The sequence below is a fragment of the Cervus elaphus genome, chromosome 27 (assembly GCF_910594005.1).
Source record: "Cervus elaphus chromosome 27, mCerEla1.1, whole genome shotgun sequence".
NCBI lineage: Eukaryota > Metazoa > Chordata > Mammalia > Artiodactyla > Cervidae > Cervus > Cervus elaphus.
Genome location: NC_057841.1, coordinates 5,405,635 through 5,466,582, shown reverse-complemented (window position 1 = coordinate 5,466,582; position 60,948 = coordinate 5,405,635). Strand labels below are relative to the sequence as shown.

At 42.7% G+C, this 60,948-nt stretch overlaps 1 protein-coding gene, 1 long non-coding RNA gene and 1 pseudogene across 8 annotated transcripts; 1 reads left to right on the top strand and 2 right to left on the bottom strand.

The window, feature by feature from the left end:
- Positions 1-3,438: 3,438 nt before the first annotated feature.
- Positions 3,439-43,268, bottom strand: LOC122684714 (conserved oligomeric Golgi complex subunit 2-like). Of its 7 annotated transcripts, XM_043888966.1 has the most exons (9): positions 42,913-43,262; positions 33,509-33,667; positions 21,968-22,092; positions 9,464-9,525; positions 8,104-8,254; positions 6,444-6,531; positions 6,300-6,409; positions 5,438-5,509; positions 3,439-5,238 (listed from the first exon to the last, which is right to left on the bottom strand). In XM_043888966.1, exons 1-8 carry the CDS (start codon positions 43,111-43,113, stop codon positions 5,473-5,475), a joined length of 933 nt encoding a protein of 310 aa, XP_043744901.1. In that variant the 5' UTR covers positions 43,114-43,262; the 3' UTR covers positions 3,439-5,238; positions 5,438-5,472. The 7 variants fall into 7 exon arrangements, 3 of the variants coding, with proteins under 3 accessions (XP_043744901.1, XP_043744902.1, XP_043744903.1); XR_006338131.1 differs by having other exon boundaries at positions 6,300-6,531; positions 42,913-43,259; XR_006338132.1 differs by having other exon boundaries at positions 6,300-6,531; positions 43,042-43,258.
- On the top strand, positions 12,566-13,411 carry LOC122684864 (annotated as a pseudogene).
- LOC122684715 lies at positions 23,889-25,601 on the bottom strand. The gene is made up of 2 exons (XR_006338135.1): positions 24,979-25,601; positions 23,889-23,939 (listed from the first exon to the last, which is right to left on the bottom strand). It is a non-coding gene; the product is annotated as an uncharacterized LOC122684715 (long non-coding RNA).
- Positions 43,269-60,948: the final 17,680 nt, after the last annotated feature.

Genomic DNA, 60,948 nt, shown 5'->3' with positions numbered 1-60,948 from the left:
TTAGGAAGTGCATACCAGACCTAAGAGCTAGAAACACCCATTTTGCTCGACTGGGCCCTAAAGTGCTGCATAATAGAAGAGCTTGAAAATCCATACAATTGCTCCCATCAGACGTCTTGCAGAGCTAGCTTTGCTCAAAGATTTGTCATTAGGGAAAGACAGGGCCAAAGCCGCTCCCCAAAGGTACTTGTGGCCTACATAGAGAGGAAAGGCCCCTTTGAGGAGCTGAGACCCGGAAGGTCCCCAATCATGCCAAACACACTCCCCCTGCTTGCTTCCTCATTGGCAGTACTGGTCTCAGCCAGGAATGTCTGTGCAAGGTTTGCAAAGGAAATGGGCATTTCACAGCCCTCTCACTAGAACGTTGCAGCTCTGAGCGGAACTGGAGGTCTCCCGTTGTATCAGTGAACTTCTTGCTTCAAATAGAGGCTGGCAAACACACGGCGGCTTGCTGTCTCTTTTTCCCTGAAGGAGGCTAGCTTTTCCCGCATCCTGCGAATTTCCTGCCCCAGGCTCCTGGAAAAGGGCTTCTTAGAATTCCTTTCTTAAGGGCAGTTATCTCTGAACCTTGGGGAATAGGGAGTCGCCCCAAATTGAAAAGGAAAGGTAAAGCCACGTGCACACATCTCTAGGGTCCCCTTTGCTCTGTAGGAGAGCTCTAGTGAGACTAGGTCTGTCCAGGAAATTCTTGGCTTTAACGGGAATGCATGCAGCTTCAGGAACTGCATACCAGACCTAGGGGCTCCAAGGCACCCATTTTGCTCGACTGGCCCTAAAGTTCTGCATAATAGTAGAATTTGAAAATCCATACAATTGCTCCCTTCAGACATCTCACAGAGCTAGATTTTCTCCCACCTTTGTCAGTGTGGAAAGACAGGGCCAAAGCCGCTCCCCAAAGGCACTTGAGGCCTACATATGGGTAAAGGCCACTTTCAAGGGCTTAGCCCAGGAGGGCCCCCAGTCATGCTAATCACACTCCTGCGGCTTGATTCCTCATTGGCAGTACTGCTCTCAGCCGGGAATGTCTGTGCCAGGATTGCAAAGGAAACGGGCATTTCACGGCCCTCTCCCTAGAACTTTGCTGCTCTGAGCAGAACTGGAGGTCTCCCGTTGTATCAGTGAACTTCTTGCTTCAAATAGAGGCTGGCAAACACACGGCAGCTTGCTGTCTCCTCTTCCCCGAAGGAGGCTCACTCTATCCGCATCTGCAAATTTCCTGTCCCAGCTTCCTGGAAAAGTGCTCCTTAGAGTTCCTTTCTTAAGGGCAGTTATCCCTGAGCCTGCGGTATGAGGGAGTTGCTCCACTCTCAAAAGGAAATGTACAGCCACATGCACACATCTTTTGCATCCCTTTTGCTCTGTAGGAGAGGTCTAGTGAGCCAGGGTCTCTCTGGAAATTTCTGGGCTTTGATGGGAACACACCCTGTATGTTAACCTGCATACCCGACCTAGGCGCCCCAGAGCCAGAGATTCTCTCGAGTTGTCCCTGAGGTGATTCAGACTAGCAAGAGCTTGAAAATTCCCCAATTGCCCTTTTCGTACCTATCACAGAGCTAGCTTTGCTCCACCCTTTGGCAGAGCAGGAGGAGGAGTGCTGAAGCCCCTCCCCAAAGGGGCTTTAGGGCTACGTCAACAGGAAAGGCCCCTTTGAGGAGCTGAGCCCAGGAAGGCACCCTGTCATGTCAAACACACTCCTGCTGCTTGCTTCCTTTGGACAGTCCTGCTATCAACAGGGAATGCCTTTGCAAGTATCGCAAAGGGAAGCGGAGATACACGGCCCTGCCTCTGGATCTTTGGTCCTCTGAGCAGATCTGGAGGTCTCCCATTGTGTTAGCCAACCTGTTCCTTCCCAATAGAGGCTTGCAAACACACGCCGGCTGGCTCCCTTCTCACCCCTGAAGGATTCTTGGTTTCCCCACATCCTGAGATCTCCCTGTAACAGCCCTCTGGAAAAGTACTTCTTGGAGTTTTTAGGGGCAATTATCCCTGGGCTTGGCGCCTTAGAGCGTAGCCACACATTCACTTGAATGGCACAGCCACCTCCACACATCTCTTCCCTCCCCTTTGCTCTGGAGGAGAGCTCTTGTGAGCCTCGATCTGTCAGGGAAATTCTTGCCTTTGATGGGAACACACCGTGTATGTCAACCTGCATACCGGACCTGGGCCCTCTCTGTTGGCACCCCCTAGCCTGACCGTCGCAGAAAGGCCTCGCCTTTGGAGTCAAGGCCTTTACCGCTTTACCCCTTCGCATAAAGCTCTGAACCGCGAGGTTTTCCCAAGCAGCCTAGTGTGGGATGGAACTCCAAGGGATTTATCCTGCCTGGTGATTTCACCTGCTGGGATTCCACAACCCTTAGTCTGGCCGGCTGGCCCAGTCCTGCTTCCGGCACTTTGCAGGCCAGCGGGCCCTTGACCACCTGCTGGGATGGGAAAGGGAAAGGTCCATGAATTGCACCCTAGAAACTTAGTAGGGTGCATGGATTTCAAAACCTGGTGGCCACCCAGGCAGGAAAGAAGGGAGGAGGGCACCTTGCTGCCCTTTCATGGGGGAATGTGTGGCTGTCCTGCTGGGGGACTTTCCATGGGGACCCTGTGCAATAAGTTTGGTATTTTGGAACTGAATAATTAGAACGTGTAAAAATTTTAATATATGAAGAAAAAACAAAACAAAACAAAACAAGCTCCAAGTTGTTTTGCAAATTGAGGTCTCAAACTTGACGACCTATTTTCCTTCTACTGTGGCATTCTATGAAGAAATGTGCATTTAAGAAGAGTCAGAAAAGTGAGGGAAACAGAAAACCCAGAGGTGCCCCTGTAGTTTGGTGACGGCCTTAGGAGGTCACTTGTAAATGCTGCTGACTAATCAGGAGGCAGTCTCTTCCTGTGGCTGATGGGCACAGAGCTCTGCAGGCTTGTCCTTTGCATGGATGTTCTTGTTTGTGGAAATCCAGCTCGGAGCCATCTCCCGATGTGTAAGAATTTCCCAGACTAGACCCCTAGGCAAATCCCGCAGGGCCAGAGGCTCCTTCCTTCATTGTATTTGTCCGTTGGACTGAAAACCAGCAATGCCATCTTTTTTTTTCAATCTAGTCTATCATCCAGGGCTTGGAGTAATATTTCTCTCCCCCTCAATAGGCTTGGGTTCCAGGGATGAACTATCGTCAGTTGTCCACGATTTTGCAGATGAGGAAACTGAGAGCCAGAGAGGGTGGAGGACTGTCCAAGGGAGAATGGGATATCCTTCCAGGAACCCTGGCTCCTGGGTTTTTAATGAGCTTCCTACCCAGCCTGGTCATTAACTGGCAAGTGTTGATGTTGAGAATAAACTGTTGGTGGAAAGGTCAAAGGCTCTTTGAAAGAACGTGCCTACCAGCTGCGCATCTTGTGGACTATTTTCATTGTACTCCCCGACCCTTGGAAAGTGCTGGGCACAGGGCAGATGCTTCATTTTTATTGAATATGTTCAATTTCACATAATAATATCCATAGTGGCAGCAACACTATGAGGTATATTAGAACTCCGATTGTCACAGTTGGTACTTCACAGATCAGTAAAGAAAGAAAACTTTTTATTAGGAAGACTGTAAGAGAATTGCTAAGTTTTAAGTTTATCCCACAAGGATATTTTAAAAAAATGAAACAAATCTCTCTGATCATCACCAAGGCTATCGGAGGTCTGTTGAGGACCCCACGCAAGGGAGCTTCTGCCTCTTGGGACACCCCTGCTTCAGCATCTCCCTAAGCCAGCAACCTGGGACAGCTGAGTACACTTAAAGTTCCTTCCTTGACCTAGGGAGTTTTTCTGGAAGACAATTTTTTGACAGATAGGGGTGGGGGGAGGTTTTGGGATGTCTCAAGTGCAGGCCATTTATTGTGCACTCTATTTCTCTTTCTGTTCCCTGGTGACTCAGTTGGTAAAGAGTCTGCCTGCAACGCATGAGACCCGGGTTCAATCCCTGGGTCGGGAAGATCTCCTGGAGAAGCAAAGGACAACCCACTCCAGTATTCTTGCCTGAAGAATTCAATAGACTGAGGAGCCTGGTGGGCTACAAAGGGTTGGACATGGCTGAGTGCCCGAACACTTACATTTAGTGTTATTTCATCAGCTCCACCTCAGATCATCAGGCATTAGATCCTAGACGTTGGGGGCCCCTGCTTTAGTTCCCTCTTTCATCTTCTACACAGCTCCAGCCTGCTTCCTTGTCCTCTTCCACCTGCAGAACTACCTGCCAGGCTTCTCTGAGTGTGACTGAGAGTCTCCTTCCCTCGGAGTCCCTTCTCCTAACTGGGTTTCCCTGATCTCCATTTAGGCACTTTTGCCCCAGGTGGTGCTAGTGGTAAAGAACCTACCTGCCAATGCAGGAATCCTATCCCTGGGTTGGGAAGATCCCCTGGAGGAGGGCATGGCAACCCACTCCAGTATTCTTGCCCGGAAAATTCCCATGGACAAAGGAGCCCGGCTTCTCATTGCAGCACTTTCTCTGGTTGCAGAACTTGGGCTCTGGAGCATGCAAGTACTTTAGTAGTTGTACGGGGGCTTCGTTGCCCCTGGGCATGTGGAATCTTCTAGGACCAGGGATTGAACCCGTGTTCCCTGCATTGGTAGGCAGATCCTTTACCACCGGACCACCAGGGACATCTCCTGTTCTCTTTCACTAGAGAACGATATTTAAAACATACATGTAGGAGCTATGCTCAGCTGACAATACTTGGAAATATATACATGTATTCCAGCTTACCTTTGAACATATTCAGTTAAAGGTAATTTGTGATGATGTCTTCATGGATCTTGTAACCTTTCCTTTTGTTTATCCGTAACTTCCCACACCAATAGTAAGATACCTGGCTTCCACCACTTGTCATGTATAGAATTCAGTGCTTGTCCCATGTGGTTACTGAAAAAAACTGTCCTCCAAAGGAGGCTGTGCATGCATCCCACCAGTATCTTGAGTATGTTTCTGTAGGAGAGTTTACTATTAGTATAACCTCCATGGCCCGGTGTCTATTTCAATCTTTACCAGTTATGAATGGGCTTATTTACTCTAGTTTTCTTGGACAATTTGAGTACAGATTCTTTGTTAGATATGCATTTTTTAGGAAAACGATTTTATTTATTTTTGGCTGTGTTGGGTCTTTGTGTGTGGGCTTTTCCCTAGTTTGGGTGAGCGTGGGCCATAACTAGTGGTGTGCAGGCTTCTCACTGCAGTGGCTCCTCTTGTTGTGGGGCAGAGGCTCAATCTATACAATAAACCAAACCAAATCAAATTATTAGAATTAAAATATCTCATTCAGAGAAGTTAAAAACCACAGAACAGAATACAGAAAAACCAAGGATTTACAACTAGAGAATACTGTTAATTAAATATATCCTAGTCTCTAAAATTCTATTATGTTATTTCTTATTCAAAGATTTGCTGAATCTTAGATTCATTTTTACCTGAGATGGAAGAAAAATTCTTAAAGCCCATCACTTCACATTTTGGCTTGATTGTTTCTAAGAGTTCTGGAGCTGAAATAAATATGCACTTTATATATTCAGTTACTTTTTATTAATCAAAGGAAGAGACACTTCTATATGCACCTACAGCTCTAGAATGTTATCAATTAATGATAAAACTAAACTCGAAACTTTCAGTAACTTTCATCAGAAGAAAACAAAATTCTTAATTAATGGTTTCAGTAGAAAATAATTCAACAACATGGAAAATCATATTTTCATGGCTATTAACACTATTCTGTAGCTCCCCTCGATACCAAGAAAACCTTATGATAAAGACCATGTTTTTGCTCAACACATACAGTATTTGTCCAAGTACCACAAAACACTTAAACCTGAAAAAAGCAGAATTATGTATCAGAGCACTTAAACACATTCTGTTCTTAAACAAAGTTCTGTTAATGGTAAAAGCAAGAACATGAAGCCTATGTGGAGGACACAGGAAGACGTTTTAATAGTTCGGCACTTTTAAAGGATAAGTACTGGGTAAGTAGACTAGAAACAATTAGAATCCAACCCATTAAAGACCATGGCTCCACAGAGTGAGCTGAGCTAATGAGGGCCTGGCTTGCCCTGGCCTGTGGCGTCACTGCTCAGGGGAAGCCGGGGCTCCAGGCAGGCACGTTGTAGACAGGCTGCTACCCAAGGAGGAGAGCGTGCCAGTCGGGGGTGGAGGCAACGCCAGAGGGAGGGAAAGGATGCTCACTCTCAGGGGCCCTGGGCCCACAGGTCTAAACCCCATGAGGCCAGACAGTGAGAACCCTGAATCCCACACTTAGAATCCTCTGCGACACAGGCTCACCTGCTCCTGAAGCCTGTCCAGGTCTGTGACCACACAGACAAGCTGAGTGCTGGAAGTGGAGATGATGGGCTTTGTTTCAGAAGGGCCACTCGCTTGGTCTTCGCGAAGTCCTTGGGTGATAGAAAGATCTTTGCTGCCAGTTACCAAAGGCTTTTTAACATCCTTAGCACTTTCATTAGAGATGGGCCTGAGTAAAGGCTGAAAAAGGATTTCAGCAATAAAATGTTTCCACCTGCAAGATACATGAGCATGTAACTCAACACAAAATGCCAGCTGTCCACAAAGTATTAAGTGAAAGTTAACTCAAGAAAGGATACCACATCCTGTCTCTCCAGGTAGGTGTGAAAAACAGAAACAGGACAAACTTTGATCCTATGTGCATTTCCCCTCCTTGACTTAAGTAACAGTCAGAAAGTAAGCAAGAGGTCCCGAAACTAATGGAAAATTGAGATCCGGAACATCATAGGTTTTAAAAAGTTAATTAACTGCTTAAGGTAAACGATTTACTGTATTTACTTAATAAATTATTATCATAAGGGTAAAAAATAAAAGTCTCAACCTCAATTATGCTTCAAGTAATACAAACGACATAAGTGTTCTCTGCATAATGGACTGCTACAAGGGAAAAAAAAAATCTAAGAGAAGAGCACTTGCATTGAGAAAAGAATGGAATATTCTAGGTGTAAGAATAATCACTGGCTGGCATCTTGCTGGGGATGATGAAGCAAGTCCAGGCCTCAGAGGATCATATCAAGTCCATGGTGTCCCAGGAACTGCACGATCTTCATGAATAGTTTCATAGGGCAGGGTGCTCTACTGAGACTCCTCTGAGTAGAGGGAGGCAAAGGAGGAAGAGGAGAGGAACGTGGATGGAGCACCATTATCTGCTGGGCACCTTCGTTATCAGTTTGCTGGGCAAGAAATCTCTTTACTCCTCACCTCACAACAAGCATATGTAGAAGCTGTGTTCCTATTTTACAGACTAAGAATCTGAGATTCAGCCAATTTCCCTAAGACCACAAAATTAAAAAGAGCAGCAGGGCCAAGGTCTGACTTTGACTTGAAGCCTGTGCTTTTTCCACTGAAACACTCTCCTCCAGTTGACAGAGTGCTTCCGTGTCCGTGGATGATGGCTTCTCCATGTCATCTTTCCTACACTTCCGCTCACGCTTTCTTATACTCATCACCTTGCACTGGCCGGGGTGTGTGTCTATCACTGAGTTGTCTGTGCAGCAGGCATCTCTGAGGCCTGGAGCGGACGTGGTGGGGCCGGGTGCTCAGCACTGGACCACTGTGGCTTTATGCACAAAAACTGATCAGTCATCATAGGCATGTGAATACCTAATACAGCCAAGCTGAAAAGGGTTTCTGAAACGAAGGCAAGGTTAATCAATTTTACAACCTTCTAATTTCAGCCACTTGGTGTTTTTCAATTTCCAAATATTAAGGAAAAAATGTGGATATTTTTATCATCTTCATTAAAATGATCATCTCTGTTTTATGGTGCCTCTGTATTGGAGGCACCTTACAAAGATTCTGGTTTTCCTAAGGGAAAATGAGGTCAATGCGGTGCTTTTCAAAAGGACAAAGCAATGAATATGTGACAACTGATGCCCCTAAAGGTCACATAAACAAGAGTGAAAAGGAAATCCAGTGCAACGGACAGAAACTTGGGAAGTTGGACTATAGCCCTTGCATCAACCTCTCATGACCACATGGGCTTTAAAAATCTTGGCACGTTTAGCTTAACCTATCTTTAATTCATTTCAGTCTTGATTAGGGATGAGCACCAGCCAGCCCTCACCTCCTTGACAAATATGGAGTACCGTGCCAGATCTGCAGCGTCAGTCTCCACAGACGATGCGCCAGCAGCGGCAAGAACATCTTGTCAGACCAGCACCTCCGAAGGCTGCTCCACGTCCTATGAGAAGCCAAAAGGTGATACAAGCTCCCAGCTAGAGGTAAAAACGCACAGTTAAGGAGTCGCAGTGGAAGGGCTAACAGCTAAAATCTTCAACAGACAAGCCAAGAGTGAAGCCAATGACATTCTGAAGAATCCTATGAGGTCAGCGAAGATTTAGGGAGGTGGAGTGGACAGCCAAGAGGCCTGTAACGCTGTTTTCTAATTTTCCATGACTCCTTCTCCCAGGCATTTGATGCATATTAAACATATATAACAATCAGAAATAATTAGTTAACAGGTACTTTATAATAAAGCAACAAATGCAAATTGGAGTGGCAGTCACTTGCAAGGGTTTAATCTTTGGTTTTGAATTCGTCCTGTCTTCCCTTCCACTCCTGAATATGCTATTTAAATATAGGAAGTCAATTACACATGGCTACTTTTGCAAAGACAGCTGAAAATGAACTTTTGAGGCTAAAAGAGTGCAGTTTAGATGGAAGTTGGCCACACAAAAGGGAGCACAGTGGAGTGGAGCTTTGTGGCTACAGGAACAGCCACCTGGGTGAGCAGGCACCAGGGACGCCTAAAGCGTGACTAGATGCAAACACGTCTGGAAAGCGTAGGCTGACCCCAGCCACCCGCCCACTGTCCCAGGACTGGGCCAAGGGCTCTGGAGGCCTGAGGCAGCAGTCCGAGCTGAGAGTCATCCTCTGGAGGGAAGGGTCATTCTGATCCTTTACCTCAGCTTGAGAGGGAAGTGGAGGGTAGCCACAAGGCTACAAAAAAAGGCTGTCACTTAAGCACAGCAGGGGTTATATCCCCTTGACACATTATATTCAGAAGCGAAAATGTGGTCTCCTTCCCCTGTTCTTAAAGTATCCTTTACATCATCTCTATACAGCTGGAAGCTCTAGAAACCTTTTTTTAAAAAAGAACTTAAACTGTATCTTCAGGGTCTAACTTACTTCCCTGGTGGCTCTGACGGTAAATCATCTGCATGCAATGCAGGAGACCTGGGTTTGATCCCTGGGTCAGGAATGGGTACCCACTCCAGTAATCTTGCTTGGAAAATTTCATGGACAGAGGAGCCTGGTAGGCTACAATCCATGGGGTTGCAAAGAGTTGGACACAACTGAGCAAGTAACACTACTGGAAGACAGCAAAAGGTCAAAGTGCTCCCAGGGCGCTAAGGCCACCAAGAAGACTTGGTGAAAGGAATTAGCCCGCTTAACGATAGCCTCTGTCACTTTGAGGATGTTACCTGGTGCATCTTCCAGGACGTCTGTAAGTGCTGCTTCTAAGGATCCCGCTATTTCTCTAAATCTGAGAGAAAAAACAAGAGTGTAAATGGCTGTTTTCTCTGCTTCAGGTGCCTCTCCCCCCAGCCTCCCCCTCCCCAGGCAATAGGACCATTCTCCTGCTTGCTTGTAGGGCCAGTGCCTTAGAGATGCCCCAGCAGCCCTGATGCCTGGCCTCCAGATTTTTTTTCTTACTGAGCAGGAAATAAACTTATCTGAATTACTTGACCAGGAAGCCATTTCTGGCAAGTCCCACCACCTATATAATCAGGTAATCACTTCAGGGCCATAAGACTGGTTTTTCCAGTCCTCTTAGCTCCACACTATCAGAAGAAAGCAAATGTCCCTCAAACTAAGAAATGCAGAAGTTATGTTCTATATCTTTGCAGCTTGAGACATATCACTGAAAGTAGGCAGTTAAACTAGAACAAGTCTCTGCCTGGCACTCATCAAATGTCTGCTGCCTGTCTCTCGTGCTGCTATTGGTAACTGCAGGCCCACCCTGAGGCTCAGGATCTGCTTTCTGGATGGGTTTTCTGTTTTCTCTGCTGGGCCATTTGTCATTTCATACCATCTTCTCACAGCCTTCTGTTTTAATACCTCATGTGGACACATTTTTATGACTGTGAAATGAAACCGTGTGTGTATTCATTTCCTTAATTAGCTGCCTATGTAGCATCCTCCTTCCCACCTATATAACCCTTCCATGTTCATACTTTCTTTACCATACATTCTTCTGTCACCCACTAGTTCCCTTGCTACCAATAAATTCTGACACATACTTAACATCAATTTACCTAATCCACAATCTTGGTTTTTTGGATAGCACTTACATGCTTTTTAAAAGCAGTCCAGAGACTGATCTTCAGGAAACTGGAGAGTAAACGCAGCAGCACTTCATAGAAATAGCAGCAGCCCTGCCCTCAAAGGCACGAGTGGCTGAGAGCAGAGGACCCTGGCCCACCCTGCCTGCTGGAGCTGGCCGCTCCCCACAGCTTCCCTGTGCCACACGCAGGAAAGAACTCAGCGACTGCCCCGTGAAGCCTTTGAAAGGCGAGTCTCTCCAAGCAGCAGGAAGAGGCCCAGAAGGAGGCAGAAGAGCAGTGGAGGAAGAGAAGGGAGCACTGGAGAACCGCAAAGAAGGCGGTGCTCCTGAGCACACTGGGGGGAGAGGGCAGGGGCTGCCTTGCAGTGACGAGAGCAGACCAGCTCCTGCGTTCGCCTCAGACCCCGAATCCCACCGTTTGCCCACATGTTAACACACGAAACACAGGAAGGAAGCTTCAGCACAGAAAAGGCCTGGCACCAACACAGCATTGTTCAGAACGCGGAAAACCAGAAGCCACCTTCACAGCCCCAAGGAAGGGAAGGTTTCTGTAACATGCGGCACAGTTCCTACTGAATGCAGCGTGAAGAGAGGTCAGCTGGAAGTTCTGCGGCCATCAGAGGAATAGGTATCATTCAGTGTAAGTAATGACACAGGATAAAACTGTATGTATGCCACAACAATCTGAAAACCATACAAACGAGAAAGTGCAAGACACAAATGCAGCAGACCCCTAACATTAATGCCTTTTAATCAGACGTGCAGATGACGTGTGACCAGGTGTGAGATCCCTAAGACTAAAACTGTCTATGTCATGTGACCCAGTTGTCCCCTCTCCCTACCCTCCAGGAGTCCAGCACCAGCCCCTCAAGTAGCTTTGCTGGCCAGTAACTTCCAGGATTGAGGTGTTAGGTTGTACTTCTTAGAAAATAAACAAAGTGAGATGTTACTTTGGTGAAATTTGAAAAGTTATGCTATAGTTTTCACAGGTATATGGGATGCCATTCTACTCTTGATAGAGGCTTTGTAAGAAAGGCAACCCCAAATACAAACACTCCTAACTCTTCCATTTGGGTATGGGGATGATCTGGAGACACACACCCCTCCCCCACACACGGCTCTACTGACGCATGGACACAACTTGAGGAGGGTGGAGGGGAAGGAAGGCGCATCAGTACCACGCACACTCCATGCTGTAGAGCAGCTACACCACACTAAGCATGTGCTGAATGGAGCAGAGAACACACATGTGACCATCCTGGGAGCATACACCATTCTAGCAAAAGCTCAATCAAAAAAGACACACCACTGCCTGTGGCACTTAGGGCGCTAACACCCAGCTTCCAGGCAGCCACTGATTTACTACCATTTGAAACTGCTGGGGCCCATGTGTATTTAATCTCTTTCTATGAAAACTAATGCCTAACCCTACTTTCCAAAACTCCTGAAGAACAAATGAAGTGTTGACACAATAGGGTGTGTTGACACAACAGGGGACCAGAGACAGAAGGGGTGCCCGTGTGCTCACAGAATGGAGGTGGTGGGAGGGGTGCCTTTTTCCCTGAAGATGACGGGGATGTCGGCACAGAGTCAGACCCTGAGAGTGCAATATTAGTACCGATATTCCTTCCTAGGAATTTGCTGAAACATCACCATCCTACTGGCCTTTAGGCTTACTTTAAATGACCCTGAAGTGAATCAGACAGCAAAACAGCTTTGACACCAGCCATGTTCGCAGAACATTCTGTTATCCCAGAGAATAAATAACCCAACCACTGACAAAAATCAACAGAATGGTGTTCTATAAAGTATTACTTGAATTTCTTTTTAAGTGGAAGAGCAAATGCATGGAAAACAGGTTCCACACTTCATAACTCAAACCTAACTTTTTAAATTTCATCAATTTTAAATAAAACTATTCACAAAGAAAAGTTAAGCAATTCCTTTGAATGCTTATGGCTAGACTCTGGTGAAGATTAAAAATGTCTTTCATGCCCTGGCGCCCCGCCCCCGCGACTTGAAGGGGCCGGGGCTGCGGCCACCTCAGAGCCTCAGAGTCGCGTGCGTGGGGTGTGGGGCAGTGCTGAGGAGACGAGCCTGAGGCACGGAGGCTGAGGCGAGCTAGATGCTAGAACAGTCCAAGGAGCTGCAGCGCGGCGGGAGCCCGTAGCCAGAGCAGTCCCGGAGCAGAAACGGCCGCTGTCACCACCGCTGTCCGCGGAGCCCAGCTGAACTGGCCATGGCCTTGTCGATGCTGCTGAACGGGTTGAAGGAGGAGGACAAAGAGCCCATCATCGAGCTCTTGTCAAGGCTGGCAGTGATGGTGAAAGCATAGGAAACTGCCCCTTTTCCCAGAGGCTCTTCATGATTCTTTGGCTCAGAGGAGTTGTGTCACAACTGTTGACCTGAAAAGGAAGCCTGCAGACCTGCAGAACTTGGCTCTGGGGACCCACCTACCATTTATAACTTTCAACAGTGAGGTCAAAATGGATGTAAATAAGATTGAAGAATTTCTTGAAGAAGGCTTATGCCCTCCCAAGTACTTAAAGCTTTCAGCAAAACACCCAGAATCAAATACTGCTGGAATGGACATCTTTGCCAGATTCTCTGCATATATCAAGAATTCAACGCCAGAGGCTAATGCAGCTGTGGAGCGGGGTCTCTTGAAAACACTGCAGAAAGTAGATGAATATCTGAATTCTCCCCTCCCTGATGAAATTGATGAGACTAGTATGGAGGACATCAAGTTTTCCACATGTAAATTTCTGGATGGCAATGAAATGACACTAACTGACTGCAACCTGCTGCCCAAGCTGCACATTGTCAAGGTGGTGGTGAAAAAATACCCCTAAACTTTGATATTCCAAAAGGAGTGACTGGCACCTGGAGATACCTAACTAATGCCTACAGTAGGGATGAGTTCACCAACACCTGCCCCAGTGATAAGGTTGAAATAGCATACAGTGATGTCGCCAAAAGACATCAAAAGACATTACCAAATAAAAGAGGACTTATGAGAGAAATGTCTTCACATCTTCCCCTGACTAAGAACATACTTTTCCTAACAGACTGCTCCTCTTCCTAGAAAGTAGAAACTTTATTTGGCATGAACGTGCAGTTATTCCAGATTAGGATAAAGCATAGACAAGGTATAGTAGCTGTCTTGAAATATATATACTCCTAAGCAGTAGTACTTTGAAATTCCTTTATCCTGCCTATATCCCCAAGCCCATATTCTCGTCTCCTCCAATTTGGAGACACTCCATCACAAGCTTTCACTTTAAAAGTAGTTTGCCATCTCTCTGGAGCCTTCATCACTGGAGTCCATTCACTGTGTATTGATGACAGAACTTTTGAGGTGCACTGTTCAACCGTTAAAATAGTAACTGTAAAAAAATAAAAACAAAAACAAAACAAACAAAAAAAAGTCTTTCATGGGACTGGCTGAGTTTCGGCATAGTTTAAGACTCAATTACCAGCTTTGAGAGAACCTATGATGAGAGGAAGACGGGCTGAGGCCAGGCTGTGCTACCCTGCAGGGCCCAGAGCTCCAGAAGGCAGAATGACATGACAGTGCAAGATTACCAAGTGTGGGGGTCTGGGGTCTGGGGAAATGACTAGCTAAGAGGTGTTTGGAGGCAGTAAACAGGAGTATGGGCTGTGATGGTTCTTAGATATCTAAAGCAATCTAAGCCAAAATGTAGACTACAGGAGACACGGAAAGTTTAAATATTATTTTTCTACTGCACTCTTACACTATAAAATGATGCTTCACCATTTAAAATTTTTCTCACAAACCAAAAGGGCTTCTTGCCCTGGCTACATCTTGATCACCATATAACGATTACATCCCATGCAGTCCATGAGTATCTCAGACAAACAAATCCTTAATTTCTTACCTACATGATAACATAAACTTGAAAAATTAAGTATAAAGCTCAGTATTGTATGTAAAAGAGCACCATACTAACAGTCTGACAGCTTTGATTTCATCATCAAAAGAGGATTATATACATTCTCAATCATGGCAAGTCAAGGGATTTAATATATTTCCCTCTCTGTAATTATTCCTAAGAACTCCAGGGAAGGACTGCATCATAATTAATGAAAGCATCCAGCAATTTAAACAAAAAGCTTGCAAGTCTTTAAAAACCACTCTAAATAATAAAATACTCTAGTTAACACCATTCTATGGAGGAACTCACTGTGATCTCATTCAAGAGAATCTTTTTCTAGGGGAACATACATTGTTAAGAAGTTATCCTAAATTGCCCCCAAATTGTCTACAGGACCACTTACTGACACTGGTGATATCATTATGCTATCTGGAAAGAAAGTGTCACCATTTTCCAGAATACTCACCAAGATTATAAAGGAAGCCAAAATAATAACTACAATTCTTATACATTGATGGATGGAATCAGCTACACAAAGAATATTTCAAGAAAGAACACTTTTCCTGATTCCCTCTGAGGATAAAAATGTTACAGATGAGCAAAACTACAGATGAAGGATAGGTCTGCTATTTGAAGCAAGTGATGGAAGAGGAAAGTGGAGAGGAAGAGCTGCTAGGTGACCAGCTCTCTGTCTCTTCATGGTGAATGAAGACATAGCACCTGGGAATGAAGCTGGGCCTGGTCTAGCTCCCTTGGAATCTAGCGTTCTCAGCTTGCTAATGACAAGAGAGTAAAACTTAATCCTTTTGTCATACAGGCCAGAACTTTGGCAATCATGATACTTCTTGTGCGTTTCTGTTCTAAATTGTTTCCCAAGGAATAATATGATGATCTCCAAGAAGGGGCTGTAAGATGGAGTTCAGTCCATCTGAACTGGTGTTCAAATCCTATTTCAGAAGGGTGGAGGTGATGGGAATAAATTACTGACCTTATTTGAAAATAAACAGGCAAGTTCCACTTATTATTGAAGCTGTGATAGGCAGGATGTGCTCTTAATCTTTTTACACTGGCCTGTGATCCACACTGCCGTTCAAATGTTCTTACAAAATCCATACTTATGGTATATTTCTAAAATAAGAACAAACAGGTGGAATTTTCACTTTAAGGAAACTAACCAGAATTGGGATCACATACTGAAAAATGGAAATCAAGATAAAGATCAACACACAGAATCATAGGGTTAAGATCTCATTAGGCCCTTACAGGATCTTCCTCTGAAGATCCCCACACTGAGTGATGCCCAAAGTGGTTCTATGACTTGCTCAAGGTCTTAGGTGGCAAGCCCATCTAGAGACCCAGGTATGCTAAGTCCAGTGGTCTTTAAGTGACAGCTCTCACTCATCTTCTAGGGCACCCCTAACTGTCCAATGGAACCACGAGAGATCACAGATTAAGCGGTATAGTTTTCACTGCCTTTCGAGAAGAAGTACAAAATTTAAAGAAAGGGAAGAAAGGAGGGAAGAAAAGGAAAGCAATTACTCAAAGCATGTGAGTAATTACATCATTTTTATAGATGGGACAGCATGAAGACTGACAAGGGGAATCTAGCAACACCACTAAGAGCAGCAGGTAACACTTACTGAACATGTATCATCTGGACACAGTGTTTACAATTGTGTTATTTAATTTAACCCAGAAAACTACACTACTAGGTTAACTGCTTTCATTATCATCTCCCATAGAGATGACACTTTCTCTTCTGCTCAGGCTCAGAGAGAACTGACTCAGAAACAAAGCAAGGAAACAGAGGAACCAGAAGCCCAGACAGTCAGCAGTGCAAACCTGCAGCTGCATATCCTTTGGCAAGGGCTCTCAGTCCCCCGGCTCTAGGGGGAACACTGCAGGATTTCCCACGTACTTCTCACTGAAGAGAAGCTCCATTCTGGGTCACCAAACCAATCGCCTAAATATGATGTCTGTGATTACATGGGAATTGTAGTACAGTAAACACCATATAGTGTTAAATTCCTTTCAACTGGTTTGGAGCTGCTGCTGCTAAGTCGCCTCACTCCTGTCCGACTCTGTGTGACCCCACAGACGGCAGCCCAACAGGCTCCCATATCCCTGGGATTCTCCAGGCAAGAACACTGGAGTGGATTGCCATTTCCTTTCCCAGTGCATGAAAGTGAAAAGTGAAGGTGAAGTCTCGCAGTTGTGTCCGACTCTTAGCTACACTTACTGAATTCCCTAAGTGTGCTCTAGATGTGAGGAGCTGAGACAAAGAAAAGTTATTACTCATCCCTTTTGGGATAAAACCACACCCCTGCATATAATGGATATTAAAGCAATGCAAAAATACTTCTCTCTTCTCAAAAGCATGTCTCATTAACACTGAAAACTGAAAGCATTTCTTGCAAGAAATGTAACCACGAACATTAAGTATTGGTTTAGAATTCTAAAGTCAATGATTTCATCAGAAAGCTTCATTCCTGAGCTGAAATATCTCCTGAGCCTAACACGATCAATATGATTCTCTAAAGAGGGATGTAAAGGGTCTAGCATTAGCATTAAGACCATTACCTCATTCTGCTTATGGTATCTATTTTTAAAAGCCATACTTTATTTATTTACAAAGATCTATTTTATAAAGTCACAAAACTCAGTGTCACATAACTGGTTGAAAATCATATTACTTAATTATATGGTTCAACATACTGTAACAAGGGTCAAGAGAATAGATAAGTGGTATTTCTGATAGTAAAGTTCTAAATTTGTGAACTTCACCTGTTGTGAAGTTATTAGGCCCAGGCTCACCACACTCAACTTGTACCTCTCTACACTTTAAAGATCAGTAAGCAAAGCGACCAAGCACAATTAGAAAAAGAGGCAAATAGAGCTGCTAGAAATGAAAATAATGATAAATTTGAAACATGTGAAAAGGAATTTAGACACAACTGAAAAAGGAATTCTTGAACTAGAAGAAAAATCCCAAGAAATTACCCAGAATGTAGCACAAAGAGATGAAAAATAAAAAAATAAATTCAGGAAACATGAAAGATAAAGTGAGGATAATTAATTAAGAGTTCTAAAAGCAAATAATAAAGGAATGAGAAAGAAGCACAACTGAGTTAATGAATAAAAATGATACAGAAATGATTTAAAAAACCACCAATCCTCAGATTCAGAAAATCCAACAAATGTTAAATTCAGCAAATAAAAAAAAGTCCACACTAGATAGATCAGAATGAAACAGCACACCAAAGTCACTGGGAAAATTTTAAAAGGGGAAAAAGCCATTATAACTACCAACCAACAACAGCAACAACTACTTTCAAATGACAAAGTTCAAACTGCAGAGAATAATACTTCCAGCAAAACTACGTTTCAAACATAAAAGGTATAAAGTTATTTGCAAACAAATACTAACCGAGGGTTTATCATAAAAAAGTGAAATTTATTATCAACAGAAATTTGTAAGAGATGAATTTCAGGAGGAAGGAAAATGATCCAAGAGAAAAGGTATAACATCCAAGAAGGAACAATAAGCAAAGGAAATGATAAACATGTGGAATAATTTTGAGAGGAGGATGATGGCCATGTTAAAGCAATAAAAGTAATGCCCAATTGGGGGGCATAAAAAAATCAAAATAGAAATAAGACCCTGGTAACTAACATATACTATGGAATGGCATGATTGGCATCTAAGATCCTTGTGCTGTATGGGAGGCTGAAGGACACCAGTAACTTTAAATTCTGTTAAGTAAACACTAAGGTTACTTAATACACAAATAAACGGCGGGCAGAACTTCCAAATCAGTAGAGGGGTAAAAGAGAATAAATGGGAAAAACAAATTCCCGAAAGTGCACAATACAAAGAAGGTGGGAAAGAAAAAAAAAAAAAAGAGAGAGAGAGAAAGGAAAAGAAGAAAGAAAAATGGGACAAATAGGAAGAACTAAAAAACCACAAATATATCAATCACTACGATCACTGTCAATTTAATAAATTACCTAATTAATAGACAAAGACTGTCATATTGAATAAAAAAATAAAAGAAACAAAAATCAAAATCCAGAGCAGGAAGAGGAGGAGAGGCACCAAGAGGCTGAGCAGCAGGGAACTGAGCAGGAGATCGGGGTGCAGACTTAGGCCATTTGGCCTAGAGTCTTTTTTTTTTTTTTGGCCTAGAGTCTTTATTCCTCTCCAGGACACTACACAACATCTTTAAAAAACGGAAAATTAACATATGGGTTTCCTTTTGCTATATCAACCATGAAGTCCTTTAAATAAAAAACATGATTTAAAAAAAAAAAAAAAGAAATATCAAGGCCTCCTAATCTTTCAAATTATATAGGACATTTTTATACTACATTAATAATTACAGTATTAGTTATATTATATACTACAATCCAATTACTATTTCTTGTTTTCCTTCAAAGTGATATAGAAGAGTTCTACAAACTTAATTTTTCATTGAAAACAACTGTAAAGAGATTTGCTTTCAACAGTCCTTAAGATCTTTTTTAAAATTTAGATAAAAAACATCCATATCTAGTCATAACTGCTTCTCGACTGAATTCTACCTTACATTCTAAAAAATATTCTTAGTCCCCAAAGTATCAGAGACTATGACCTGAATAAAATAATGCATGTATTTTTAAGGTAAATGCTGGCTCCGCAACTCAGACTGTGATTTTCAATAAACCACAGAACTGTGCAAAAGACTGTGCAAAAAAGACACGATTATCTCAGGTTAACACCTTCAAGAATCAAGACAACAGAGGGAAAGGTAACTGGTGAAATGCATCAGGATGCCCAGGATTAAAAAGCATGGGTAACTTTTCTTCTAATCCTCGTATTATTTCTGGCCAGACAGAATTCACCAAAAAATCATAGCCGGGAACAATATTGCCCTTTTCACTGTAAGATAAGAGAAAAATTTCAGTCAAATACACCAGAAACATCTACTTACAAAAAGCAAAATTCCACTGTGGTATTTTAGTAAAATAAAAGTTCCTCAGCCTAAAATTTACTTCAACTTTTTAAAAACAACTGTATTTGTCAATTATTTTGTTTTTAGGCCCAAACTTCTATTTCACTCCTTGATCTCATTCTCATCTAGAACCTGACACATCCTCTGTGTCCTGACTCCTACAATTATAGCAAACATAGCAGACAGCTGGGGTCAAGGATAATGCAAAACTACGCCGACTTGCCGTGGCACAGTTTTCTCCCCTTAAATGGACTACCATGTTTATACACTATCTTGAAAAAGCAGCAATCTAATACCACAAGAAAAGCAATCTTTGTATTCAACCTTAACACCACTCAGTTCTAAAACACTGTTAATCACACTAATTTACCAATTACTAACAGCTTTGTGACTCAGCTACCTCTGATTACCTTCAGGTCTAACGTTCTATGACCATTTCATGTAAAATCTGGATTACAACTCTTAATACAAAAAAAACCTGATAACATTCATGGTTTCCATATGCACATGCTTTATTTTGTATTGTCAGCAAAAAGGCCAAATTCTGAGTTTCTAATTCACACACTTAGGTGAGAGAGAACACTGAGAGAAAATCATGCTCTCAGGAGCCACAGCACCTGAGTTCAAATCTCGGGTCATTTAACCATGTTTTGGTTTCCTCATCTTTAAAATCATAGGGTCATTATATGGAATAAAGTTTGTAAAGCATTTAGGATGGTGTATGGTTTGTAAAGCATTTAGCACTTACTGGCATATAGTAAGTGCTATGTTAATAGTGTTAAATACACAGTACATAAATTAAAAAGGCGGGTTCCTTAAGTTTCTCTCTACTTAAAAATCTGTAAATATCTTTAGGCAACACCATCTCACTGATCTACCCACTTTGCTGCATTGTTAACATGCTCTATATTAAGGTAATTTTCTTTATATTCGATGAGGGAAAGGAGATGCCTATGTCCCACATACCCAGTTCCACGTATCATATCATATACTTTTAATCCCAATAAGAACTAGCTCTAATAAGGTATAGGAAGAGAGAACAAAATTGAAGATTGTAGAATGCAAATGCACATAATGTGAGCAACAATGAATGACAAGATCACCTCATTTCCAAACTAAATATATAATTAAAGCCTCAAAAGGAAAATTTATCTCTGCAAGATCAACAGTTAGAAAAGCTAATTTACGTCCTCTGGAAAATAACTCCTGAACATCACTGCTATTGCTGGGTATACAGAGCACCCAAAGGCAGATGCTGAGCCAGGGAGGGTCCAGGGCAACAAGACGATGTGGCGTGAAGCAAAGGCAGACGACCTACCAAGGTACAGTCTAGATACTCAAATTTCTGAGCTTTCTACATGAGTTCTGCCACCCTGAAAACTGTGGAAAAGAACAAACATGTGAGGCATGAAACTTGACATTTCAGGACCAAGACTAGGCTTGTCAAATCTAAGGATCAGTTGTTTTGTTACTGTGGCCTCTTTAATTTCACATGATGACTTCTATTAAATTCTTACCCCAAATCCAAATCCAACTAAATCTTGACTATTATTACACAAAAGTGGCAAAACAAAGCTTCATCTGAAATCATCTAGTGGAAACAGAGAGGGTACTTCCCAGTCAATCAGCACATTTATTTCCCAGGTTTCTCTTTTCAAAAAAAAAAAAAAAAAATTTCAAGGCTAAAAATAATTTTCACTCCATGAAGAAAGGGACTTGATTTGCCTTTCTAGTGCTGCAAATTGACTGAGTCTTTCATTTCACAAACATTGGATAGTTGCTGTCTTAAGACACTGTGCCAGGGGTGGGGAGTATGGGCTGTGCAGGATGGGAGCAAGCTGTTAAGATGGAAACTAGTCCTCAATAGAAGTGAGAGCAACACGCAGTCGCCTGCAGAGAACAGGATGAAAGCCAGACTTTAGGATGGAAGGTGGGAGGTCTCTTGAAGGAAGTGGCATCTGCGTTGTGCTTCACACGGGATGACAGATCAACAAAAAGAAAGGGAAAGGCAGAGGACTCTGAGGAAAAACACAGACCCACCAAATGTGTGCCGGGGACCAGCGGAGCAAGGGAAGCCCACAGAGTGCCACACACAAGGACCACTGAGGCTGGAGTGTGCAGGGCCTCCTACGCCGCATCAAGACGCCTAGACTTTCCTCCACACGCAACAAGCAGCCACTAAAGACTTAGGAAGAAGGCAGTGCCTATATATCAGAATTGTGGGTCAATGTGACAGCCTAAGGGCAGAGGGGACGGGAGAGGGTAGAGGCAGGGAGAGGAGGTGGGCAGATCCTGTTATTCTGGATAAAACTATGACAAAGGCCCGGATCAGGCCAGTGGTGATGGTGAAAGGCAGCCGGGTATTTATGAAACAAAGCGAAAAGTATGGAAATCAGGCAAGAGGAGGGAAAACTGAAGATGACTTTAACCACAATTAATATAAAACTTGTTGAATTACACAGAATTCATATTTATAAACAGATTACAACATCAGAATAATGGAAGGAAACCAACTTTTATTTCACATGTAATTGAGGAAAAAGTACACAGAAGGGGAAAATATGGGCTGTGAATTCACAAAGATGTACCCTTTACCTCTGCCCTACTCATTACAGTTTCCTTCTGAGGCGATGACCCACACCCACCTCATAGTGCCATGCTAACAATTCACCCAGGGGAGCACATATGAACCCGAATCAAACGAGGCAGCAATAATCAGCAGGCGCAAGTTCTAAGTACAGCTGCTTAAACTACCTTGAGATGGCTCCTCCTGTGACCTCTCGAAGAAGGCGGCAGTGATGGGGAACGAACTCCAAGAGTTTATCATACATGAGCTGGAGATCACTCAGACGACTATCAACAATCTGCTCTAGAATCACCTATTAAGTGAATAGCATTTTAAAAAAGCATCTCAAAGAGAGGTATGAATTACACACTACAGGAAAAATAGAGAAAACCTTAAAAGTATGCTTCCTCATGCCCCCTCCTCCCCAGCTAACATGTTTTCTAACAGTAACAGCTATACTCAGAACTAGTTTCAGGATTTGGAAGCACAGCTCTGATCCAGGGGAGACACAGGCTGGGTGACAGAGACTGGCCTGAAGCTGGAGGCCAAGCACATTTGCCTCCTCCCCTCCCGAGACTGAACAAAATAAAATGACAATTTCCCATAACAATAGCCCCTCCCTGTACTGACCTCGGCCTTTTCTTCTACCATAATTTAGATCGGGGAAGGCGTGAGACAGAGAAAGATGGAAATATATATTTTATTTTACTTTTACTTTATTATTTTATCTTTTGTGTTAAGGTTGAGAGTCAAGAGGTTAATGACAAGCATACGAATTTAAAAAGAAATTAAAATGTGGCCTTGGTTTATTTAATATGCCACTGAAACATCAAATGTTTCTCTCATTTAGCACATTAGGTTCAGTTCAATGAAAAACAAAGGCATAAGTTAGTAACGATTTTCACTTACCGAGACAGAAATAATGTAGGTAATTTGTCTTTTTCATTCTTAGCAAGTTAGGTAAGAAATATAACAGGATAGGAAGAGAGGAAACTGACAGATCATTTATTTTTAGTAACTCTAATAAAAGCTGAAAGGATTACTGAAGTTAATCCTTACATTTCGTTTTTATCAATGGGATTCCATGTCCCCCATTTATAAATGGGAGGCTTTCATCCCAAAGTCATGGTGAACAGGGCTTTGTACTTACTGGACAGAAAAAGGATCCACACTGACAGAGGACTGAAGACAGTCTGCAAACACTAAGGATGGGCTTGTGACTTTTATCAGTTTGAACCAGATGAAGCTGCCGCTTTTCTGTGTCAGAAAACGTTGAGTAGTGGCAACTTCATATGGTACAGTCTACATTCTGGCTGCTCAAAGGCAGAATATGCTTACTTTCCAAAGTTTAACTGCATCCTTGGAGATGAAGGACACTGGATAGTCAAGTTCTGGACTTAGGGTATTACGCTGCTAATTTGCCTATGAAAGTCCTGCATCAGTGACTATTTCCTCCCTCCCACCTTTCTGGCTAAGAGACTCCTCAGTATTCAAGACTTAGGCCACATCTCTGTGAAGACAACCTTCAGCACAGATTTTCCATGGTCAGGGTTTCAGCAGGCTCCCTCACCAGGAATTTACACTGCAGTTTTGGTATCTGCTTACTTGCTCCATTTTACCCACTAGACTGATAGTTAAAAATTCATTTTAAGAATTTAGTGGCAAATAATTTACATACCATAAAACTGACCTAAAAATGTTTTGATACATTCCTTCTCCCTAGGCAAGACCCTCCTCCCACTAAATTAACATGATCCCTGGGCTACAGCATCACTAAAAAACACTAAGAAGGTGCCTGACTCCTGCATGCTGGTTGTCACCACCAGGGACCAACCTTTTCTTCCAACTGATGGTACTACAGTAACTGAGAATCTTTACAGAAAGGCCTCTAAACTACCCCTTACACCCAGTAAAGCATCCAAGACAGAGCAGATGCTCTATGAACATCTGCTGAATGAAGGCCTTATTCAACAGTACACAAATCTCATCTATGTATGGTTTCACGAGGACTTGACCAACTGACGCCTCTGCATCCGGTGTCTTGTCAATTGTGGCCTAAGTTTGTAAGCAGTGCCGAATAATATCGACACTGGAAGTCTGAAGACCTAACAGGAGGCCTTCCAGTGACTGTTGTAACATGGCTGTAATACCAGCTATACGCTGCAAGAAAGACAAGTTAAAAAGCTCCAGTTGCAATCATTTCTAAAGATCCAAACACACACATAACACATTTGTTATTCCAACAGAAGATATGTAAAATTAAATATTAACATTTTCTGGAGAGGAACAATGAATCTCTCCTCCTCCTCCTCACATCTCTTTGTAAGTTAATCTTTGCTGTATCAAAGGAGGATTTAGATATCACTTCAGAATGAGGTTCTTTTAAGCTACAGAGTAAATCTGACAAACATCATGATTCTAAAGTCCAGTCAAGAGTTTTGGATAAATTAATTCTGACTAAATCATATAGTGTGTCAAGTTACATGAAATTTAGAATTAATTTTACCCTTATAACTCAGAGAATATGCCTGTGTCTTTACACAAAATCTATAATGTGTGACACTTAGGAGGCAGGGGCCTAAAACACAAAAACTGAAAGAGAAAATTCAAAGCTAGTTTCAAAATCCTGCAGGTCAGCAACTGTCAGAACAATACAGGCATCCCTTGGTGATACTGCAGGTGTGGTTCTAGGCCACCACAATAAATTGACTACTAGCACAATAAAGCCAGTTATGGGGGTTTCTTGGATTCTCAGCAGATATAAAGCATATGTTTATACTGTACTACATACAGTATATTGAGTTGGCAAAAGCATTATGTGTAAAACAAACAAGATATAGACCTTAATTACTTTAATTAAAACATGCTTTATTGCTAAAAAATGCAACCATCATGTGAACCTTCAGTAAGCTATCATCATTTTGCCGGTGGAGGTTTGAAACACTGTGAAAACTACCAGAATGAGATACAGAGGTAACATCACTTGAAGTGAGCAAGTGCTGTTAAAAGGGTACTAACATGGTGATAGACCTGCTTGATGCAGTGCTGCAATAAACCTTCAATTAAAAAAAAGTGCAATATCTGTGAAACACAATAAATCTAAGGGCAATAAAACAAGGTCTGCCTGTACCAGGTAAAATCAAAATTATTTAGCAAATTCCTAAATACTAAAGTGTGAAAAATCTACAACAACAGTTACTGGTCTTATTTTGTCCAAAAGAGGCAAGCCTTTGCTTTGAACAGCATGAAACTGTAACTGATTAAATTCTGTGGCAATTCTCTCCAACATCTGTCCAGTCAAAAGTGGGCTAGTGGAGACAATTAAAAAGAGTTAATTCCTAAAAGTTTTTAATTTCCAAGAATATATCACATGATCAGCAATCCTGATGCTTTCATTGTGCTTTTCCATAGCCCCCTTGTTATAAGGTAGAAGCTATAGCATCCTTTGTGCCATGAGCTTTTACAGCATGTTCTAGGACAGTGGAAAACTAGAAAAATTAAGCATAAGCCCCTGACACTGCCAGGCCCCGACCACAGGGTCCAGCCGAGAAGCAAGAGCTGGCCCAGGCCAGTGTGGGTGTTTACATCTCCTTCCCCAGCCTCTCTCATTCAGGGCCTTCTTCATTGTTAACTTCCCTTCCCTCTCTCTAGCTCTACCCGGTTATTTACATTGCCCTGGTTTTCCCTCCTCTACAACTCAAAGTTGCTGATCTGAATTTTTAAAAAGTCCTCCAAGGTGATTCTGAGCAAGAAACAGCATAATATCTATTACATTAAAGATGGAATACCACAAAGGAACGGTATTATAGAAAAAGACATTGTGATGCATCTCTATCAAAGGAAGAGTAGGGATGGACAAAAATGGAAAGAAAACAGGAAGGCAGGCATGGTGGATGTCGAGTGAGGATAAGCTGGCAGGAGCTGCCAAGGCGGCTGAGGGCAAGAGACTTGGAACAGTTTGAGACAAACAGCCCCCCTGGATGGGTCAGAACGGATGACCCATCAAATGCGGTCACAAACAGTCGAACATGACTGAGCAACTCAATTGAACTGAGGGCCTACTACATGCCAGGTATGGGCTGACGGCACCTCAGTGTCAGACAACCCTGCCAGAGGAGCTCCCGTTAGCCTTCCACTGTCAATGACGCCAGGAGTTGAGTTCCATGGCTCTGGCTGCACCGTGGAATATACAGCACAAATCTGTCCACGGTGCTTCCCATGGTGCTGGTATGAGCTACTCATTTTCTAAGTCACTCACCTACCTGGCTGATTTAAAATTCAGACTAGAAAGACAAGAAGACAGTTGCAGTATGTAACAAAGAAAATGGTCATCTTTTCCTAATTTCACAAGTTTTTTTTTTTTTTCTTGTTGACAAACGTTAACTAAATGTGCCTATCCCGTTTCTTAAAGATGTAATGCTAGGGTAAGATACATAAGTGGCAATACTCTGGGTATTACTCTGGTCTAAATGAATTTAGGAAAGAAGAAAGCTATCTCATATCTTGAAGATCAACAAAATTTTGCCAGTGCTTCTCTAAGGCAATTCCAAAGACTAAAATTCTTCCAATAAAAGCACACTCCTCTGATTCCCTGTGAAGTGATATATTGGAACTGTGGCCCATAACCATAAAGCCTTTATAAGGATGTATTATAAACTTTACCATCTCACACCCTCCATTTTCCACAAGCTACACTCAAAAACACTGAACCATAGACTTGGCTTTTCTTCTTTTTCAGAAATGAATTTTAACTAAAAAATAAAAAATTTAGGCTAGATGCGAAGTATTAATTTATGTAATATTTAGTAAAGAAAATACTTACTTACCTGCTTGCTTCTATTGCAGATGTTTCTTTAGAATGTTGAGAATTTAAGATTTTTTCAATTTTCTCAACTGATGGAATAACCTGTATAAGCCACAACACACATATCTGTAAAATAATAATTAAGCAAAACACACAGTTATCACTATATTTCATCTTAATCATTTTATTTCCCCATTCTAAACTCAGGGACACACAAAGCAAAAAGTCAACTTAGAGTATGTAGGGCATTCTATATTTTGAACACTTCTACATAAAACTGAATTCCCAAGAATGCAATTCTTAATTTTAGGTGTCAAGAAGAAGCACATTTTCAATATTCTACTGCAAGTTTATAGTTAAAAAAGGAGAAAACTAGACTTTTTGTTTCCTCATTTCCCACACTTTTATTCCTTTCTTTTCCTATCTTAAATGAACCTCTCTATAGGTACTACATTTATTTTCTTATGACCCTTTTTCGTGTTATAACTGTAGCTTGTGATCATCTTTATCCTATTGACATGTATATGACACAATTATATGCTTAAGCATCAGTTCATTAAAGCCATTATTATACAACCTTATCAAAGAAGTTGAGCATTATAAAAAAACCCATCCTTAAAAGAACAGAAAGATATAAAGCACTCATTAAACAAACAGTTCCCAGAACTATACAGTAGTATAGCACGGGGAATTCTATCCAGTGCTCTGTGGTGACCTGAATGGGAAGGAATCTAAACATGAGGGGACACGTGTGTGTGACGGATCCACTCTGCTGTGCAGCAGAGACTAAAGCGCGGTAAAGCAACTGGACTCCAATAAAAATCACTCTAAAGAAAGACAAAATAAAATATGTGAGTAGTTACTGAGCACCCACTGTGCACCAGACACTGACCCAGGCAGGGAGCACACGAGTGAACAGAACAGGCAAAGAGCCCCTGCTCTCACAAGGCTGACAGCCTTTCCCAGAAAGGCACTACATTCTTGAAATCCCTGGACGAAAGCTGATAACTGTCTCAAATTCTAATCCCATTATATCCAATAATAATGGACATATATATCATATGTATTATATATTACATTACTACAATATATACAATGGATATGTAATATTATATGATAATGTAATATTATATCCATTAAAGTCAGAAAATCAAATCAAAACATGAGACTGCTAAAAATTAAAAGTAGTGCATGCAGAGGTACAGTTAAGAAGTGGAAACAAAGGAAGTAAATGTGGCAGAATGAGAGAGCAACACACTAGTTTTTCCACCTGCAGCAGAACACTGGAAGAGCTGGCCTTAGAAGGCCTACTTGCTCCCGTATCACTAAAATTTGAATATCTTCTTTACAAGGGTGCTGAGAAATTAGTTTTATGCCTGTTAAATTGTAAAATGCTTCACTGATACCAGTTATTCCTGTGTCTTATTCTGAAAAAATTGAGGAATGTTAATTTTGTGGCCATTTGGGTACCTCTAAAATTCTGCTTTATTTCAAATAGTTAACATGACATTATAAGCATAGAAACAGTTTTGGGAGGAAGAAAAAAGTTTCATATGCTGAGAAGCTGAGACGACATGAGGCTTTGAGCTGGCATGTAGCATAAGAAATCTACATTTAAAATTTTTAATGCTATCATTAATAAAGCACAAGAAGAATATGCAATATCTTTGTCTTTTTCTTCAATTAGTTAACTTTACCACACCCTTATTAACAGGACTTTAATCAGCCAAGGAGTGAAAAGACCTGGGCTCCAGCTCTGGCTGAACCCCTCAGGAGCCTGGCTGAACGCTGCTGCCTAAAGAGAAAGGAAGACCCCGCACTCCTCTCTGCAGAGGCACCAAGAGGAGTCTATCACACCGCATCCAGGAAAGCGCCGTTAGCTCCGAGGTGCTACCACAAGCCCGTGTTTAACAGTATGACACTCCAGGATACCTTTTTTCTCCTAATGTCCTCTTATTTAGACATTCGTTCACCTACTGCCCGAATTCCTTCACTGACAGATGACCGAAGACTCTGTAAAAGAATAAAGAAAACGTACTGCAGAAATTGTTTGGTGGCATTACAAAACTTATACATTAAATTCCACATAACTTAATTATCTTTGGGCCAGAATTATGTAGATATTGACAAAAATACATAATATCAAATACAACTGCTGTTGAGGGTACTCATGATTCCAGGGCAAAATGACATTATAAAGCCAAGATCACAGAGGATTAACGACCAAAAGAATAATAATATTGGGTTGGCAAAAAAGTTAGTTAACTTTTTTACCATTAAGATGGCTCTAGTAGTGCTTGGCTGTCTTTAATTTCATTAGAAATAATTTTGTAAGACTGTATTGTGACAGCTGTCATTATCAGTATGCATTAAAAAAAATCAAGACTATTGAATTTTTGTGTAGTCATTTTAATATTAAAGGAGAAAAAAAAGCAACATTTTCTGTGTATTATCCTTTATTATTTCAAGAAAGGTAAGAATACAACTGAAATGCAAAGTAAGATCTGTGCAGTGTATGGAGAAGGCGCTGTGACTGACTGAAGTGTCAAAATGGCTTGCAAAGTTCTGTGCTGGAGACTTCTCACTGGATAGATTTTGCCACGGTTGAAAAGAGCAGTTGAAGTTGATAGCAATCAAACTGAGACCTTAACTGAGAACAATCCCTTCCAATGTTACACCATGCAGGACATGGCCAACATACTCAAAATATCCAAATCGACTGTTGAACACCATTTGCACCAGCTTGGTTATGTGAATTGTTTTGATGTTTGGGTTCCACATAAGTGAAGCGAAAAAAGAACCTTCTTGACCATATTTCCACAGATAATTCTCTACTTAAACGTAACAAAAATGTTTAATTTTTAAAGCAAATTGTGACAGGAGAGAGAAAAGTGGATTGCTGTTGTTGTTCAGTTGCTCAGTTGTCCCCGTGGACTGCAGCATGCCAGGCTTCCCTGTCCTTCACTATCTCCCAGAGTTTGCTCAAACTCATGTCCATTGAGTTGATGATGCCATCCAACCATCTCATCCTCTGTGGGTACTGTGCAATTATGCGGAATGGAAGAGCTCGTGGGGCAAGCAAAATGAAGCACCACAATCATAGGTAAGGCTGCTCTTCATCCACAAGTGATGCTGTGTATACGGTGGGATTGGAAGGGGATTCTCTATAAGTTCCTTCTGGAAAACCAAATGATTAATTCTAGCAAGTACTTGCTCCCAATTAAACAAACTGAAGGCAGCACTAGACGAAAAGCATCTGGAATTAGTCAAGAGAAAACGCATTATCTTGCATCAGAATAACTCAGGACCACGTTTTTTTGATGACCAGGCAAAAACTGTTACAGCTTGGCTGGGAAGTTCTGATTCATCCACCACAGTCACCAGACATTGCAACTTCAGATTTTCACTTATTTTGGTCTTTACAAAATTCTCTTAAGGGGAAAATCTCAATTCCCTGGAAGACCATAAAAGACATCTGCAACAGTTCTTTGCTCAAAAATATAAAAAGTTTTGGGAAGATGGAATTATGAAGCTGCCTGAAAAAAACGGCAGAAGGTAGTGGAACAAAACTGTGAATACACTGTTCAATAAAGTTCTTGGTGAAAATGAAAACTGTGTCTTTTATTTTTACTTAAAAACCAGTGGAACTTGCTGGCCAACCCAATACATATACAGTCACCGTCATAGGTGGTCACAGTACAGAAAGAACCATCTGAATCAGACACTAGGAAAATCTGGCGCAGGGGATGGAACTCGAGTCTGACTTGGAGAGCCCGTGGAGGCCGACGGTGGAGGAGAGCAGTCACTAGAGGACAGAGGGTGGAAAGGTGCAACTGACAGGGCGCACTCAGGGTTGGAGGGTGCACCCGGGTACACGGCAGCCTTCATTTTGGAGAGAAGGAGAAATAAACGGGGGGTGGGGGAGATTTAGAATTTTAGACTAGATTCTATCAGGAACTAAACAATCCTTAAGCACTGATACTTCATGATGCCATGTTGTTCTAAGGATATTACGAATCAAGGAGTAAGGAAAAGAATGGCCAGGAAAAGGCAGGTCATAGGTGGAGAAACATGTCCAGAAGCTAATAAATTAAACAAAATATGAAGAGTCAGGCCAAAGCAAAGGTAAAAGAAACGATGAGAATAAACTAGACCTGGCAACCCACTCCAGTATTCTTGCCTGGAGAATCCCATGGACAGAGGAGCCTGGCGGGCTACAGTCCATGTGGTCGCAAGAGTCAGACACGACTTAGTGACTAAAGCACCACCACCAGACAAATCACAAAAATTTTATAGAAAAGTGAATTAATTCCTCCAATAAACATGAAATGTCTACTAACAGTCAGCCAATGAGGATACAATGATGAATTAGATAGAAACAGTCTTATCCCTCAATGATCTTAGAATCTCAGAGAAGCTTCTTGAGTTGAGATTAAAAAGGCAGGTGAGGTCTTGGTTGATGAGGAGAAGGGTGGTGATAAAGACAGCCGCAGAGTAAGGGACGGTAGGTGGTGCTGGCCGCTGGCAGTGTAGGACAAGAGCCTGAAGGCATGAGGGCAGTCGAGGAAGTTCAAGCACAGGTGGGCAGAGTGGAGAGAGTTCAGAGAGAAGAGTGGAAGGTTAAAAAAGGACGGGGTTCGGGAAATGTCATGGCTATAGGTTGGGAGAAGGAAGAGGAGTCCTGAAAAGGAGGCAGGAAGGCCACGCAGAGGCTAGTGTGGAATCCAGCAGCAGACCAAAAACTTCTTTCTCTTCCATTCCAACAAAAGGCACTTTAATAAGCTTTGTGAAATTCAAGCAAGACACGAACTTTCAAACAATCTGCTAGTTCAAGGCACAGCTCACAACTTAACCTCTTTTATGAATTTTTTTTGCCTACCCTCCTTGGGACTTCTCAGCCCTGACATTCCCATTGTCCTGCATTTCCTACAGCTTTATCCAAGCAGAACCTCTTTACTACATTATCTAGTGAGAACCCTGCATGTGCCAGGTACTGTCTCGAGGCAAGGAGCATAAGGCCACGTGGTCTGGCATGGTCCAGTGCTGACACACACAGGAAGTGACGGTGCGGTGCTTCACAACGAAGGGAGGATGGAGGGCGAGGTGCCTAGCACAGCCTAGAGGGTGAGGGGAGGACAGGGCTGCAGTTTTCTGTTGGAGGTGATACCAAAACTCCCTCTCCACTGTTCACCCGGATGAAGTCCCTGTTCTTATGGCTTAGGGGCAGACAGTTCCATTCCCAAGGGAGAGATTTTCTCAGAGAAACTAGGTATTACACAACATTTATATTACCCTTCAGTTACATCGGGGGTTAAATGGCTGGTATAAACTGGTCCACGAATCTAACTACCTATAAAATATTGTCTGGGAAAATACTTGTAAAATGACAAATTTTAAAATACAAGTAAGCCAGTTCTAAGCTGGAGACCACTTATACATGGGTGAGGTGGTATTAACAAATTTAAGTTTTGAAATACCCTTCTCCTCTTCCCTGACATTTCAAAGTGTCTACTCTACTCTTGAGAATTTGCCGTCTTCAAACCAAATATGTTTCTTAGGTTGTAATATCACATGCAAATCATTTACATTTTGCAAGTAATACACTATAATCATGGAACATTAAAAAACACCAACCACAACAACCACAACAGTCTAGCAGATTAATAAAAAAGAATTCTTGGAGAAGGCAAACAAGTGTAATATGCTTTATGGCAGACTGTTGACTGTCACTTGGGGACGTACCAGAACCTCTTCTCCTAACTGTCCCAAAGGCGCAGAAAGCTGATTGAGGGCCTTGTCCATACTGACCTAAAGGCAAAAGCATGCTGGCACAGACACATCAGGGCCAGGGTTAACAGTGAAGCCTGTGCTTAATGATCAAAGCAGTATGAGACTTAGGTTATTCTTTCTGTACAGTTATATGCTGCTAGTAACTACGTAACAAAAATGTTATTTGGCCATAAATATTGCTCCTTGAATGTGAAAAACCTGTTGATATATAAGCACTATAAAAATAAGGAAAGTCATAATAAATAAAAAATTCCTATGCACAATTTGCCTTTGGGATGAAATTTTAAATGACTTAGAAAAAACTAACAGGAAAAATAGCTATCTCTGTTGTTTATGATATTCAACCAGCTGATATGAAAGTCTGATGAACTATATCTCTCCTAAGCATTATTACAACCCTTCAGAAAAATCCAAATTAAATAGGATGGAAATAAAATTTTCAGGGTCTCTAATCCTACTGGAACATTTATCTTAGTGGTGTATTTCCCAAAAGCAAATATAGCTCATTATTCTCAATGCTTCTTGAAATTCCCACAGAGATGGCTATTTTCCATTACTCTTTCGACAAACAGACTTAAAAACAAAATATGATCACAAGTATGAAAACTCAAGTGTTTCTAAACAACTTTTCCAAGTAATTGAAATGCTTCTTATAAACAATTCCTACATTTTTATAAAATGTATAAAAATAGGCTTCTTAATGATCAATATTGGTCAATGTTTTCTCAACCTATCTCTGGCTAGCACATGTACCTGAAAGTCAATGAAACATTTCCTTAAGAAGAGTTGATATCTGCTCTCGGAAATTAGTCTAAACTGGTGAGATTTCATGGGAATCAATTAGCAACTAACAAAAACAAACACTCTTGGTATTGCTATCCTTTACTTTTCACCACTTCTTAATAAGTCATTCAAAACATAATCAAACTAAACTAAACACAAAACATGTGTATCAAGAAAGTTTAGTTCCTTTATTAATCAAGATTAGCAATCCCTTCAAGTTTCTGGGGAAAAAAATAACTAAAAGGTTTCTAAAAAGACTCAGAGCTGTTAAGAATAAACATGAGTGAGAAAAAAAGTGTGCAGAACATGTGTAAATACACTGACAGGTAGGAACTGTGGATTTCAAGTTTACCAGGTTTGTTGACAGGTTGACAAAGTCTGCGTAGTCCTTGTTGATGAGCTCAACCATGGCTGTTTTAAGCTTATAGTAGAGCTCCAGGTCATCTCTAAGTGCTTCCAGCTGGACTTGCTTTGGACAGTCAGATACAAAGTGATCGACATCAAAGTCTTCCTGAAAATAAAACCAGAAAAAAAGAATTATTGCAACAATATCACATTTTACATATACAAATAAAAGGAGAGAGAACAACAGAGAAACACCATTCTATTCATTTGAAAGGTTAACTGCTGTCAGGATAAAGCACTTTAAAACACACAGGACAGAAAGGTGCTTGCACACTGTCAAGGTGAAAGAGGGAGGCCCCTGACCAAGAGCATTCTCTCCTGCTGCCTAAGTCCCAAAAGGGATTTCATTTGTTTTTAACTACACACATTCAATAGGCTCTTCTCAGAACAGAAGTAGTTCCTTTTCCCTTAAGTTTTAAAAGTAACAAATATTCACTGTGACAATTTCAACCTATAAATAAAGCCATCCCTCAGCATCCATGGGGGCCTGTTTTCAGGACCCCCAAACACACCAAAATCTAGGTATGTCCTAGTCTCTAAAATAAAATGGCACAGTATTTACATACACTTTAAATCATCTCTAGATTACATAATACCTAATAAAATGTAAATGTTATATAGATCATTGAAAATACTATGTAAAGAGTTGTCAACTATTTGTCACAGAAAATTCAAATTTTGTCTTTTGAAACTTTCTGGAATTTTTTTCCCAAATATTTTCAATGTGAGGATGGATGAGGTAACATCCATCACACAGTTACAAATTTCCTTTTCTTGCTATGATAAATTTTAAGATTTACTCTCTTAAACTTTCAAATATACAGTACAGTATTATTAACTATAGTCACCATGCTATACATCACATCCCCATGACTTATTTAACTGATTAACTAGAAGTCTGCACCATTTGACCCCTTCGCCCATTTTGTCCATTCCCCACCCCCTGCTCTGGCATCCACCAATCTGTTCTCAGTACCTCTGAGTTAATGTTTGTTTTGTTTTATAGATTTCACATAAAAGTGAGATCGTGATCATCTTTCTCTAACTTACGTCATGTAGCATTAATGCCCTCAAGGTCCATCCACGTTGCCACCAATGGCAAGATTTCTTTCTTTTTTGAAAATATTTTTATTTATTATTCTTGGTTGTGCTGCAACTTCAGTGCTGCATGAGGGCTTTCTCTAGTTGTGGCGAGCAGGGGCTACTCTGTGTTGCAGTTTGCCGACTTCTCATTGTGCTGGTTTCTCTTGTTGTGGGCAACGGACTCTAGAGCACAGGCACAGCAGCTGTGGCCGAGGCTTAGCTGCTCTGTGGCATGTTGAATCTGCCTGGACCAGGGATCAAATCTGTGTCCTCTGAATTGGCAAGCAGATTCTTAGCCACTGTACTGTTGTAGAAATCAGTACTCGAGAAACCAAGCACCACACTCGGAGAGTTGGAGAACTCACGTTTACTACGCCAGCGGGCCCAGAGCAGTTAACACTCTAAGCTCTGAGCCCCAAACAGAGGGGTTACAGAGTGTTCATAGACAGACTATAGTGGGCAACACTAGCTGCTAATAGGCTGGTTTACACGAAGCAGTTTCGTGTGCACGGGAACAGCAGTCAAGATGGGGAGGGGAATGCCTAACCTTTACATGGAGAGGCATGATTAAGCAGGTTTACAGGGGCTGGGGAATTGCAAAGAGCAGGACAAGGGTGGTGAGATAAGCTCCAGTTCCTCGTATCTTAAATCCCCACTTTCTAAGACTACGTGACCTACCAGATCCAGACTTTGCAAGGAGCAAGCTGAGTTACACAGGCAGAACGAGCAGGAGGTTATGTCAAATTTTAACTTTTCCTTTTCAGTACCACCAGGGGAGTCCAGATTTAGTTCATTTTCATGGCTGAATAATATTCCTCTGTGTGTGTGTGGTGTGTGTATATCATGGTTTCTTTATCTATTCATCTATCAATGGATACTAAGCCTGCTTCCATGTCTTGACTATTGCAAATAATACTGCAGTGAACACTGGGGACCTACAGGTGTAAGCCTCACTGGCCACCAAAGCCAGGTGACCTAGAGTTGTCTCTGGGCAGCAACTGCAAACATTGGGGCACCAGACAAGTACCCAAGTTCCTTTCTAGGAGATACTGTCCGCTAGAATGAGGCAGAGAGGGCAAAGACGGCTCCTGCCAGCCTCCAAGCCCCTAGGGAATGTTAAATGAGAGGCCGGCCCCTCAGGCTGATGCTTTAAGATAAACAAGCCTCTTTCACAGAAAGTCAGGGCCCTTTTCAGTCTCTGTCCCTGTGCCAGGCCCCAGGAGGATGACCAAGTTCATGCTGCCCTTCAAAAGCTGTTTCTTACATCATGAGCCTGGTGGGTCTTGCAGATGCCAGTTCCACTGACTTTCAAAGGTAGATGTTTGGGGGCTCATCTCCCAGGTGCAAGTCTTTAAAGGAGGGGTGCCAAGTTTAGGGTTCAGACCCTTCACTTCTCAGGGAGCAGCTGGGGATGGTAGCTTCCTTCCAATTGTAGGCCACCATGCTGGGAGTGGGCTGGATGGTGAGACCATGTCTCAGCCTCTCCTATCCACCTTGATGTGGGTTGTTGGCCAGATGTGCAGGAGCTGCTCAGAGGAGGAAACTATTCCATGAGTACCTACTGATTTCATGTGTCCATGGGAGGAGGTAAGTGTTGTAGGATCCTCCTTGAATGAAACCCTTGACCTTTTTCTATGTTCACATACACATGCACAAACACATACACATACACAGAATCTTAATAAACCTTTTCTAAGCTATTTTCCTCCTTTTACATATAGCTTCAATGTCTTTTCATAATATATATTAATCGGTATTGACATTTTATTGGATGTTGAGTATTCAACTGAACAGATGTTCAAAATCTTTCAAAACCAATTTCCAAGCATTGTTCACAGAATCATTATGCCCTGTTTCCCTTTATAACATTCTGATGCCCCGGTAGGCACACAGGCATACAGACAGCAAATTACTGTCTACTTATGACTTCAGTACTAACTGAGCTATTTAGTTATCAAGTATCAGGTACAATGATTCCCAAACTTGTTAAGGCCACTTATACTTGTCACCAAAATTACATAATTTTATTAAACATTGTATAAACCAACAAAATATAAGTACACAGTGATAACTGTTTTCATGAAAACTAAGGCAGATGCTTTGCAAAGACCTGATACTGAGAAACCGATAAGACAGATTTTGCTGAATTATATTAAATGTATGAGATGACCATGAACCAGGTAGTGCTGTGGGAAGGAGGATCATACAAATCTTGAAGGATTCTATACCAGATTCTCTGCAAATGCCTTGGGGTTCTCATTCAACTTCAAGTACAACAACAACAACAAAATCGAATTCACAGACAGATTTTCAGAGAAAAGAGTTTAGAGCCACATCAATGTGGAACAAATGTACACATATGTTAAGGACAACATGCACCATTCCATAAGAGTATTATAAAAACTGACTTTCTTAATTAATCATCCAAACACCTGCTATAATAGTGTCAGATAAGAGATTTCTTACCAAACTATAATTTCACAGCCACCTAGTGAAAAACCATGTTTCTTTTACTTCTTGAGACTACCTAAGATAACACCTTAGACTCACAGTTACACAACAATCACAGAAAGAATGTGGGGGCAGGACTCAGCCTGACATCTTGGCCTTGGTACTGACCAGGCATATGACTACGCAGAGCACTCGCCTTGTTACTTTGAAAGTATGAACTTCAAGCGGATGAAGTTCAGAGCTGAACTTCATGATGGCATTCTAAATCATATAACTTGAGCTCTAACAAATGCTATTAGGCAATATTAGTGCTCAGTTTGCTATTTATATATTTGTTCTTGGATAAACAAATGTTGCCCCACACAAGAGAAGATGACTGAGAACACCTGTGAATATCAGAGCTTTTGCTCTGACAGCAAACGACTTCAGACTCACAGTGGCATGTAATAACTGCCACATTTCATTTTCCAGAGAGTTTCACTTTACACTGTAGATTTACTAAACATCCAGCAATTGATATTATTATCTAGAAAATATCCACATGGAAGAGAATGAATTTAGATACCAACCTCACACTATACACAGAAATTTAACTCAAGATAGATTAAAAGACAAATAGAAGAGCTAAAACAAACAAACTCTAAGAAGAAAACAGGTGAAAATCTGTGTGCCCTTGAATTAGGCAGTCATTGACACAAAAAGCATCAAGATAACAGATAGACTGAACTCAATCAAAATTAAAACTTGTGTGTTAAAACACATTATTTACAAAGTGAGAAGACAAGCCAGTGAATGGGAGAAAATATTTGCAAATCATGTATCTGACAAGGGTCTAACATCCAGAGTATAAAAACTCTTACAACTCAACAGTTAAAAGACAAATAAACCAAGTAAAAAATTAGCAAAGGATCTGAATAGACATTTCTCCAAAGAAGATATACAAATAGCCAATCAGCATATAAGAAAGTAAAAACAACTCAAGAGTTTGGCTAGAATGTGGAAGAGAATGATATGAAAATGACTAGAGGCAGGAGGGTCAAGAGGAAGAGACCAAAGCAGGAGCATGTTTGAAAGCCACTGGGGATGAGGTCAGAGGAGAGAGGAATCAGAGGGTGGGAAGAGTACCAGGGGGTCTGGGCTCCAAGCACAGGGAGGAGTGGGGTAGGAAGGACCAACCTCAGGAAGGAAAACCCCTTTTCCAAACAGGCGAGGTGGAGAAAGGGGATGGGTACATATACAAGAATGGAGCTGTCATCAGTCAAGATGAAGACGTTCCCATCTGATGGCACTATTTTTTCTATAAAATAGAAGTCATATGCTGAGATAGAAGGACAGATTTCAACAGCACACCTAGGTGAATTGGTCTAAGTTATCTTTGTTAGCAGCTTCTTCTCTCCCATACTACTAGTATCTCATGTCCTATTTCATGTATTAGTTGACCATCAACCCTCGCTAAGGACTTTTGTATTTTTTAAGCTGACAAAACTAATGATATGATGTCATCACCACCTCTACTACCAAGTGACAGAGGTCCCCAAGTGATGATACCTCTCCTGCCATCTGCCACTCTTGTCTTCTGATCATCTACATCCTTCACAAATCTGTCCTCTGCTCTGTATTTCTCATTAGATCTTACAAGGACCACTGAAGCATTTTTTCTCTATGTTCAGAAAGGTAGTTGGTTGTTTCTTAAGCATTTATTAAATAACTTCCTAAAAGTATGAAATACCACTACGACATTGAGTTAGGACTGAAATACACGTCCAAGAATGGCCCAAATCAAAATATTAGCTCATCAGCTCAAATGCAACATAATTTCCCCTTGAAACAGAACCCCATATTAACTTGAAGTAACCAGTGGCACAGCATACTCTAACACGGGTTCAATGCAACAGACATGACTACATCATTTCCTGCTTTCCACCTGACTGTAACTCATCAAGCGCAAACCCCTCAGTGCAGTACACGAGAACAACTTGCAGTCGCACCCAGCTGTCTTTCTACTTTTCTAGTCTCAATTCTGGTCATCCTCCCAGCCTCTCTGGACTAAGTCCAGTTTCTCAGCACACACTGTGGTCTTTCTGTAACCATACTCAAAAGCCTAAATCTTATCTACCTTGTACTATCCAGTCTAGACTGCTGGTGGACACAAAGCAGGTGATCAGTGAAGTGAAGTGATAGACACTCAAGTCATGTCCAACTCTCTGCAACCCCATGGACTGTAGCCCATCAGGCTTCTCAGTCCATGGGATTCTGCAAGCAAGAATACTGGAGTGGGTTGCCATTTCCTCCTCCAAGGTGATCAATGAGTGCCTGTTTATTAAATGAATGATTGCCACCATTGTCCTAATAGGGCCTCATCATGTGTGTGACACAGTTTCCTTTGACTGGAAACAAATTTGCCAATGACTGGATTTTTTGAGTAACCCTCACTCTCCTAATGCAAATCAGACATTCTCTAACTTTCTCACAGGCACAAATTACAATATGCATCGAATCAGACAGACTTAAGAAATATAACCCCAAAGGTAAACTCTCTACCTATCATTTCTGCCATGTGACCAAAACTTTTAAAATGTCTCTCTGAAGGAAACATAAATTGCAAGTAACCTTTATCTCCAAGTCTCAGAAAAGCAACATTTAACACAGGGTGGCTGTCCTATGTATTTTGCTTTTACATGTGAAGTCATCACATTTATTAGCACTACAAATTACAGAGCACATTCAGAGGCTTAGGAGGCATGAAAGAATATGAAACTGCTGCCATTTCAGCCACCTCCCCAGTTTGCTCTCCCCTTCATCAAGTTCTACTTTAGAACTTATTCTGAGGTTTCTACTTTCTGAAGCCTCTCTTCCCAAACGCTTTCTATCAGTTCAGAGCAAGAAATATGGTGGGGCTAGCAAGTCAGAAAGAATGCTGGTGTTGAGCCTGAAGGAAGCCTTGAAGAAGGCAAAGTTGGTCAAGCTAAGCTCTCTGTATTCTGAGATTCTTGAACAGAACAAAGCCCCTCATCTCTGCTTGTGCCTTGGCTGCCTTCAGCACACCTCGCCTCATCACGCTTTCTTTCTACCCTTGCCCCAGGACAGGTCTCAGCCAGTGGATGGAACAAAGCGTTTCTGGATCGGCAAGCTCATGTGGTACTCCCTTTCAAATGACGCCCTTCATCACAGAGGTTTAGCAGAAACATCACTGTACAAGGACAAGAGTGCATTATTCCTGGGTCTAGATGGCCTGCATGATAAAAATGACACGGCCACACTGGAGATGATCCAGATGTAAATGCTTTTTTCTTAAACTGCATCACTTAACTTTTTTGCTACAGCTGACATACACTGCTGTGCCAGTCCCGGGCGTGCTGCAGAGCAGCTCGTCTGTGTGCACACGTGGACCCACTCTGCCCTGGGCTCCTCTCCCACGTGGGCCACTGAAGTGCTGGGCAGAGCTCCCTGTGCTGCACAGTGAACCTCTGCTGATCTGTTTTACATATGGTAGTGTGTCTATGTTAATCCCAGTCTCCTAACTTATCACCTCTCCCCATGCTTCCCCTTCGGTAACCATACAGGTCCGGCTAGTCAAGACTATGGTTTCTCCAGTAGTCATGTACAGATGTGAGAGTTGGACCATAAGTAAAGCTGAGCACCGAAGAATTGATGCCTTTGAACTGTGGTGTTGGAGAAGACTCTAGAGAGTCCCTTGAACTGCAAGGAGATCCAACCAGTCCATCCTAAAGGAGACTGGTCCTGAATATTCACTGGAAGGACTGATGCTGAAACTGAAACTCCAATACTCTGATCACCTGATGCAAAGAACTAACTCATTGGAAAACGCCCTGATGCTGGGAAAGATTGGAGGCGGGTGGAGAAGGGGAAGACAAAGGATGAGATGGTTGGATGGCATCACCAACTCAATGGACATGAGTTTGAGTAAATTCTGGGAGTTGGCGATGGGACAGGGAGGCCTGGCGTGCTGCAGTCCATGGGGTTGCAAAGAGTCAGACATGGCTAAGCAACTGAACCATACATTTAATTTTGAGATCTGTGAGTCTGTTTTGTAAATAAGTTCATCTGTTATGACTTTCCAGGCTTCCCAAGTGGCTCTGTGGTAAACAACCTACCCGCCAATGCAAAGAAACATGGTAGATGTGAGTTTCACCCATGGGTTAAGAATATCCCTTGGATAAGGAAACGGCAAACTACTCCAGGATTCTTTCCTGGAGAAGCCCATGGCCAGAGGAGCCTGGCAGGCTACAGTCCATGAGTTTCAAAGAGTTGCTTCAGACTGAGCATACACGCATGCACGTATCATTTTTATTAGAGTCCACATGTAAATGATATATTTGTCTTTCTCTGTCTGACTTACTTCACTTAGTGTGATAATCTCCAGGTCCATTCATGTAGCTGCAAATGGCATTATTTTGCTCTTTTTTATGAACAATATGGAAGTTCCTTTAAAAACTAAATATAAGGAGGGATGTAGGAGGGGGGATCAGGATGGGGAATACATGTAAATCCATGGCTGATTCATGTCAATGTATGGCAAAAACCACTACAATACTGTAAAGTAATTAGCCTCCAACTAATAAAAATAAATGGAAAACAACAACAACAACAAAAAACGAAATATAGAACTACCATATCATTCAGTAATCCCACTCCTGGGCATGTATCTGAAGAAAATCATCATTTGAAAAGATACACACACCCTAGTATTCACGGCAGCACTATTTGCAATGGCCAAGACATGGAAACAATCTAAAAGTTCACAGGAATGGATAAAGAAGATGTGGTGTTGTTCAGTCCCCAAGTCACATCTGACTCTTTGCGACCCCATGGACTGCAGCACACCCGGCTTCCCTGGCCCTCACCATCTCCCCAAGTTTGCCCAAGCTCAAGTCCATGTAGTACACACTACTCAGCTATAAAAAAGAACAGATGTAAATATTGTTTAAAACCAGAGACTGGTGAACTGAATGCAAGCATCAAAAGGATAAACTAATGAAGCTAAAGAGCAAAAAACATACTAAGACTTGAAGTCATCAAAAAAACAAACAAACAAACAAAAAAAGTAAGACTTAAATACAGTTGCTCAAAAATTTAAGTGTCTACTAAGTCAAAACATTTAACTTTTTAACACTGAAAGCAGCCACTAAGTGGTATTAAAAACCCCAAACCTTATAAATAAAGCATAACTGTATATCTTTATGGTGTATGTACAGTTCCAGAGCATCACCCCCAAAGGAATATGCAAAGTTGCTCCCAGCTCTGATTCAAATCTTGGACACTTTCAAGGCTGTGCCGGATAAACCTTTAATATCCATCATATTTCAACTCTTCACGTATGCTGACGGCCTACATTTACCTTCAGACCAACCTCAAGTTCACCTTACAAAAAGTAGACTAACTTTAGAGAAGCAAAATGGTTTGCTTTGTTGTACTGCAACAAAATCAGTAATAAGATTCTAATCTTTTAAATATCCCATTCAGAAACTTTAGACGAACGTTAAGGAAAAACTTTCGATTGAGCGCCTTTTCCACCCACCTAATCCCTAGGTAGAGACGTGGGTCCAGAGATTTGGTCAATACATTCATACTGAGCTTCTAGGTTTAAGGCGGCGATCGACAAACTTCTGTCTACCCAGGATCTGGCAATTCCGACTGCACTGCATGGGAACGGGCTCGGGTAATAACCGGAGCTTTTACACCTAGCTCAAAACCACTTGCCCACAACTTGAGGCCTTTTCCTCACTATGCACCATTTCACAGAATTGCCTTCTCACAGCAGGCTTCCCTAGCCCCACCTGAGGCCAAAAGACTCACTGCGAAGGCAGCGAGGTCCCGCCGGGGGTTGATCCCGGGCGTGCGCGCCCAGCAGCTGGAGGAGGCCTCGGAGGGAAAGGAAGACAGGCCACCCGCCTCGGCTCGGGGAGCGCAGCCCCCCGGGCGCACCTTCATGAACTCGTCCTTGTCAAAGCACAGCGTGTCCGGCCCCTTGGGCAGGTTCATCCTACTTTTCTCCATCCCGCCGGACGCCGCCTCTCAGGGCCAACCGCGGGCGAGGGGAAGAGGGAAGACCCTGTGCATACCGACCTGGCAGCCGCAGCGAGAGCCAATTGCCCTGGCAGAGAGCGCCACTTCGGCCAACATGGCAGCGGCCGCACCGCGGCCAATCAGCGAGGGCTCCGTGGGCCGGGCTCCGCGGGCCGGCCTCCGCCGCACGGCCTCCGCCCGCCGCAGCCAAGAGGGGCGTGGGGATCGCCGCTGCCACCACGCTGTAGGTCATGCTGCCTCCGTGCGGTGGAGGGCGGCACTGCAGCTCAGGCAAGCTGGGTTGAGCAGTCTGGCTCCCAGTGAGGTAGGTCTGAGAATGTGAGCACTGGCTGGAGGAGTCTGGGGTTTCCTCTCCAGCCACCGTTTCCACTGGGAAAAATCTACCTGCAGCATTATTCCAGGATCTCCTCCCTGATCTTGCTCCAGGGTCTGGCTCAGATCCAGGTGGGAGGTCGGAATAACCTTGGGTCTTCACTCTTCTTAAGGGAGCACCTCATCACCTAGCTAGTCAGAACATAGCACACAAATACATGTGCATACATATTTATTCGTAATCTCCTTAGAAACCATTCACAACCTAGAAGTTGAGAGTTATGCTTTATTTGGTGAGAATTTTTAGGACTTCAAGTCGGGGAGACAGCAGCTCAAGTGACCCTGAGAGAACTGCTCAGGGGAGGCAGGGAGTTGGGGGACAGGTTACATAGAAGTTTTGAAACAAAGTGTAGGTAGTCTGAATGTCAAAAATGTTTTGTAACTGAAAGAAAACCAGATATCCCAAGTTGAGAAATTTAGTGCTTTTCTATGTAAAGAAAGATGTGAGAGACTAGGCTTACTGAAATTATTCTTTGATATGCCCCTCAACTATCTGGGGCTAGTAGTCTGTTTTCACATCCTGAGCTTCCTCAGGACTCACCATAGGGAATGGCTGCAGTTTGATGGCTACTAGATGACAGGCACTATTTCCATCCTGAATACCCTCAGGGCTCACTAGCTCACATTCCATGGTGGCTGCAATTGCTGACAACTGTGATATCCTTTGTTTATTGATATGTCAGAAACTATTCCACATCTCCTTCCTCAGTGATCAGTTCAAAGAAAAGAAAGCCTTCCTTAGTGATCAATGCAAAGAAATAGAGGAAAACAATACAATGGTAAAGACTAGAGATCTCTTGAAGAAAATTAGAGATACCAAGAGAACATTTCATGCAACGATGGGCACAACAAAGGACAGATATAGTATGGACCTAACAGATGCAGAAGATATTAAGAAGAGGCGGCAAGAATACACAGAACTATACAAAAAAGATCTTCATGACCCAGATAATCACGATGGTGTGATCACTCCCCTAGAGCCAGACATCCTGGAATGCAAAGTCAAGTGGACCTTAGGAAGCATCACTTACAAACAAAGCTAGTGGAGGTGATGGGATTCCAGTTGAGCTATTTCAAATCCTGAAAGATGATGCTGTGAAAGTGCTGCACTCAATATGCCAGCACATTTGGAAAACTCAGCAATGGCCACAGGACTGGAAAAGGTCAGTTTTCATTCCAATCCCTAAGAAAGGCAATGGCAAAGAATGCTCAGACTACCACACAATTGTACTCATCTCACATGCTAGTAAAGTAATGCTCAAAATTCTCCAAGTCAGGCTTCAGCAATGCATGAACCGTGAACTTCCAGATGTTCAAGCTGGTGTTAGAAAAGGCAGAGGAACCAGAGATCAAATTGCCAACATCCTCTGGATCATCGAAAAAGCAAGAGAGTTCTAGAAAAACATCTATTTCTGCATATTGACTATGCCAAAGCCTTTGACTCTGTGGATCACAATAAACTGTGGAAAATTTTGAAAGAGATGGGACTACCAGACCACCTGACCTGCCTCTTAAGAAATCTGTATGCAGGTCAGGAAGCAACAGTTAGAACTGTGCATGGAACAACAGACTGGTTTCAAATCGGCAAAGGAGTATGTCAAAGCTGTATATTGTCACCCAGCTTATTTAACTAATATGCAGAGTACATCATGAGAAACGCTAGGCCTGAAGAAGCACAAGCTGAAATCAAGATTGCTGGGAGAAATATCAATAACCTCAGATATGCAGATGACACCACCCTTATGGCAGAAAGTGAAGAATTAAAGAGCCTATTGATGAAAGTGAAAGAGGAGAGTGAAAAACTTGGCTTAAAACTCAACAATCAGAAAACTAACATCATGGCATCTGGTCCCATGACTTCATGGCAAATAGATGGGGAAGCAATGGGAACAGTGGCAGACTTTATTTTGGGGGGCTCCAAAATCACTACATATGGTGATTGCAGCCACGAAATTAAAAGACGCTTGCTCCTTGGAAGAAAAGTTATGACCAACTAAGACAGCATATTAAAAAGCAGAGACATTACTTTGCCAATGAAGGTCCATCTAGTCAAAGCTATGGTTTTTCTAGTAGTCAGGTATGGATGTGAGAATTAGACTATGAAAAAAGTTGAAAGCCAAAGAATTTATGCTTCTGAACTGTGGTGTTGGAGAAGACCCTTGAGAGTCCCTTGGACAGCACGATCAAACCAATCCATCCTAAAGGAAATCAGTCCTGATTATTCATTGGAAGGACTGATGCTGAAACTGAAACTCCAATACTTTGGCCACCTGATGCAAAGAACTGACTCATGGGAAAAGACCCTGATGCTGGAAAAGATTGAAGGCAGGAGGAGAAGGGCATGACAGAGGATGAGATGGTTGGATGGCATAACCCACTCAATGGGCATGAGTTTGAATAAACTCCAGGAGTTGGTGATGGACAGGGAGGCCTGGCGTGCTGCAGTCCATGGGGTTGCAAAGAGTCAGGCACGACTGAGTGACTGAACTGAGCTGATTCCATTTTTCACTAGGAATAGCAAAGTTTTGTGTTTGAGGCCAGTATCCATGTGATTGGGCTTCCCTGGTGGCTCAGTAATAAAGAGTCCACCTGCTAATGAAGTAGAGGTAGATTTGATCCTTGGGTTGCAAAGATTCCCCTGGAGAAGGAAATGGCAACCCACTCCAGTATTCTCACCTGGGAAATCACATGAACAGAGGAGCCTGGTGGGCTAGAGTCCATGGGATTGCAAAAGAGTTGGACACGACTTAGAGACTAAACAACAACAGCAAATCAATGTGATCATACACCCAACCCCATTTTCTCAGAGTTTCTCCCTCCTCTTGCCCCCATACATACCTATTTTATTTGGACATTTTTCTTTCTTTTTCTCTTCTTCAGTTTCCCAAGGTCCCTGCCTCTGGCTCTGAATACCAGGATCAAATGATGAGGATTCACTTTTCTTTTTCTCTCCTTGAGACTGATAACTCAAACTACAAACCTCTCTTGACACTCTTCACCCTGAAACTCTTCTTCCTGCAGACTTTGCCTTTATACACCAGGTGTAGGCTGCTCCTCCCAAGGCTGCTTTCACCTTGGAGATAACATTAACCCTTAACAGTCCTTAAGAAAGAGTGGGACAGAGGAAGATAACACCTCAAAATGAGATTCTTGCATTCAAGTTAGTGCAAACAGCACATTGGTCACATTTTTAAAACATGGATATAGGTCTGGGCCAGACCTGCCTTTGAGTGTTTGAGTGTCTCCTGCAGATGCAAGTGGCCTGCTGTGGGGACAGGGGCTGTGGCTTCAGCAGACTGTGGAAGCACAATGTGTGAGCCCCATCATAGAGCCACTGAGTAGACAACCCAAAAACTGAAGATCAATTATACCAAAGAAGTTCTCACACTGTTATGAAAGTTCTAAGGTCCACAACAGATTTCCTAATGTGGGGATCCAGCAAAGGGACTGAGAACCCTCAGGGAATTTGACCTAGAAGGCCAGTGGGACTTGATTACAGAACTTCCATGGAACTGGTGAAAGAGACTCTTAGAGGGCACAAACAAAACCTTGTGCACACTAGGAACCAGGAGAAAGGAGCAGTGACCCTCACAGGAGACTGAGGCAGATTGCCTGTGAGTGTCCAAGAGTCCCCAGGGGAGGCATGGGTCAACATGGCCATTGTGGGGTCAGGGACACTGAATACAACAGTCCTAGCATAAACCATTTGGAAGGAGGTTGCAATTACCACTACCATAGCTTGGTCTCAAGCCAACTACAGGGAAGGAACACAGCTGTACCCATCATTAGAAAATTAGATTACAGATTTACTAAGCATGTCAGAGCAAGACCCAGATTCCCTCACAGCCAAGCTCTCCAATCAGGAAGCTTCCACAAGTCTCTTATTCTCATCCATCAGAGGGCAGACAGAACGAAAATCAAAATTACAGAAAATTAACCAAACTGATCACTTGGATCACAACCCTATCTAACTCAGTTAGACTATGAGCATGCCATGTAGGGCCATGTATGATGGATGGGTCATGGTGGAGAGTTCTGACAAAAGGTGGTTTACTGTAGAAGGGAATGGCAAACCACTTCAGTATTCTTGCCTTAAGAATCCCATAAACATTAAAAAAAAAAAAAAAAGGCAAAAAGATATGACCCTGAAAGATGAACTCCCCAGGTCGGTAAGTGCCCAATATGCTACTGGAGAAGGGTGAAAAAATAGCTCCAAAAAGAATGAAGAGGCTGAGCCAAAGTGAAAATAATGCCCAATCGTGGATGTGACTGGTGATGGAAGTAAATTCTGATACTGAAAAGAATAATATTGCATAGAAAACTGGAATGTTAGGTCCGTGAATCAAGGTAAATTGGAAGTGGTCAAGCAGGAGATGGCAAGAGTGAACATCAACATTTTAGGAATCAATGAACTAAAATGGACTGGAACAGGCAAATTTAATTCAGAGGACCATTATATCTACTACTATGGGCAAGAATCCCTTAGAAGAAATGGAGTGGCCCTCATAGTCAACGAAAGAGTGCAAAGTGCAGTACTTGGGTGCAATCTCAGAAACAACAAAGTGATTTCTGGTCATTTCCAAGGCAAACCATTCACTATCACAGTAATCCAAGTATATGCCCAAACACTAATGCTGAAGAAGCTGAACTGAATGGTTCTATGAAGACCTCCAAGACCTTCAGAACTAACAACAACAAAAAAGGTGTCCTTTTCATCATCGGGGACTGGAATGCAAAAGTAAGAAGTAAGAGATACCTAGAGTAACAGGCCAGTCTGGGCCTTGGAGTATAAAATGAAGCAGGGCAAAGGCTAACAGAGTTAGCCTTTTCCATGAGCATGCACTGGTCATAGTAAACATCCTCTTCCCACAACACAAGAGATGACTCTACACATGAACATCACCAGATGGTCAATACTGAAATCAGATTGATTATAATTTTTGCAGCTGACGATGAAGAAGCTCCATACAGTCAGCAAAAACAAGACCTGGAGCTGACTGTGGCCCAGATCATGAACTCCTTATTGCAAAATTCAGATTTAAATTGAAGAAAGTAGGGAAAACCACTAGACCATTCAGGTATGACCTAAATCAAATCCCTTACAATTATACAATGAAAAGTGAAAGTGAATGCTGCTCAGTCATGTCCAACACTTTGCAACCCTCTGGACTATACAGTCCATGGAATTCTCCAGGCCAGAATATTGGAGTGGGTAGCCTTTCCCCTCTCCAGGGAGAATTATACAGTGTAAGTGACAAATAGATTCAAGGAATTAGACCTGATAGACAGAGTGCCTGAAAAGTATGGACAGAGATTTGTAACATGGTACAGGAGACAGGGAGCAAGACCGTCCCCAAGAGGAAGAAATGCAGAAAGGAAAAATGACTGTCTGAGGAGGCCTTACAAATAGCTGAGAAAAGAAGAGAAGTGAAAGGCAAAGGAAAAAAGGAAAGCTATGCCCATCTGAATGCAGAGTTCCAAAGAATAGCAAGGGGAGAGAAGAAAGCCTTCCTCAGGAAAGGAATTGGAATCACTGGTATCTTTTCCAGTGAAAAGGAACAGAGGAAAACAATACAATGGGAAAGACTAGAGATCTCTTGAAGAAAATTAGAGATACCAAGGGAATATTTCATGCAAAAATGGGCACAATAAAGAACAGAAACAGTATAGACCTAACAGAAGCAGAAGATATTAAGAAGAAGTGGCAAGAATACACAGAAGAACTATACAAAAAAGATCTTAATGACCCAGATAAACATAATGGTGTGATCACTCGCCTAGAGCCAGACATCCTGGAGTGTGAATCAACTGGTTTTATGAAACATCACTGCAAACAAAGCTAGTGGAGGTGATGGAATTCCAGCTGACCTATTTCAAATCCTCAAAGATGATGCTGTGAAAGTGCTGCACTCAATATTCCAGAAAATTTGGAAAACTCAGCAGTGGCCACACAGAACTGGGAAAGGTCACTTTTCATTCTAATCCCAAAGAAAGGCAATGCTAAAGAATGTTCAAACTACCACGCAATTGCCCTTATCTCACACTAACAAATAATGCTCAAAATTCTCCAAGCCAAGCTTCAACAGTACATGCACCAAGAATTTCCAGATGTTCAAGCTGATTTAGAAAAGTCAGAGGGACCAGAGATCAAATTGCCAACATCTGCTGGACCATAGGAAAAGCAAGAGAATTCCAGAACAACATCTATGTCTGCTTCACTGACTACACTAAAGCCTTTGTGTGGATCACAACAAACTGAAAAATTCTTCACAAAATGAGAATACCAGACCACCTGATCTGCCTCCTGAGAAATCTGTATGCAGGTCAAGAAGCAACAGTTAGAACTGGACATGGAACAATGGACTGGTCCCAAGTTGGGAAAGGAGTATGTCAAGGCTGTATCTTGTCACCTTGCTTATTTAACTTATATGCAGAATACATCATGTGAAATGCTGGGCTGGATGAAGCACAAGCTGGAATTAAGATTGCCAGGAGAAATATCAATAACCTCAGATATGCAGATGATACCACCCTTATGGCAGAAAGTGAAGAAGAACTAAAGAGCCTCTTGATGAAAGTGAAAGAGGAGAGTGACAAAGTTGGCTTAAAACTCAACATTCAAAAAACCAAGATCATGGCATCTGGTCCCATCACTTCATAGCAAATAGATGGGGAAACAATGGAAACAATGACAGGCTTTATTACTTTTGGCTCCAAAATCACTGCAAATGATGACTGCAGTCATGAAATGTAAAGATGCTTGCTCCTTGGAAGAACAGCTTTACCAACATAGACAGCATACTAAAAAATAGAGACATTACTTTACCAACAAAGATTGACATAGTCAAAGCTATGATTTTTCCAGTAGTCAGGTATGGATGTGAGAGTTGGCCTGTAAAGAAGGCTGAGTGCTGAAGAATTGATACTTTTGAACTGTGGTGTTGGAGAAGACTCTTGAGAGTCCCTTAGACTGCAAGGAGATCAAACCAGTCCATCCTAAAGGAAAGCATCCTGAATATTCACTGGAAGGACTGATGCTGAAGCTGAAACTCCAATCCTTTGGCCACCTGATGCAAAGAACTGACTCAATTGAAAAGACCCTGATGTTGGGAAAGATTGAAGGCAGGAGGAGAAGTTGACCTCAGAATATAAGATGGTTGGATGGCATCACTGACTCGATGGACTTGAATTGGAGCAAGCTCTGGTAGTTGGTGATTGATGGGGAAGCCTGGCTTGCTGCAATCCGTGTTGTCACAAAGAGTCAGACACAACTGAGTGACTGAAGTGAACTGATAGAATCCAAACCAGTGTTCTCACTAGCATTGGACCTGGCAAGTTTTGTCAAAGGGAATATCCCTGCTAATGTCTAGGGAAGCTAACGGATAGGATGAGAGCTGGAATCTACCTGGAAAATCAAATAAATTGCAACTATGAAATGTACACGCTCTTTGGAAATCCTTATTGTTTGTTTTTGGTTCATTCACTCATAGTGAAAAGTTTCATACACACAACTCTGGAGAGCACAGAAAACCCCACCCTGCTCTAAGGAGTTCTCGCCTTGCTTCAGCAATCATCTGTCCTCTCCTACCACTTCAGTAACACTCACTTTTTTGGCCTGGAGTGTGTTTAAAGACAAATTCCAAGCACCACATCATTTCCTGCTCCCCAAATACCTCCATTTACAAGTCAAAGCAAAAAAACCTTTTTTCTTACAAATTGCCAATGTCCCACCTAATAAAATTAGCAATTTTAATAACCAATTCATATTGGCTCTGAGAGGTGTGACTTTTAGCTCAATGCTACAGTGTTACTGAGTGATAACTGCAAATCCCACCGCACAGGTTGCACATCTACACCTTTAACCAAGGCACCATGGTGTGGGGTTTGGGAAAGGGTGCTGGGCAGACCAAGTGAAAATGTCTAGGAAGCCCTGCCTTCTCTAGAACTCTAAATGAACTAGAACTTGAACTCTTTCTTTCCTTCATTATAATTTCCTTCTGTAATTGCTCCCAGGCCTTTAGTAAAGAAATGTACCTAAATTTATACAGGCTAGTGTGCTAATCTTGGGGATGCTGAAGGGATTTGGAGGCAAATGATAACAAGGGTCTCTGCTGCCTGCTCTCCTTGGAGCCACCGTCTGTAGCAGTGGTACTGCCCCTCGAAGGCAAGAGCAGCAGGGAACACCCCAGTTGCTAGTGAAGCATCAAGGAGACAATAAAGTAAAGATGGAGATTAAGTCTAAACCTGCCCAGAGGACATTTCCACTGAGAGCTGATATTCTGTTGGTACATATCATTTCACTCTTAAGAACAGTGCATGGCCTTTGTCCAGAGCCTGTTTCCTGTGTGCTTGCTGGCCTGCCCTGACCCCTCCCAAGATCCCTACTGTGGCCTTGGGAGCCAGTCATTAGAGATTAACACCTGGCTCAGCAGGGGTGTTCTGGCCAGCTTCTGACTGGTTCATTGTCTATGCTGTTAAATATTTGTCTACTGTTAAATATTTGAATATCACCTTTAGTGAGATAGCTATTTCATAGAAAATAGAAACTGGAAGACTAAACTATAAAGTCATTTTATTTATTTATTTCTGGCCGTGCTGGGTCTTTGTTCCCGCACGGGCTTTTCTCTAGTTGTGGACAGTGAAGGCCACTCTTTAAGTGCGGTGCGTGGCCATCCCGCTGTGGTGGCTTCTCTTGTGGAGCACAGGCTCCAGGGCTCAGCAGCTGCAGCACATGCACTCAATAGTTGTAGCTTCTGGGCTCTGGGGCATAGGCTCCATAGTTGTGGCACACAGGCTTAGTTGTTTCCTGCCGTGTGGGATCTTCTTGGATCAGGGACTGAACCTATGCTCCCTGCATTGGCAGGTGGATTCTTTACCACTGAGCCACCAGGGGAGCCTGGAAGATTAAATTAAAAGTAGTTACAAAGCTCCTAATCAGTGCAAGACATAATAAGCAGTCAGTATATCTTAATTTTCTTCCCTAATTCTTTGATCTATACTTTTTGTAAGAGTGTTGTAGCCATGCGTTCTGGGAAACAAATTCACTCAGAAGGACAATGCAGATAGTGGAGTGCAGTTTATTACAGTGGCAGGCCCAAGGCAGAGCCTTCTCTTAGCCAAGGATCCCGACCAGCATTTGTGAAAATCTTTTATACCCCATGTGTCCGTGTCCGAACTCACCACCCCAAATTACTTAAGACTTACATAAACAAACGAAGGGTAAATACAATCACAGTAATCCCATCATTCATGTGTTATGTGTTCAAAAAGTTAAACAATTGGCCAATAATCAATAAGGCCGAGGTTACACTCTGATAGATACAGAAAAATTTATGACCTGTCCAGAGACAGGTCCAGAGACAGGGGTGATGAGTGTCTATTTTCTCTTAGGCGATGAGCAACCTGGACACGCTCTTCAAGGTCCCCCTGTGCGGAGGGGGTCCTATCCTTCCATTGTCGTCCCCACAGGCACTAAGCGCAGAGCTCAGAGTCCACTGGAGAGGTGGCTGCGCACGACCAGCATGGACAGGCCTGAGATGGGGTCCAGGCCCTGTGAATTCCCTCTCCAAGAGTTGGACTTCACTTTGACATTGTTCTATCTTCGTCTCTATCTTATATTCCCTAATTTCATTCTTCTGCCCTTCATTTCATTCTAGAGCTTGTGCCTGCTGCTCCATTTCTAAGTCATATTAGCCCCCTTTGACTTCGAATCTCTGAAAAGTTTTTAGTTCCCTATTTTCAGGGGCCTCATGACAGGTTCCCATTTTTCCTTCCCTCTCTTCACTATTTATAGTTTCTTTACCAACTAAGCTATTAGGGCTTCCCTGGTGGCTCAGTTGGTAAAGAATATCTACATAACTGTCTATAAATTTGGAATTAGCAATCTGTCTGTGAGCAGGACCGGCGAGAAGCAGTTTCTGTGATAAAACAGAAGCATGTCTGTCTGACTTGCTTCTCCAAGGAGCTTCCACTGTTCTTGCGCTAGTCAACATGGCAAGTATTAGGTTCGGTTTCTAAGTGAGAATTCCAGTGAGAAACTAATGGCTACTATCACAGCTGGCCATTGAGGTACTTAATGGGAGAGGCAATCCTAGCTCTACGAAGCAGTAGCCATGAAGAAATCAGCTATTGTCATTGTAGCCATGTTCCTTCAATTTGTGGTGTTATTTGCTGTGTTATTCAAGAATATGCCTTCACCCTGTCAGTAACACATATTTCCGTAACACATAGCGATGCACTGAACCAACGTGCATCTTACAGTAAAGCCCAGCCCCGATGTCTTATAGGAGCCTCTCCGGCCACTGTCATAAGTGAGTCTAATTTTGTGTGAGGCCGTGAAAACTCGGTGTTTTTAGTGTGCTTGTGCTTATGACGGGAGGTCTGAGACGGCACTTCTGAAGATTTATTCCTACCAGTCATTGTCATTTTTATCGAGCCTTTAAAGGTTTCATCACTGAGGTGATGCTTCTACACTTGTAGCAGGCTGAGTAGCAACATGCCCTTTCTCCCTAAGTGCAGTAGAAGTCATTCCCACTTCCCAACATGTCTGTCTTCTGCCCTCTCGAGAATGTATTGCTTGAGCTCACCACAGCCTGGTAAATGCAAATCGTCAGGATATTCTAGAAACCCTTTTGATTGCAGTCTCTTCAGGAGGTGACAAGTGCTGCAAACCTCAGGATTTTACAAAGCACTTTTGACAACCTCAGATAAAGGAGAAGTCAACACTCGTGACAGTCACAGGTTTCCATGGCCTGTACTTGATCGTGGGCTGTGCTTTCATAATCATCCTGTATCTATACCAACTAAGATGTCACTGTATTTTTTTAAAATCATCATTATATCTTTTATTTTTTTTTAGATATATTATGGGTTTTCCTATATATCTTCACTTACTGATGAGGGTCTTATGATAGTAGTAGTTACTAAAACTGACTTCCAGTCAGTAGGCTGTGGTAGAATAGGAAAAAGAATGACCAACTCTGTATTATTAACATTATGTATTAAAATATTATTAGTTTTATTGTTTGCAGTCATCCAATTCTAACTTTTTGAAATAAATATTCAGAGAAATCATGTCCTTGTGAAAGTCCATTGGACTGTAGGGGAGCATGGCAATGTGATTCCGTAAAATTGTTTAGTTTCAGGATGGCACCAGACGCTATTCATGGATAGTCAAAAATCTCTTCGTTTCTGTGTAAGAGGAAGGTTCTGTAAAGTAGTGAATGTTTCAGAAACTTAATTTATTTGGAATGACCTAGCTATTCAATACACTGTCATCACTTAGTTTAGAAAAACAATAGAAACTCAGGTGACCAAAATCTGGAGAAACTACTGTCAGTTCAGTTCAGTTCAGTTGCTCAGTCGTGTCTGACTATTTGTGACCCAGTGGACTGCAGGACGCCAGGCTTCCCTGTCCATCACCAACTCCAGGGGCTTGCTCAAACTCATGTCCATCGAGTCAGCGATGCCATCCAGCCATCTTATCCTCTGTCGTCCCCTTCTGCTCTGCCTTCAATCAAGACTATTATAGACAGGGATTTTAGAGTATAATTATTGTTAATAGTTTATCTAAAAGCCTACATCACATTTGCATTTTTTAGGAGTTTTCTTTGTTATTATTTTAGAGATACTTTCTTTGTTGACAAGCTTGTGACAGATATAACAATATAGCAATTTTTAACTTATAATAAACCTAGGCACAATGACAATTTTGGGCTTCATGTTAATGACTCTTAAATATGTCTATAGAAGAGTAGCAGGAAAAAAAATACTAGATATTTAATATTGAATATTTTCCAGTTCCCGTGAATCTGAAATTCATTTAGGTCAATTTTTTCTTGTAGTTAGAGCTGTTTGATTTGTAAGGGCTTCCTTTTCTTTTGACCATTTTGATAAGAACTCACAACGTCAGCAATATTATGAAAAAACAGAAGACTCACACGGAGACATACATAAATGCAGACAGACAGAGATCTTCTAGTTTTCTACCTGAGATTTAAAATATGCCGTTGAGCCCCTTTTTTGAGAGGGTTGGGTTGGGCAAGAATGACAGAGTGGGTTGCCATTCCCTTCTGAAGGAGATCTTCCTGAGCCAAAGATCGAACCCAGATCTCCCGCACTGTAGGGGAGAAGCTTTACCGCCTGAGCTGCCAGGGACTTCCCCCAAGGCCCTGGAAAGGGTTCCCTTCAAGCCTTGCCCTAGGCAGGCCTTTGTAAGAAGCAATTGTTTTGAATAATTGCATATGCAAAAGAACCAGCTTTACTGTTTCCAGGAGGAAAACAGTTTTCACTGTAACCAGTTGTCTCCAGTTCTGTAGAATATCAAGGCCGTCCTAGGTCAGGTCATATTTCCTTTCTGTAGACTTAGTTTGATCGCCGAATTATAGACAGATCAGCGGATAAAAAGCTTGGATTGTCTCTGTGGGTTGGATCTGCTGGTGTTTCAGGTGTCTGGCCTGGCGGCAGGAGCAGGCCCGCGGCCTGCGCTGGAAGTGGGTGTGCAGGCGGGGCGTGCCTAGAGCGCCTGGAGGGCGGGCCCCTCACCAGCCGAGGCGCCGCACCTGTGAATTCGGCGGGGGACGGGGCGCAGCCAGAAGCGGCAGCGGGAGCGCGTCCATCTGGGGGCGCAGGAGGGTGAGGGAAATGGGAGAGAAACTGCTCTTGCCAGAGGGAAACGAAGGGAAGCTCACAGTCTCAGGGTTTATGGTCATTGGGTTCCTTTCTGACTTGTCCCTTGCCAGTCATTCTGAACTGGCATCCTTCCTGGGGGCACACGCACACTCAGCCGAGATGGATTCCAGTGAGGAGGATCTTGAGAAGTCGGTAGGACCTCTGGATTGGAGTCTCCCATCTCTTTTCGACCTCTCCAGAATCCTGGTTGCTGGTAGCTTGTGAGTTCCTTGATCTTGACCAGGACCTCCTGTTGGAAGATGACTCCTGGAAGTGTTTTCCGTTCTCTGCCGCCTGGCCAGGGTGGGTGGTCAGTGGTTCATTTACTAGTTTGTCTTTTGCTTCTCTCGAATAAGGTCCTTCACAGAGTAAATGCCCCAAATTGTAAAAGTCAATGTGTGAAATAACTTATATTCACAATTTGGAGAAGTTGGCTTTTTTTTGTTGTGTGTTAGAACTCAACACCAGACCAAAGGTCATGGAGAGGTTTGTTGTTTTTCTAAAATGTGTATAGTGTTTCTTTTTTTTTTTTGTAATTGAATATCGGTGTGAGTTGCAAAGTTTGTGTTTCTGTTCATTTCATTCCATCTGTTTGGTTTTCTTTCTTTGTTTCTTTCTAACAGTTATTTAATTTCAGTGGAATGTTTCTTGCTCTATAATATTGGTTTGATTGTTCATATACCAAGCTGAATTTACCATAGGGGTACGAGTTGCAGATTCTGTTTCTGTTCATTTCATTCCATCTGTTTGGTTTCCTTTCTTTCTTTCTAACAGTTATTTATTTTCAGTAGAACGATTCTTGCTCTACAATATTGGTTTGATTGGTCATATATCAACCTGAATGTACCATAGGGGTATGTGTGGTCCCTTGCTCTTGAATCTCCCTCCCACGTCCCGCCCATTCCCACCTCTCTAGGCTATCAGAGAGCCCCAGTTTGAGTTCCCTGAGTCAGACAGCGATTTCCCACTGGCTGTCTAGGTATCAAGCTTGGTGTCCATGCATCCCTGCTGGTCTCCCCATTCATGTCCTGGTGTCCTGTCAAACACTAAGCTTAATTTATTTGGAAATGACCTAGCTATTCAGTACACTGTCATCACTCAGTTTAGCACAACGATAGAAAGTCAGGTGACCAAAATCTGGAGAAGGTATTGTCAGCTCAGCTCAGTTCAGTTCAGCTGGTCATTCGTGTCTGGCTCTCTGTGACCCTGTGGACTGCAGGACGCCGGGCTTCCCTGTCCATCACCCCCTCCAGGGGCTTGCTCAAACTCATGTCCATCTGGTCAGCGATGCCATCCAGCCATCTTATCCTCTGTCGTCCCCTTCCCCTCTGCCTTCATTTGAGACAATTATGGACAGGCATGTTAGAGTATAATCATTGTTAAGAGTTTATCTAAAAGCTCATATCACATTTACATTTTTGAGGAGTTTTCCTTGTTATTGTTTTTAGAGGTACTTTCTTTGTTCACAAGCTTGTGACAGATATGACAATATAGCGATGTTTAGCATATAATGAACCTAGGCACAATGACAATGTTGGGCATCATATTAATGCCTCTTAGCCATGTCTATAGTAGAGTAGCAGGTGATTAAAAAAAATATATATATATATATACATATACACACACTAAATATTTAATATTGACTATTTCCCAGTTCATGGGAACCTGAAATTCATTTAGGTCAATTTTTTCTTGTAGTTAGAGCTGTTTGATTTGTAAGGGCTTCCTTTTCTTTTGACCATTTCGATAAGAACTCACAACTTCAGCAATATTATGAGAAAACAGAAGACTCACATGGAGTCATACGTAAATGCAGACAGAGATCTTCTAGATTTCCGCCTGAGATTTACAATGTCCCGTTGAGCCTCTTTTTTTGGGGGGCTGGGGCCAGTGGTGTTCGGGGGTGGGGGAGGGCGAGGGGGATGGGCAAGAATACCATTCCCTTCTCCAGGAGGTCTTCCTGAGCTAGGGGTGGAACCCAGATCTCCCGCACTGTCGCACTGTTGGTGCAAAGCTTTGACATACAGCCTGAGCTACCAGCGAAGTCTCCCAAGGCCCTGGAAAGGATTCCCTTATTGCGTGGCCCTAGGCAGGCCTTTGTAAGAAGCATTTGTTTTGAATAATTGCACATGCAAAAGAACCCGCTTTACCGTTTCCAGAGGAAGAGTTTGACTGTAACCCGTTTTCTCTGCTTCTACAGGATATCACGGCCGTCCTAGGTCAGGTACTCATTCCTTTCTTTGGACGTACTTTGATCCCCAAATGATAGACAGATCAGCGGATAAAAAGCTTGGATTGTCTCTGTGGGTTGGATCTGCTGGTGTTTCAGGTGTCTGACCTGGCGGCAGGAGCGTGGCTTGCGGGCCTGTGCTGGAAGTGGGTGTGCGGGCGGGGCGCCCGAGATCACCTGGCAGGCGGTTGGCTCCCAGGCCCAGGCGCCGGACCTGTGAGCTAGGCCGGGGGTGTGGCGCAGCCAGAAGCAGCAGCTGGAGAGCGTCTGGGGGCGCAGGAGGGTGAGGGAAATGGGAGAGAAACTGCTCTTGCCAGAGGGAAACGGAGGGAAGCTCACAGTCTCAGGGTTTACGGTCATTGGGTTCCTTTCTGGCGTGTCTCTTGCCAGTCATTCTGAATTGGCATCCTTCCTGGGGGCACACGCACCACTCAGCTGAGATGGATTCCAGCGAGGAGGATCCTGGGAAGTCGGTAGGACCTCTGGATTGGAGTCTCCCATCTCTTTTCGACCTCTCCAGAATCCTGGTTGCTGGTAGCTTGTGAGTTCCTTGATCTTGACCAGGACCTCCTGTTGGAAGATGACTCCTGGAAGTGTTTTCCGTTCTCTGCCGCCTGGCCAGGGTGGGTGGTCAGTGGTTCATTTACCAGTTTGTCTTTTGCTTCTCTCGAATAAGGTCCTTCACAGAGTAAATGCCCCAAATTGTAAAAGTCAATGTGTGAAATAACTTATATTCACAATTTGGAGAAGTTGGCTTTTTCTGTTTGTGTTAGAACTCAACACCAGATCAAAGGTCATGGAGAGGTTTGTTGTTTTTCTAAAATGTTTATAGTCTTTTTTTTTTTGTAATTGAATATCGGTGTGAGTTGCAAAGTTGGTGTTTCTGTTCATTTCATTCCATTTGTTTGGTTTTCTTTCTTTGTTTCTTTCTAACATTTATTTTCAGTGGAATGTTTCTTGCTCTATAATATTGGTTTGATTGTTCATATATCAACCTTAATTTACCGTAGGGTACGAGTTTCAAAGTTTGTGTTTCTGTTCATTTCATTCCATCTGTTTGGTTTTCTTTCTTTCTTTCTTTCTAACAGTTATTTATTTTCAGTGGAATGATTCTTGCTCTACTATATTGGTTTGATTGGTCATATGTCAACCTGAATGTACCGTAGGTGTTCGAGTTGCAGAGATTCTGTTTCTGTTCATTTCATTCCATCTGTTTCGTTTTGTTTGTTTCTTTCTTTCTAATTGTTATTTATTTTCAGTGGAATGATTTTTGCTCTACAATATTGGTTTGATTGGTCATATATCAACCTGAATGCACTGTAAGGGTACGTGTTTCCCCTCGCTCTTGATCTTCCTCCCACGTCCCGCCCATTCCCACCTCTCTAGGCTATCAGAGAGCCCCAGTTTGAGTTCCCTGAGTCAGACAGCAATTTCCCACTGGCTGTCTAGGTATCAAGCTTGGTGTCCATGCATCCCTGCTGGTCTCCCCATTCATGTCCTGTGTCCTGTCAAACACTAAGCTTAATTTATTTGGAAATGACCTAGCTATTCAGTACACTGTCATCACTCAGTTTAGCACAATGATAGAAACTCAGGTGACCAAATCTGGAGAAGGTATTGTCAGCTCAGCTCAGTTCAGTTCAGCTGGTCATTCGTGTCTGGCTCTCTGTGACCCTGTGGACTGCAGGACGCCGGGCTTCCCTGTCCATCACCCACTCCAGGGGCTTGCTCAAATTCATGTCCATCTGGTCAGTGATGCCATCCAGCCATCTTATCCTCTGTTGTCCCCTTCCTCTCTGCCTTCAGTCAAGAGTATTATCGACAGGCATCTTAGAGATTCCACGTGCACACATCCTTGTGTCCCTTTTGCTCTGTAGGACAGGTCTAATGAGCCAGGGTCTCTCTGGAAATTTCTGCACTCTGATGGCAACACACCATGTCTGTTAACCTGTATTCCCGACCTAGGGGCCCCAGGAAGACTGATTCTCCTGAGTGGGCCTTCAAGTGGTTCAGATTGGCAAGCACATGAACATCCACCCAACGGCTCTTTTCCTACGTGTCACAGAGCCAGCTTGGTCCCGCCCATTTGCAGGCTGGAAGGAAGAGGGGCAAAGCCCTTCACCAGTGGGATTTGGGGCCCACGTAGAGAGGAAAGGCCCCTTTGAAGAGCTGAGCCCAGGAGCGCACCCCATCATGTCAAACACACTCCCGCTGCTTTCTTCCTCATTGGCAGTACTGCTCTCAGCCAGCAAGGTCTGTGCTAGGATGGCAAAGGAAACGGGATTTTCAAGGCCCTCTCACTTGAAATTTGGGGCGCTGAGCAGAGCTGGAGGTCTCCCCTTGTATCAGCAACCTTCAGACTTCAAGTAGAGGATGGCAACCAAACCGCAGCTTGCTGTCCCTTCGTCCCTGAAGGAGACTCGCATTTCCCCCATCCTTCGAATTTCCTGTCCAAGGCTCCTGGAAAAGCGCTTCTAGCTGGAGTTCTCCCTTTGTATCAGAGAACTTCTTGCTTCAAATAGAGGCTGGCAAGC

Excerpts from the sequence above, each read along its gene's own strand:
- LOC122684714 (XM_043888966.1), bottom strand. The coding sequence starts at position 43,113 with ATGGAGAAAAGTAGGATGAACCTGCCCAAGGGGCCGGACACGCTGTGC. Across the intron at positions 9,526-21,967 it reads ACAGGAGGAGCCATCTCAAG|ATTTAGAGAAATAGCGGGAT; the intron begins GTAGTTTAAGCA and ends TTTTTCTCTCAG. Across the intron at positions 8,255-9,463 it reads CGTCCTGGAAGATGCACCAG|CTGGGAGCTTGTATCACCTT; the intron begins GTAACATCCTCA and ends TTTTACCTCTAG.